This window comes from Acipenser ruthenus, chromosome 38 (genome assembly GCF_902713425.1).
Source record: "Acipenser ruthenus chromosome 38, fAciRut3.2 maternal haplotype, whole genome shotgun sequence".
In the NCBI taxonomy this organism is placed as follows: Eukaryota; Metazoa; Chordata; class Actinopteri; order Acipenseriformes; family Acipenseridae; genus Acipenser; species Acipenser ruthenus.
This window is the reverse complement of record NC_081226.1, coordinates 8,758,251-8,830,339: the sequence shown is the minus strand read 5'-3', so window position 1 is coordinate 8,830,339 and position 72,089 is coordinate 8,758,251. Positions and strand designations below refer to the sequence as shown.

Sequence of the window (72,089 nt, the reverse complement as noted above, 5' to 3'; positions counted from 1 at the left end):
CGGTTTTCGAATACTTGTTGCAAAAAAAGATTGCTGTAACATTCCTGCAGGAAACACATTGCGATCTGAAAACTCAGTCTGATTGGGAAAGAGAATGGAAAGGGGAAATAGCGTTTAGCCATGGCTCTAATGTCAGTGCTGGGGTGGCAGTTTTATTTAAAGAGAATTTTAAACCTGAATCAATAACTATTACAGAAGAAGTCAAAGGTCGTTTGATTAAGGTAAAAACTGTAATAGAAGGTCAGTCTTTCTGTTTTATCAATGTTTACGCTCCTAATGAAGGAAAAGAGAGGTTGGAGTTTTTAAAGATCTTAGATCAGGTTTTAGTAAACTGTGCCTCTGACAGGAGATTGTTTTTAGCAGGGGATTTTAACTGTACTGTGAATTTTAAAGAGGACAGGAATCACCCTGAGCCACACCCTCAATCTGCCAAGGAACTAGCTGTCTTGATAAAAAAAAGCATGGTTTAGTTGATGTATGGAAAAATAAACACTGTGATAAAAGACAATACACTTGGGTTAAGCACAGTAATAATAATGTCTCAATGGCTAGACTTGATCGAATTTATGTTTTTAAAGAGCATTTAAATCTGATAAAGCAATGTCAAATTTCCCCTACTATTTTCTCAGATCATAACATAGTCTCTCTTTCTGTTTTATTGCCCTCCTTTAAGCACAGTCACTCTTATTGGAAATTTAATGTAAGTTTGTTGAATGATTTAAATTTCAGGAAATGTTTTAGTTTTTTTTGGAAAAAATGGAGAGCTGGTAAAAATTTATTTTCCAACCTTAGACAATGGTGGGATGTAGGAAAGGCCCAAATAAAAACTTTTTGTCAACAATATACTGAAAATGTTACAAAGAGGGCTAATGAGTCTCTGCAAGAGCTGGAGCGGGAGGTCTTAGAGCTTCAAGAAACTCTGGACTCCAATCCAAACGATAGTTTAATTGAAAAATTAAGGCTTAAGAAACAGTTAATAGCAGATCTTTTGGATGCAAAAGTACAGGGAGCTCTGGTGAGGTCCAGAATGCAAGGATTGACCAAAATGGATGCACCCACACAGTTTTTTTTGGGGTTGGAGAAAAAAAGTGGCCAGAGAAAGACCATTCACTGTCTGACAAGACCAGATGGTGTAGAGCTGAGGGAGCCGGAGGAGATCCGAAGGTATGTGGTGGAGTTCTACTCTGGTCTGTTCGCAGCAGAGGTTGAGGCTGAGCCTGAAGAGGTGCAGAGTTTCCTGCAGGACTTGACATGTTTGCCTGAAGAGGCAAAAAAGGAGCTGGGAAAAGCTCTATCGATGGAAGAGCTTACTGAGGCCCTACAGGGGTTAAAACAAGGTAAAGCTCCCGGAATCGATGGGTTACCAATAGAGTTTTTTAAAAGTTTCTGGGACCTGTTTCAACATGACCTTTTCACAGTGTTTGAGGAGAGCTTTGAGACAGGGGAGTTACCTCTGAGCTGCATAAGAGCTGTCATTACGCTCCTCCCTAAGAAAGGTGATCTCAAAAACGTTAAAAATTGGAGACCTGTGTCGTTGTTGTGCTCTGAATATAAGGTCCTTTCCAGGGCTTTGTCCAATAGACTGAGCACAGTGATTGATAATGTTGTACACCCTGATCAAACTTATTGCATCCCAAATAGATCCATTTTTGATAACATTTTTTTAGTTAGAGATATTTTAGCGGCCTCTAAATTGTCCGTCTTTAGTACTGGTCTTGTTTCTTTAGATCAGGAAAAGGCCTTTGATCGAGTAGACCACCGTTATTTATGGGAAGTCCTCGACGCATTCGGTCTTGGTTCTGATTTTATTAGTAAAATAAAAGCGCTCTATTGTAACGTGTTCAGTTTATTGACAATAAATGGGGTCTTGAGTGCACCTTTTGCTGTACAGAGAGGAATCAGGCAGGGCTGCCCTTTGTCTGGAATGTTATATGCTTTATCAATTGAACCACTACTATGTAAACTAAGAACTGTTTTAACAGGTTTGTCTATTCCAGGTTGTAATGCCCAGTCAGTAAAGCTCTCAGCCTATGCGGATGATATAGTTGTGCTCGTTTGCAATCAAGAAGATGTAAAGGCCTTAATTGAGAAGCAAAAAGTATTTGAAAAAGTCTCATCAGCGCGTGTTAACTGGAGTAAAAGTAGTGCTGTGCTCATTGGGGAGGGACAAGGGTGTAGATCCCTGGCTTTACCAGACGGACTAGAATGGAGCCAGAATGGGTTTAAATACCTGGGGGTCTTTTTAGGCAATGAGAAAGTAGAACAGTTAAACTGGGATGGGGTTCTAGAAAAAGCAAAAGGTCGCTTACAGAGGTGGCGGTGGCTTCTTCCACAAATGTCTTTCAGAGGAAGAGTTTTGGTTTTAAATAATTTGGTTGCCTCCAGTCTCTGGCATAAATTGATCTGTGTGGAGCCCCCGCAATTCTTGATTAAACAGATTCAGTCTCTGCTCTTAGAGTTTTTTTGGGATGGGTGTTATTGGTTAAAACAGTGTGTGTTGTATCTACCGCTAGAAGAGGGTGGACAAGGTCTTATGAATATTGAGTGTAGGCAGGCTGCCTTTAGGATTCAGGCTTTGAGGAAATTGTTTTTCTCTCCAGTAAAGCTGCCATGGAGGGAACTGGCGTTTTCTTTTCTTCATCAGGTTGGAGGGTTTGGTTTTGATTTTAATTTGTTGTTATTAGATTTTGACAAAATACAGTTTTCATAGGAGTGTGCTGAGGGCTTGGACGTTACTAAAGGCTGAATATGTTGACCCACTGGATCCTTTTGGGGTTCTGGAGCAGCCTTTGGTATTTAATCCACACCTTAATACTTCTTTTAATAGTTCAGAATCTTTTAACGATTCTCTCATAAGGGCTAAAATGGTAAAGATTTGTGATCTGATAGACACAGAGCAGTCTGTCTGGAAAAGCCCTGAATGTGTAGCCGGTGCTCTGACCATGCGGTCTGTGCGTGTGGCAGGTCTGTATCTGGCACAGCTGCGTGAAGCTCTGTCTCTGGAGTGGCGAGAGGCACTGGGGAGTGTTTTTGATGAATGTCGAATGCCTCAGCAAACTCCATTTCCTTCTTTGCTAATCTCCCCTGCGATAAGTCATTTTGGTGAAGAGAATGGCAAGATGTTAAAAGTGAAGGATTTGTGTAAACTTCAGTTTAATTTATTAGAGGGGAAAAAAGTCTATGAAATTTGTGTAAAAGTTAAACAGCAGAAACTACTTGAAGTACTTCCAGATACCCATTGGAGGGAATGGCTGGGAGCAGGAGTTGAGGATAAGCCAGCCTGGAGGACTTTATATAAACCCCCTCTTAATAAAAGATCAGGGGATTTGCAATGGCGACTCCTGCATACAATCTTGGCTGTTAATGCATTCGTAAGCATTAAAAATCCCGAGGTGACTGATCATTGTCCCTTCTGCAAGGAGAGAGAGACTGTCTTCCACTGCTACATGGACTGTAAAAGACTGGACCCTTTGTTCAACTTTTTAAACACCATTTTTTCAAATTTGAACTTAACTTTTACAAAGACTGTTTTTATTTTTGGTGTCAAATTTACAAGAAACCGAAAACATTTGATTCAACTGGCAAATTTCATTTTAGGGCAGGCAAAATTAGCCATCCTAAAAAGTAGAAAAAGCCAAATCAAAAATGTTCATCAGGACCTGGTAAAATTGTGTAGGATATTGGTGGTTACTCGCATAACTTTTGAATTCAAGTTTTATAAGATGATGCAAGACTTGCTCAGTTTTGAAATGTTGTGGTGTGTGAATGGGGCGCTCTGTGAGGTACAGGATGATTCAGAAGAATTCTGTATAAATATTTAAATGACTGTTTGTTTTATGTATTTTCTCACAAAATAATGTAATGTAAATGTTCACAGTTTGTTTTTGATTGTTTTTTCTACGCAATAAATGTTTTTTTTATAAAAGTAAAAAAAAGTATCTATCTATCTATCTATCTATAATACAGTGGCTACAAGTAATGCATTTCCTCTCCTCCCAAGTTATGCTCCTCATGCAGAGTGTCACTGCGTGTCCCTTTGGTTGTGGCAGGCGGCTACGTATTGGGCAGCCAGGGGGGCTGTCCCCCAGGAGTACAGACAGGGGGGCTATGTGTCACTCCCCCAGGAGTACAGACGGGGGCTGTGTGTCCCTCCCCCAGGGGGACTGTGTGTCCCTCCCCCAGGAGCACAGACAGGGGTGCTGTGTGTCTCTTCCCCCAGGAGTACAGACAGGGGGGCTGTGTGTCCCTCCCCCAGGGGGACTGTGTGTCCCTCCCCCAGGAGTACAGACAGGGGGGCTGTGTGTCCCTCCCCCAGGGGGACTGTGTGTCCCTCCCCCAGGAGTACAGACAGGGGGGCTGCGTGTCCCTCCCCCAAGAGTACAGACAGGGTGGGCTGTGTGTCCCTCCCCCAGGAGTACAGACAGGGGGGCTGTGTGTCCCTCCCCCAGGAGTACAGACAGTTTTTCTGGGTCTGCCATGTTTGGAAAAAGTGGATGGGCATTTTCTGGGTAGCCAGGTCTGCCTGTGTCTGCCTGTCTCTATGGCCAGGCTGTGGTCACTAAGCCTGTACTTGGTCAGGATCTGTCTCTGCTTCGTATCTCTGACAGTGGAGAGATACTCTGCTAGAGTATAGTTTCTTTTTAGTGCCCGATAGCAATCCAGTTTATTTGGGGATTTTGTTTCTATGTCCCAATGTTTCAGATAGGAGTTTTTGGTTTGTTTTATAATTTGTTTTACTCTGATTGGAGGCTGGTAAGCAGTGTTGACCTGAAGCTGGTTTGTGTTCGCATCAGTGGGGGTCAGTGCAGTGAGCTTGCAGGCATGTTAAAATGACTCTTAGCTTTCCCCACTCGTGTTGACGTCATATTCCTCCGACAGACAAGAACCAATCAAAACGCGAGACTGTTAAGCAGTTCCATCCCCAAAACCGGGGCTGCGTCATACCTCCGCGTCTTTTCAAAGAGAAGAACAACAACAAACGATAGAAATTTAAAAGAAAGAAAAAATAAAAAGATTGAGCTCCGCAGAGTTGTTTTTAAATTATTTAACATTTTGTTGCGCACCAGTTGACAAGGCGTGGACGGTAAATAAAAAAGTGAGTTCCATGTTGTTGTTTTTAATTGGTGTTTGGTGGTTCTCGACGCAGTGGTGTTTTGCTGTTAGCCGCGGGTTTTTCAGCCGGTCAGTGTTTCTGTGCAGCGCAGGTATGTGATGTTCTCGTCATGGGTAGCTAGTAATGTCAGCGCGGTGTTGATGTGGTTTAACCTGCTGAACTCGGATGCGCGCAACCTCTCGATGCTCTCCTAGTGTCTGGGATAAATCCCGACTGAACTGAACAGATACTGTACGAAACTACACGTGATTGTAGATTCATATTGAATAGAAACTACATGAAAACGCATTGCGCGCTGAGAGATAAGCACGTCTGTCTGTGTTAATGACTTTATAAAACATAATGTTCTTGATTACCCTGTTTTATTTTTTACAAATTTTATTTATTTATTAACTGCAGAAGCCATAAAGTAAATGATAGACGCGGTTGTGTTATTTTGACAAAAGGTATTTAGAGTGTCGCGCTACAGAAAGTGGTACATCATCAGAATGTGGTACTGGTACCAAAACTTGATCCGTGTGACGTCAAAAAATGGTACGCTGTCAGTGTTGTGATTGACTGCTGCACAAATCACTAGGAACAAGATAAACTAGTTCACACACAGAATCCTACATATTTACAATGTTAGATAACAGAAGCTGTTGCTCATCAGTTAGTCATATATTTGTTGAATTGGTAAAAAAAACAATTATATTATTATTATTTGTTTATTTAGCAGACACCTTTATCCAAGGCAACTTACAGAGACTAGGGTGTGTGAACTATGCATCAGCTGCAGAGTCACTTACAATTACGTCTCACCCGAAAGACGGAGCACAAGGAGGTTAAGTGACTTGCTCAGGGTCACAAAATGAGTCAGTGGCTGAGGTGGGATTTGAACCGGGGACCTCCTGGTTACAAGCCCTTTTCTTTAACCACTGGACCACACAGCCTCCTATTAAAATGAACTTTAAAGGCCAACAGTATCATTTGTTCAGATGAGTGTTTCCTTCTTTTCTGAGCTAAAATTATTTGCACAGCCCGGGCAAGCGCAGTACATGGAGTACCACGTTTTAACATGTACCACAAAATAACACGGCCTGGGACTTTTTTAACATAACATTTACTGTTATACAGGCTTTTCAGCACGATAGGCTTTTTACAGTATATAGCGAATATTAATGGGCTTTTCCACATGGATAGACATTCTGTAATAACACAGTGATGTGACAAAAACAATGCTGAAGCAACCTTATATAACATAATTTATTTTTGCACAGTTTAAACTGTGTCTGAATGAACCACGAACAGCGAGTCCAGCCTTTGATATGGAGACACCCCGCACACACTTAACTTGTGCTTACATTAAACTATAATGTGGGCACATTTTAAGGTCTTTATTGTAAAAAGGTCTTCACAGAATTAAAAAATGACTTAATACAGTTAGTAAACTTCTTTAGTAACAAAACTAATCTTGTTGGATATGCTTTTAGTACTCGCATACACACACATGCGTACACGCACACGTGTGGAAGGCCATCCAGGTCAGAAACACACTATTTAGTGCATCTTCAAATATTTAGTACATGCAGAGGCACTGGCCCCTCCAATAATCATCTCCAAAATATTGATTTCTGCCCTTTCTGTCACTGACACTCACACACTAAACGTATTTCATCATAAAGTGTATTTAAGGACTGGCGCGTGTGTCCCTTTAATGTTTGAGTCCAGCTGTAGTAGTACAATTAGTGGATAAACCGCACATTTTAAAAATGATGCTATTTTATGCTAAACTGAAAACTGTTAATATACTAAAGGGAAAGCACTTGTGAAGCTGAATCGAGAGCTTCAGTGCAGAGTTCCTGAAATGCAGTGTGATTTATTCGTACACCACATTGAGCCTGTTTTAACGCTCGGGAATCGGACAATGCAATGTCTTTGTCAGAACTCATGAAGCTCTGTAAAGAACACGACCTGGACTCCTGTATCCTGATGTATTCCACCTGCAGGTGCTTTGGGCCGCGCTACCTGTTACAGCTGCAACTGCAGAAAGATGTGTCAGTGATAAAAAGCTCCACAGCGTATGGAGTTTCATTGAAATGGCGAGTGTAATGCTATTTATTTATATAACCATATCAACACACACCACACACACACACACACACACATTATATATATAAATTGACATCGTCGTGTTTCTTTACAAACACAAAAATAAATACAAAAACAAACATTTTAACAAAAACACTTGCTCACAGAGTGAAATCAAACAGTTAAAACAAAACAAAGTCACGAACACTAAAATAAACAAAACAGACCCTGGGTCAGGCTGGGCAGTTTCCTTCACTGTTTCTGCACGAGGTTTTTAGACAATAAAAAAACATCAGATTTTTTAAAAATACAAAACAAAACACAAGGCTGTGCCGTCATATTTATACATTCTATTAATAATACAGTCATATTTATACATTCTATTAATAATACAGTCATATTTATACATTCTATTAATAATACAGTCATATTTGTACATTCTATTAATAATACAAAGCCTCTATACAAGCAGGACCTTGCCCTGCCCCCGCTAATAGTGTGCAGGGCTCTCCTGCTGCCCTGCTGCAGGCTCTCTTACAACCGTATTGTCAATAAAATGCACAGTACTACTACATTTATAATACTTTTCATTGTACTGTCAATGAAATTTGATTTCAGTGTTACTGTAGCTTCAGTAGAAACTCAGTGTGCATTTGGCATTATTTTATTACTGTAACGTCAAGCTTGGCAAATGTCTGTGATATTCTTTGAGCGCTGGATGCGGAAGCAGGTATCTTGTTTGTTTATGTCCGTGTTATGTCTGTGTTGAAGGGACTATCTATCTGACTATCTGTACAGATCTGCCTCCTTATTTTTTTTTTTTCCGGCTGCTATCGGTCTCACTCAGCCATTGAAAGCTTTTCTCTGCTTTTTCCTGAGAAAAAATGACTAGAGACCTGTGCTTGACGTCTTTTTGATGATGTCGGACCGGAAACGGAAAATTGTAATGTCAGACCTGGTCCAACATGGGGCCGCAAAGGGTTAAACTTTTTCAACAGATAAAATCCTATGATATTATAAATTTATTAAAAGAAATTCTGTGTTCCTTCAATAGTAAAGCCACTCCTGCTATAATGCCAGATTGCATTTGTCCCTTGAATGCCCTTCATAACAGTGTATTTAAATTGATACATGATTATTTTTTCAGCAGCTACTAAACAGAATCCCGTGTGCTGCCATGGACAGTGTGAAGATTAAAGAGGAGTTCCCTGAACTTGAACCTGTCCCCATTAGAGTGGAGTTCTCTGGGCTGGCTTCACTCCCCATTAAACAGGAGCTCTGTGAGATGCAATGTGAGAGCAGTCAGCCAGAGGTCTCTGACATTAAAGCTGAGCACAATGAATTGGAGATCCCCCAGATGGAGGAATCCCTTCCTGTGAAACAAGAAGAGGTGCTGGAAACTGTCCGTATTAAACAGGAGCCCCCTGAAGTAGAGTTTGAGCACATGGAACCAGTGAAGGAAGAATCCGAGGACTTCAAACCAAACATCCCTGAGCTGGAGCCTGTACGCCTGCGTGAGTGTAGCGTGGTGCTGGAGAGAATCTGCGTGAGAGAGCAAGGCGCTGGAGAGGAAGGCTCTCCCAACAGCATGCAAGGAGGTGGAAAGGGAGACGGGCGCTCCCATTCAGAATGCAGTCTAGCAGGTGAGTGACTCCCAGTAGCTGTGACATTGCCGTTCTAGATTGCGTGAAATCCACAGTGTGGTTGAGAGGGAGGGAGCATATTGGTTAGGTTACTGTACTTTAAAACCTGTCCAATCTGGCATCGCTTGGGACTGGAAAGTGGTGCCGGATTAGAGAGTTACTGTAAAACATTGAATACTGACCTAAAGGTAAAATGACTAAATTATTTGAACACTAAACAACTGTGTTACTGTACATACACAGTGTAATAAACACAGTAATGCTTCAGCAAACTCTTCACCTGTTATTATCACAAGCCTGTTTAACCCATTCCCATAGAAAGACCTTCACGTGCTCGTACTGTACCTGCATGAGGATTCAGGTGCTTTCTGCTGCATTCAGGGTCTCTCAGAGTTAACTCTTTTGAGTTAGTGGCATACATGATGTTACAGTTTACTAATAATTTGAAGGTATCTGGTTTTAAAACTTCATAATTATTTCTACATAGTATTAGAAATGTAAGGGTTGCCTCCCGTGTGTACAATTTATTGATTTAAAGGCAGCAAAATATGGAAATTGCATGTTTCTTTTCAAGAGTATGTCAACATCATTTTAAAAGGTTTACAAAACTTGAAAATGTCGCTGAATTTGTTGTGCAAGGTTGTTTTAAAAAAATCTGTTTTTGTCTGCTTCCGTTTTGCAGCCAAAACTTTTACAGAACATTGCTACGTTTTTAAAGATGGTTTCAGTAGTGTCTTGAGTTTCAATGTTTGAATGCCGTTTGACCTTTGTCGTACCGCAAAATCTTTCAAGGTTAGCTGAAAGATATTCTATTTAAAAGAATAGAAATAAATAGAATATCTATGGTTAGCTGTACATGAGGCAATGCAGTGAAAACAAGCATCCATATTTAAACGAGGTATTCTCAACGCAGTAATAAGCTTCTTTTTTTTTTTTTTTTGGTATTTGCTTGACAGGCAGCCTTCTGCACGGTCAGCTTAGAAGTAACAAGTTATTACAAGAAGCTGAGAAACCAGCAATACAGCTGTTGTGTTTCTGTTTGTTTCTGTTTGCACTTTTTGTAACATGAAACACTTTGTGCAGTTGTTGTGCACAGTGTGTGTTCCTGTAGGTTGTGTACGCATGTTTGCTTTGTATTTGTACTGTATAGACTACGTGCAACTACTGTTAAAATATAAACTACTAAAAGTACTCGCCTTCACAGCACCATACATTTTCAGTCTTGGCTACTTTGCTCTGCTCCCACCCCTGTTTAGACCTTTTATTTAGCATCATGTAATCAAAGCAATTACAGCATCATTATATTGCAAAAGTCTGCCAGTATTTCATGTTATGTCACATTATATAGTGTTGTGTTTGTTTTATTTATTATTATTATTATTATTATTATTATTATTATTATTATTTATTTTTTTAATGGTCTCAATCCTAAAATGTCTAGGTGATGCTAAGCTTTTGGCTGTAGTGTAGGTTCCTGATGCATTTACAGTCTGTGTAACTGTATAAAATAAACTGCTTGTGTTTCTGTCTGTATACTGGAGTCCTGTAACCCACTGTGTTGGGATTCAATGATAGGAATGATAAATAGAGAGAATTGAATTAACAAAACACATAAACCCTGCATGTGTAATGTAATGCTATGGCATGGGGCTGCACATTTCTAATGCACCGTGATGTATATCTGTACAACAATAAACAAGATGATTCCAAACAGAGAGAGGGAGGGAGCCGTTCCAGTCTCCAAGCACATCATTGACAGCTGATGCAGATTACACTGCAGTTCAGTGTATGCATCTGTACAGACCCCAAGATTTGTAAAAACTCATTATTATTATTATTATTATTATTATTATTATTATTATTATTATTATTATTATTATTATTTATTTATTTATTTCTTAGCAGACGCCCTTATCCAGGGCGACTTACAATCGTAAGCAAATACATTTCAAGAATCACAGTGCAAGTAATAATACAATTAAGAGCAAGACAAATACAATGATGAATACAATGACTTTGGTTCAAGCAAGTACAAGTGTGACAAAATACAATTCAATAATACAGCAGATAACAGTGTCAGTGATAGTTACATCAGGATATAATTAAATACAAAATACTACAGTTTAAACACTTGGCAGATTGCAGTAAAATAGTAAAATAGGGGGCAGATAAGAGCAAGTAATGCGCATTTAAGGAAGAATGATATGTGTCCCAGGGGAAAAACAGGAGTTCTACAGGTTCTTTCTGAAGAGGTGTGTCTTGAGGAGGCGCCGGAATGTGGTCAGGGACTGGGCAGTCCTGACATCTGTAGGAAAGAGATTCCACCACTGTGGGGCGAGGGTGGAGAAGGAGCGGGCTCTGGAGGCAGGGGAGCGCAGAGGAGGTAGAGCCAGTCTTCTAGTGCAGGCGGAGCGGAGAGGTCGAGTGGGGGTGTAGGGAGAGATGAGGGTCTGGAGGTAGCTGGGTGCAGTCTGGTCAAGGCATCTGTAGGCGAGTACAAGAGTACAAGAGTACAAGAGAAGTGAGGCAGAGAGAACACCAGGCGAGCAGTGGAGTTCTGGATGAGCTGAGCGGAGGGGTGGCGGTAGTCTAGGCGGGAGAGTACCAGGGCCTGGACCAGGAGCTGGGTGGCGTAGTTGGTGAGGAAGGGTCGGATTCTTCGGATGTTGCTCAGGAAGAATCGGCAAGTGTTTGCCAGAGTGGAGATTTGCTGGGAATAAGAGAGGCAGGGGTCCAGGGTGACTCCGAGGTTCTTAGCTGAGGAAGAGGGAGAGAGTGTGGTAGATTCCAGAGGAACAGAAATAGAGAGATCAGAGGAGGGGGAGGAGTAGGGAGAGAAAAGGAGGTCATAAAATACCATGATGAGAGAGATATAATTGTAATCTAATGCAGATATAATTGTAATCTGGGTTTGTCAGGGGCAATAGATCTGAAACATTACAGGAGAACTTCAAACTCAGATTTTGATCCCAGGGATCGGTTTCACCAACATCAGTCTTTACAGACTTTGCTTTCACACATAAAGGCTTTAAGTTTAACTTTGCATTTTTAAACTGGTGTAACCCAGAGAAAACCCCACAGATAAAATGCACATACTTTAATCCACTTCACCACCTAGCCACATGTCCTAAGCCTACAAGCAGTCCCTCTTACTTTCTTTCCTGTTCATATTTTCCAGGTTCCAGTCCAGCAGCTAAAGCGAGGGCGGGCGGTGGAGAATATCCTGACTCTGGGAAAGGTTTCACCCAGTTAGGAAACCTGAAAACACACCAGCGAATTCATACAGGAGAGAAACCATATAGCTGCTCTGACTGTGGAAAGAATTTCAGTGGTTCAGGAACCCTTATAAGACACCAGCGAATTCACACAGGAGAGAAACCGTATTGCTGCTCTGACTGTGGGAAGAGTTTCATTCAGTCAGAACACCTGAAAAGACACCAGCGAATTCACACTGGAGAGAAACCATTTTGCTGCTCTGACTGTGGGATGAGTTTCAATCAGTCAGGAGACATGAAAAAACACCAACGAATTCACACTGGAGAGAAACCATTTTGCTGCTCTGACTGTGGGATGAGTTTCAGTTACAGAGGAGCCCTGAAAGCACACCAGCAAATTCATCTAGGATATAGCCTGTATTGCTGCTCTGACTGTGGGAAGAGTTTCAGTTTTTCAGGGTACCTGAAAACACACCAGCGAATTCACAAAGGAGAGAAACCGTATTGCTGCTCTGACTGTGGGAAGAGTTTCAGTCAGTCAGGAGCCTTGAAAAAACACCAGCGAATTCACACTAGAGAGAAACCGTTTTGCTGCTCTGACTGTGGGAAGAGTTTCAGCCACACAGAATCCCTGAAAACACACCAGCGAATTCATACAGGAGAGAAACCGTTTTGCTGCTCTGACTGTGGGAAGAGTTTCAGTCAGTCAGGAGACATGAAAACACACCAGCGAATTCACACTGGAGAGAAACCATATATCTGCTCTGACTGTGGGAAGAGTTTCAGTCACACAGTATCACTGAAGGCACACCAGCGAATTCATACAGGAGAGAAACCATATTGCTGCTCTGACTGTGGAAAGAGTTTCCGTTTTAAAACCAATCTTCATACACACCAACGAATTCACACAGGAGAGAAACCGTATCACTGCTCTGACTGTGGGAAGAGTTTCCGTACTAAAAATGACCTTCGAGTACACCAACGAACTCATACAGGAGAGAAACCGTATTGGTGCTCTGACTGTGGCAAGCACTTCCGTCAGGCAGGAGCTCTGAAATCACACCAGAGACGAAGCCCATGTTCATTCAGAACGAAACCTTAACCTTTCATTATGAGTTCCTGTGTACTGTTTTGTGTATCGCTCTAGAGCTTGAGATTTAAATGGTCAAAATGCTGTTCAGCTCTCTTGCACTCTGATTGTGTCAGAAAGTGGGCGGAGACGCGGACACGTCACAAGAGGCTTCTCTGCTGTCAGTTTAACTCAGGCTGTCAATGCAGTTAGTGCCTGGGAGCGGGAATATGCAGAAAGGAAACTATTCCGCACCTCATCTGATGGACGAGTCAGGAGAAATTGATAACTCAGTGTGGGGAATGAGTTTCAGGGTTTAGCATTTAAACTGCATAGACTTGAAAATAAATACATTGATGGGAACGAGTATCCCGACCCCGGTATGTAGCATCCCAGAGACAAGACTGCACCGTCCTTACTGGACAACCGCCTGGAGGGTTTGTCTTGTACATTCTGTCACGTTTCTAGAACAAATGAATCAAATCAATGATTGAATATTTTGCAATGTGCATTGTCCATGCTTTTATTTTACCCTGCTTTTGTAAACTGCACCATGTAATACAAGTGTAGCACGCATGTGCACGGGTCATAGGTACAGAAACTCAGACAGGTTTTATACCAACTCTTTCTTGCTCTTTTGCAGTGTTGGACCATAAGAGTAGTTAAAGGGCTCCTCTGTGGTATGATTGTGTGGCACCTGCAGATTTACAAGGGAGTTGAGAAATGTGTAACATTGTAGAGCTTACCAGGAATAGGCCCCGGTACCCATGGCGACTTGAGGTGAAATGGCCTGATCACCATAGTAACACCAATATGTATTGGGGGAGAACGCCTCTCCCGAATTCCTGAGCTTTGGAGGCCCTGAATAAACAAGATCGGGTTGCACCAGGACTCCAAGGTGAGAGGTTGAAGATGAATAATCCTTTGTGCTAGGGTTAGGTTTTCAGTAAGAAGAGAGAGTTACGGGTAACAGCCTTACAAGAGCCCTTCACAATATTCAACAGGGACACCCCATAGTTTGATCAGCATTATAAGAAACTTAAATAAATCAAAAGGCCATAAAGAGAAACTCGACCAACTGGGTTGCAATCGAAGAAAGGAAAAGTCAACGAATGTTGAACCAATAATGAATGAACTGATTCAGCCTGCTGCCACTGGTCAAATTTACAGCAAGAGTTTTCCAATCCACTGAGTGAGTCTGGGTTGTGTGACCAGGAATACAAGCAAATCCTACAGGCCTCTGACGCTGGGAAATTGAACCACAGACATAATACATGTAACAGTGTTCAGTTTAAGGGCCGTGGATTCTAACTGAAGGATGTATAATTCAACAACAGATTGCTAAAGAATGAATTACGATTTCGTAATATCCTATTAGAATTTACTGAGTTTATTGTTCTTTCCTGACTCATATATATTGAAACAATTCTAACCTGCATCGATTGCAAGACAAAGGAAACTTCTGGAGTGGAAATGTAGCTGTGCTGGACAGCAGCTGGAATCGAGTTCAAAACCAGTATAAATATGAGTAGTGTTATGATGATGATGATGTCAGTGCTCTGTGCAGTAAAGGGTTACCTGGAGGTGTTTTGTGCAACCGGTCCCTGGTTTTCATGAATTGTGACTGATGACATTTAGAATGAATTAAAAACACACAAAACAAATGCACTGACTGGCTTCTGTAATATCACAAAAAATACAACACAAAACAGCCAAGTATAAAAAGCATCATTACATTTAGATTTGAATACAACACAAAACAGACACATATAAAAAGCATCATTGCATTTAGATTTGAATACAACACAAGACAGCCACATATAAAAAGCATCATTACATTTAGATTTGAATACAACACAAAACAGCCACATATAAAAAGCATCATTGCATTTAGATTTTCTCCCCTAGTCATACATGTATATTAATACAGTTAAGAATAAAATGTGTTAGAAAACAATGGATCGCCATCTCATATTCACAACCAAAGAACATTCTGCATTGAAATGGAGTTAAAAAATGTTTTACTGACTATACCTTACTACTACTTATCGTTTGCATGATTTATTTTAATTGCAAATCTATATACTGCACTATTTCAGTTTTGTTACAGGATACATTAGTTTATCTCTAATGTAATCACAGTTCTACATATACACTGCCCCTGTTTTGAGGCTATGTGCCAAATTCTGGACTTCTCTGCTGTTCCGAATTCAGCCGAGTTTATGGGATGTTCTGCTCTACAGATGACAGCCCAGTTTCTAGGTCATGCTCAGTTTACCATAAAAATGTTCAACAGAACTGGACAGTGAATTAATTTAAGAGTAACCTTTAGTACATGAATCAAAGCTAACTTATTTTTTGACTCTCCCCAAATTTGAATTAGAAACAGAAATAACATTTAAATGTAAAAAAAGCTTATTTCTTTATTACAATGAAAAAACTGCATTGCACTGAAATAGATACAGTACTGAAAATGCAGGTGTTTTCCTTTATTAAAGGTTAATATCAAAATACATTTTGAGAAGGAACATGGTATTTCAAAAAAAGGACATCTCATTTGCTTATGTAATGTCCATCAATATATAGTCATGTGTAGCGGTTTATCAGACCTCAATATGAATAGAATGGTGGAATTCAACATATTTTATAAACCTATTACATGCAAAAAAATAAATAAAAAATACAAAAAGGCATATATCTGCTCTTTAGCTTATGGGTTTTAAGAGACCAGCGCCCTTCAACAACTTAACATTGATATTATTGGATTGCATTGGTCAATTACTCCTCATCTATTCCTGATAGTTATACTGTAGGCTAGCGTTGCTTGCAGCATTTCTGTGCAACTGCAAGATGTTTTTGCAGAATTCTACATGTAAGATTTCTGTATTCCAATTACTGTATTCACAGTTTAGAGTGGGTCTCCAAACTTCACTGCCGTGTAAAAGGATTGGTTGTATAACTCTCTCACAATGTTAAAATGCCTCTACGCTTTCCCACTCGTGTCAACGTCATATTCCTCCGACAGACAAGAACCAATCAAAACGCGAGACTGTTAAGCAGTTCCATCCCCAAAACCGGGGCTGCGTCATACCTCCGCGTCTTTTCAAAGAGGAGAACAACAACAAACGATAGAAATTTAAAAGAAAAAAGATTGCGCTCCGCAGAGTTGTTTTTAATTTATTTAAAATTTTGGTGCGCACCAGTTGACAAGGCGTGGACGATAAAAAAGAAAAAGTGAGTTCCATGTTGTTGTTTTTAATTGGTGTTTGGTTGTTCTCGACGCAGTGGTGTTTTGCTGTTAGCCGCGGGTTTTTCAGCCGGTCAGTGTTTCTGTGCAGCGCAGGTATGTGATGTTCTCGTCATGGGTAGCTAGTAATGTCAGCGCGGTGTTGATGTGGTTTAACCTGCTGAACTCGGATGCGCGCAACCTCTCGATGCTCTCCTAGTGTCTGGGATAAATCCCGACTGAACTGAACAGATACTGTACGAAACTACACGTGATTGTAGATTCATATTGAATATAAACTACATGAAAACGCATTGCGCGCTGAGAGATAAGCACGTCTGTCTGTGTTAATGACTTTATAAAACATAATGTTCTTGATCACCCTGTTTTATTTTTTACAAATTGTATTTATTTATTAACTGCAGAAGCCATAAAGTAAATGATAGACGCGGTTGTGTTACGTTATTTTGACAAAAGGTATTTAGAGTGTCGCGCTACATAAAGTGGTACATCATCAGAATGTGGTACTGGTACCAAAACTTGATCCGTGTGACGTCAAAAAATGGTACGCTGTCAGTGTTGTGATTGACTGCTGCACAAATCAGTAGGAACAAGACAAACTGTATATCACACACATAATCCTACATGTTTACAATGTTAGATAACACAATTTGTTGCTCATCAGTTAGTCACATATTTGCTGAATTGGTTATATATATATATATATATATATATATATATATATATATATATATATATATATATACACATACACATACATACAGCTCTGGAAATAATTTTGCAGTGGTCTCTTAATTATCAGTTTCTCTGGTTTTACTATTTATAGGTATGTGTTTGGGTAAAATGAACATTTTTGTTTCATTCTATAAACTACTGACAACATTTCTCTCAAATTCCAAATAAAAATATTGTCATTTAGAGCATTTATTTGCAGAAAATGACAACTGGTCAAAATAATAAAAAAGATGCAGTGTTGTCAGACCTCGAATAATGCAAAGAAAATAAGTTCATATTCATTTTTAAACAACACAATACTAATGTTTTAACTTAGGAAGAGTTCTGAAATCAATATTTGGTGGAATAACCCTGATTTTCAAGCACAGCTTTCATGCGTCTTGGCATGCTCTCCACCAGTCTTTCACACTGATGTTGGGTGACTTTATGCCACTCCTGGAGCAAAAATTCAAGCAGCTCGGCTTTGTTTGATGGCTTGTGACCATCCATCTTCCTCTTGATCACATTCCAGAGGTTTTCAATGGGGTTCAGGTCTGGAGATTGGGCTGGCCATGACAGGGTCTTGATCTGGTGGGCCTCCATCCACACCTTGATTGACCTGGCTGTGTGGCATGGAGCATTATCCTGCTGGAAAAACCAATCCTCAGATTTGGGGAACATTGTCAGAGCAGAAGGAAGCAAGTTTTCTTCCAGGACAACCTTGTACTTGGCTTGATTCATGCGTCCTTCACAAAGACAAATCTGCCCGATTCCAGCCTTGCTGAAGCACCCCCAGATGAGTCCAATTTTCAGCTTTGCCCAACACCTGGTCGTCTAATGGTTAGACGGAGACCTGGAGAGGCCTACAAGCCACAGTGTCTCACACCCACTGTGAAATGTGGTGGAGGATCGGTGATGATCTGGGGGTGCTTCAGCAAGGCTGGAATCGGGCAGCTTTGGCATGAATTGTAAGGTCTAAACAGAATTAAAAAATGACTTAATACAGTCGGCAAAATACCTTAGTAACAAAACTAATCTGTACACAAAATATTAAGGCATCGGGTGTTCGATGTGCTTTTAGTACTCGCATACACACACATGCGCACACAGACGCGTGCACACACACACACACGTGTGGAAGGCCACACTATTTAGTGCATCTTCAAATATTTAGTACATGCAGGGGCACTGGCCCCTCCAATAATCATCTCCAAAATATTGATTTCTGCCCTTTCTGTCACTGACACTCACACACTAAACGTATTTCATCATAAAGTGTAGTTATGGACGTGTGTGTACTTGGTTTGCACATGTCCCCCCCGTCCCCCCCAATAAGAAATAAGTATTAATAATAATAACGTGCAGTTAAGGACTGGCGCGTGTGTCCCTTTAATGTTTGAGTCCAGCTGTAGTAGTACAATTAGTGGATAAACCGCACATTTTAAAAATGATGCTATTTTAAAAATGATGCTATTTTATGCTAAACTGAAAACTGTTAATATACTAAAGGGAAAGCACTTGTGAAGCTGAATCGAGAGCTTCAATGCAGAGTTCCTGAAATGCAGTGTGATTTATTCGTACACCACATTGAGCCTGTTTTATCGCTCGGGAATCGGACAATGCAATGTCTTTGTCAGAACTCATGAAGCTCTGTAAAGAACATGACCTGGACTCCTGTATCCTGATGTATTCCACCTACAGGTGCTTTGGGCCGCACTACCTGTTACAGCTGCAACTGCAGAAAGATGTGTCAGTGATAAAAAGCTCCACAGCGTATGGAGTTTCATTGAAATGGCGAGTGTAATGCTATTTATTTATATAACCATATCAACACACACCACACACATTGTGTGTGTATATATATAGATATATATATATGGTTTTTTGTTTTGTTTGTTTAATGTGTCTCCCCAATTGCGGTGTTTATTTCACATGCCCCTGAGTACACACGTTGATTTTGATCAATACATTAACTACATGTTCTAAACAAATGTAAATGAACTACGTATTTTTCTACGTAGGGGCTGGTCATTTTACAGTCATGCAGCGTCATTACAAGAGTAGCCAGTCGCCTCTGGGATAACATCTTTTTAATTTCAGACTTTTTACGGTTAGAAAAAAAAATCAAGAATAATGAAAATTGCAAACCATGCCGGTGAGAGATTTTCTTCCACAGTGCAAATCTAGATTTGCTGAGTGCTGCCGACTTCTTGAGACAGACCGTGTTGAGCGTGACACGGTTCAGTTTGTATTGACTTCTTGAGACAGACCGTGTTGAGCGTGACACGGTTCAGTTTGTATTGACTTCTTGAGACAGACCGTGTTGAGCGTGACACGGTTCAGTTTGCATTGACTTCTTGAGACAGACCGTGTTGAGCGTGACACGGTTCAGTTTGTATTGACTTCTTGAGACAGACCGTGTTGAGCGTGACACGGTTCAGTTTGTATTGACTTCTTGAGACAGACCGTGTTGAGCGTGACACGGTTCAGTTTGTATTGACTTCTTGAGACAGATCGTGTTGAGCGTGACACGGTTCAGTTTGTATTGACTTCTTGAGACAGACCGTGTTGAGCGTGACACGGTTCAGTTTGTATTGACAATGTACTAAATTGACATTGTCGTGTTTCTTTACAAACACAAAAATAAATACAAAAAGAAACATTTTAACAAAAACACTTGCTCACAGAGTGAAATCAAACAGTTAAAACAAAACAAAGTCACGAACACTAAAATAAACAAAACAGAACCCTGGGTCAGTCTGGGCAGTTTCCTTCACTGTTTCTGCACAAGGTTTTTAAACAATAACAAAACATCAGATCTTTTAAAAATACAAAACAAAACACAAGGCTGCGCCGTCATATTTATACATTCTATTAATAATACAGTCATATTTATACATTCTATTAATAATACAGTCATATTTATACATTCTATTAATAATAGTCATATTTATACATTCTATTAATAATACAGTCATATTTATACATTCTATTAATAATACAGTCATATTTATACATTCTATTAATAATACAAAGCCTCCATACAAGCAGGGCTGTGCCCTGCCCCCGCTAATAGTGTGCAGGGCTCTCTCCTGCTGCCCTGCTGCAGGCTCTCTTACAACCGTATTGTCAATAAAATGCACAGTACTTCTGAATTTATAATACTTTTCATTGTACTGTCAATGAAATTTGATTTCAGTGTTACTGTAGCTTCAGTAGAAACTCACAGTATGCATTTGGCATTATTTTATTACTGTAAGGTCAAGCTTGGCAAATGTCTGTGATATTCTTTGAGCGCTGGATGCGGAAGCAGCTATCTTGTTTGTTTATGTCCGTGGTGAAGGGACTATCTGTATTGCTCAGATCCGACTCCTTTTTTTTTTTTCGGCTGCTATCGATCTCACTCAGCCATTGAAAGCTTTTCTCTGCTTTTTCCTGAGAAAAAAAACTAGAGACCTGCGCTTGACGTCTTTTTGATGATGTCGGACCGGAAAGGGAAAATTGTAATGCTGGACCTGGTCCAACATAGGGCCGCAAATGGTTAAACTTTTTCAACAGATAAAATTGTATGATATTATAAATTTATTACAAGAAATTCTGTGTTCCTTCAATAGTAAAGCCACTCCTGCTATAATGCCAGATTGTGTCTGTCCCTTGAATGCCCTTCATAACACTGTATTTAAATAGATACATAATTATTTTTTCAGCAGCTACTAAACAGAATCCGGTCTGCTGCCATGGACAGTGTGAAGATGGACTCTGTCCAGATTAAAGAGGAGTTCCCTGAACTTGAACCTGCCCCCATTAGAGTGGAGTTCTCTGGGCAGGCTTCCCTCCCCATTAAACAGGAGCTCTGTGAGATGCAATGTGACAGCAGCCAGCCAGAGGTCTCTGACATTAAAGCTGAGCACAATGAACTGGAGATCCCCCAGACAGAAGAACCCCTTCCTGTGAAACAAGAAGAGGTGCTGGAAACTGACTGTATTAAACAGGAGCCCCCTGAAGTAGAGTTTGAGCACATGGAACCAGTGAAGAAAGAATCTGAGGACTTCAAACCAAACATCCCTGAGCTGGAGCCTGTACGCCTGCGGGAGTGTAGCGTGGTGCTGGAGAGAATCTGCGTGAGAGAGCAAGGCGCTGGAGAGGAAGGCTCTCCCAACAGCATGCAAGGAGGTGGAAAGGAAGACGGGCGCTCCCATTCAGAATGCAGTCTAGCAGGTGAGTGACTCCCAGTAGCTGTGACATTGTCATTCTAGATTGGGTGAAATCCACAGTGTGGTTGAGAGGGAGGGAGCATATTGGTTAGATTACTTTTAAAATCTGTCCAATCAGAATACTGATCTAAAAATGACTAATCTATTTGAACACTTTAAAAGTAAATGGTATTTACTTTGGTCCCAACGCAGTCAGATATGCGACAGATTACTGGATTTGTATTTGATTGGTTTTACAGACTCGTTTTAAACATATAAAAGACAAATCACATGAGCCTATGCTGTAGTCAGATATACATTGATTTAGGCAGACAGATTCCAGAATAGCCAGGCTCTGGATTGTAGAGGGGATCACACCATTCATTTCAATAGGGATTTGATCGGGACCCCAAAATCATACCGAATTAGAATGCTGGTTTGTAGAGGGGCTGGATTAGACAGGGCTCTACAGCTATGGACAAAAGCTTTGCATCTCCTACAATTGTAGGATTGAGGCATAATAAAAAAACATATAAACATCAGTTAGACCTTTCATTTAGCATCATGTAATCAAAGAAACTACTAAATTATATTGGAAAAGTCCACCGGAAGCCACAATAGTAGCACAGTATGTTAGATTTCAATGTCACATTGCATATTTTTTTTATTTTTTATTGTCGCCATCCTCAAATTCTAGGTGTTTCTAAACTTTTGTCTGTAGTGTAGGTTGCTGATGCATTTACAGTCTGTGTAACTGTATAAAATAAACTGCTTGTGTTTCTGTCTGTATACTGGAGTCCTGAAACCCACTGTGTTGGGATTCAATTATAGGAATGATAAATGGAGAGAATTGAATTAACAAAACACTAAACCCTGCATGTGTAATGTAATGCTATGGCATGGGGCTGCACATTTCTAATGCACCGTGATGTATATCTGTACAACAATAAACAAGATGATTCCAAACAGAGAGAGGGAGGGAGCCGTTCCAGTCTCCAAGCACATCATTGACAGCTGATGCGGATTACACTGCAGTTCAGTGTATGCATCTGTACAGACCCCAAGATTAGAAAAAACTCCATGATGAGAGAGATATCATTGTAATCTAATGCTGAGGAGAAAGATATATTGTAGGGTTTGTCAGGGGAAATAGACCTGAAACATTACAGGAGAACTTCACAGTCAGATTTTGATCCCAGGGCTCGGTTTCACCAGCATCAGTCTTTACTGACTTTGCTTTCACACAGAAAGGCTTTATGTTTAACTTTGCATTTTTAAACTGGTGTAACCCAGAGCAAACCCCACAGATAAAATGCACACACTTTAATACAGGGGTTATTATTATTATTATTTATTATTATTATTTATTTCTTAGCAGACGCCCTTATCCAGGGCGACGAACAGCACCACCTTCAGGCCGCGGGTGCAATGACATTCTATGTGTTTTTTTTCTATTAATAACGATAAGCAGGCGTCGGCAGCAGCTGTAATTATAGAAAAATAAAGTGTAGCAAGGGAGTATCGACGGACTGTCAATCAAAGCAGAAATTCACAAATCAGAGCTAACAGATTGCCTTCCTGTAGGCGGGATGTAGAGCGAGAGCTCTGACAATAGGGTGGTGTTGAGGTCATGTGATCGCTCTGCTGGCAGATGTAAAAAGTGTGTTCAGTATTCATAACATTACAATATGTCGAATCCGCCACCAAAGAATACGTTTTGCAAAGTATAAAGAACAGAAAAGGCAGCTGCAGGAGTCTGAATTTTTAACTCTGTGCATATTCTATGTGATTTCCATCTGTCACATTATTTATTCAAATGAATAAAGGACAGTTTAGATTAGCTTTATTTATCATGTTACAGGTTTAAACATAGAAAATGTTTTTAATTTGACATTTTCCCCAGGAGTGCTAATTGTGGGCCGCAGTGCCTGATGCAGCTGAACAGGTGGGCCTCGGGTAAAAAAAATTGAGAACCCCTGCTTTAATCCACTCCACCACCCAGGCACATGCCCGAAGCCTACAAGCAGCCCCTCTTACTGTCTTTCTTGTTCATATTTTCCAGGTTCCAGTCCAGCAGCTAAGAGGACGGCCGGTGGTGAATATTCTGACTGTGGGAAAGGTTTCACCCAGTTAGGACGTTTAAAAATACACCAGCGAATTCACACAGGAGAGAAACCGTATCGCTGCTCTGACTGTGGGAAGAGTTTCAGTCGCTTAGGAAACCTGAAAACACACCAGCAAATTCACACAGGAGAGAAAACATATCGCTACTCTGACTGTGGGAATAGTTTCATTCAGTCAGATCATCTGAAAAGACACCAGCGAATTCACACAGGAGAGAAACCGTATTGCTGCTCTGACTGTGGGAAGAGTTTCAGTCGCTTAGAAAACCTGAAAACACACCAGCAAATTCACACAGGAGAGAAACCGTATTGCTGCTCTGACTGTGGGAAGAGTTTCAGAAATTCAGGAACACTGAAAACACACCAGCGAATTCATACAGGAGAGAAACCGTATTGCTGCTCTGACTGTGGGAAGAGTTTCAGAGTTTCAGAAAAACTGAAAACACACCAGCGAATTCACACAGGAGAGAAACCATATTGCTGCTCTGACTGTGGGAAGAGTTTCAGTCAGTTAAGTAACATGAAAACACACCAGTTAACTCACACAGAAGAGAAACCATATTGCTGCTCTGATTGTGGGAAGAGTTTCAGAGAAAGAGGAACCCTGACAAAACATGAGCAAATTCACACAGGAGAGAAACCGTATTGCTGCTCTGACTGTGGGAAGAGTTTCAGAAATTCAGGAAAACTGAAAACACACCAGCGAATTCACACAGGAGAGAAACCATATTTATGCTCTGACTGTGGGAAGAGTTTCAGGCATGCAGTCTCCCTGAATAAACACCAGCGAATTCATACAGGAGAGAAACCGTATTGCTGCTCTGACTGTGGGAAGAGTTTCAGAGAAAGAGGAACCCTGACAAAACATGAGCGAATTCACACAGGAGAGAAACCGTATTGCTGCTCTGACTGTGGGAAGAGTTTCAGAAATTCAGGAACACTGAAAACACACCAGCGAATTCATACAGGAGAGAAACCGTATTGCTGCTCTGACTGTGGGAAGAGTTTCAGAAATTCAGGAAAACTGAAAACACACCAGCGAATTCACACAGGAGAGAAACCATATTTATGCTCTGACTGTGGGAAGAGTTTCAGGCATGCAGTCTCCCTGAATAAACACCAGCAAATTCATACAGGAGAGAAACCGTATTGCTGCTCTGACTGTGGGAAGAGTTTCAGAGAAAGTGGAACCCTGACAAAACATGAGCGAATTCACACAGGAGAGAAACCGTATTGCTGCTCTGACTGTGGGAAGAGTTTCAGAAATTCAGGAACACTGAAAACACACCAGCGAATTCATACAAGAGAGAAACCGTATCGCTGCTCTGACTGTGGGAAGAGTTTTAGTCAGTTAAGTAACCTCAAAAAACACACCAGCAAACTCACACAGGAGAGAAATTGTACCAGTGCTCTGACTGTGGGAAGAGTTTCAACAAGTTAGGACATCTTCAAACACACCAGTGAATTCACACCGGAGACAAACCCTAAGGACCATGTTCATTCAGAAAGAAACATTACCTTACATCAGCGCTCCAGATAAGGGTTTGGGGTCTAGGAGTAACTTACCCTCTAATTTTAACACAGAGTAAAATGTATTTTCAGTGGGTAAAATGCAACATTTCTTTGAAGTCCTGAGTAATCTCGATAAATACTGTACAATCTTTGATGCTAATGGGCAGGCATTAAAAAAAAGCCTTCCGTTTTAACTGCAGTGTTTCTTTGAACTACGGCACAACCACAGCTCTACAAGGTTCTGTATCGGCTCAGCACATTTATTTTCCAGGTATCACACTGACTCTGCAAATCAATTACATTATATTTTAACATTAACCTCTTTTGCGATAAAGACGTACCTGGCACGTCATGATTAAAAACATGGTTAAAAATGTTTAAAAAAAAAAAAAAAATCTGGATTCTGTGGCTCATCGAGGAGTTATTACACAACATCTTAATGTCATTATATTACATAGATAAAATATATTTGATGTGACGCAGTTGTTAAATGTAATTTACAGCCTGTTTGAATGCAAGCAGTGGCCATCTTTGGCTTGTACTGGAAACATCCAGAATGAATTTAAAACAATCTGTGTGTAACTTTTGTTTTCTTTTCAATGAGGATTGATAATAGAAAAAGTTTACCTTTTGATTAGTAGCTGTTTTATCGAGCTGTGCTTCATGAAATCAGCTTTGAAGTAACATACGACTATTTGTCTATGTCTTTTTTTGTTCATGTGACAGAGAGGAAGATACGGGGCAGCAGTGTGGAGTAGTGGTTAGGGCTCTGGACTCTTGACCAGAGGGTTGTGGGTTCAATCCCCGGTGGGGACACTGCTGTTGTACCCTTGAGGTACTTTACCTAAATTGCTCCAGTAAAAACCCAACTGTATAAATGGGTAATTGTATGTAAAATAATGTGATATCTTGTAACAATTGTAAGTCGCCCTGGATAAGGGCGTCTGCTAAGAAGTAAATAATAATAATAATAATAATAATAATAATAATACTGACTGTCATCGTGTGACACCATTGTAATGCACCGAGCGTGTGGGAGCTACTGTATCATCGTGTGACACCATTGTAATGTACAGAGTGTGTGGGAGCTACTGTAGTTCCAACTTTAAAAAAAAGTGTCGTAAACTCAGCGATCATAGGGTAAAAATAAACATTAGGAACCGTGTGTTTTTTGTATATAGCAACTGTGAGTGAAAACTTGTATCTCAAACTTGTTGTGTCTGGGTGAGTTGGTTGGAGAGGAACTGTTAGGCTAGTGAGTTTGAGCATACAATTGACATATACAATCCCTGTAGTGAAATTTCTTACTTTTGTAAATTTATATTAGATCTAATTTCTTTTTTCTACCGACCCCCCCCAAAAACTGTTATTCATTTTTTGTATATTTCATCTGATTTTTTTTCTCTTCATTTGATTTCTTTTTTTTCTTTCTATTTTTTTTTTTTAAATAACATAAGAAATTCTAGAACAAGAAAAGACCATTCGGCCCACCTCTGCTCCGTTAACACTCAGGAGAGGAAAAACAAAAAACTCCTGTGTAAAAAATAATTCTCAGCAGTTACTTTGGTAAACCCCTTGACAATTTTAAATCCCTCTTAAGTCACCTCTGGCTCTCCTTCTTCCTAGGCTCTACAGATTCAGCTCTTTCAGTCTCTCTTCATATGACATGCCCTTCAGTCCTGGAATTAATCGTGTTGCTCTCTGTACTCTCTCCAATGCCTCAATGTCTTTCTTATGATAAGGGGACCAGAACTGGACACACTATTCTAGGTGTGGTCGTACCAGTGCATTGTATAATTTTATTATAACTTTTTAAAATTTTGAATCAACTGTCTTGGCTATATAACCAAACATTCTATTTGCCTTTTTTGTAGCTTCTCCGCAGTGTCTAGTTGGCTTTAGAGATTCATGCACTACTACCCCCAAGTACTTTTCATACATAGCCTCCTCTATTTCATTACTATTCATGCTGTTTTTGCGCCCTATGTGCAAGACTTTTTAGTTATTAACATTATATTTTATCTGCCCAAGCTTGAATCTTGTCTAAAGCTGTGTGGCAAAGTGGTTTGCAGTGTGCAGGTGTAGAGATGATGCAGTGCTTAAAAAAAGGACAGACAACAAAGTACTGGTGTGTCACAAAGACGGCCGGAGTGGGTGGTGTAAGACCAGATGCAGGAAATAAACAGACAGAGTTTTGGGGTTTGGTGAAGCTGAGCGAATGCTTTCGCTCAGCATTTAATAACAGAACAGAAAATAAAAGGTTTGAACAGACAAAAACACTGGACACGGCACTTGCGCCAAAATAAATAGACAAACAAAACGTACTAAACACTTAACAAACGGTGCACGGAGAGACAAACAAACACGGTGAGTACAAACACTTATAGATTATTATTTTCCTTTACGTTCTCCTTCTCTCTCACCCGTTCTCCACTCTCGAACACCCAACCCCGAGTGACAGAAATGTGCATCTATATATACTGTTGTGCTGGGATTCAATTACTAATTAATTACTCACTTGAATCCCAGCACGTGAATTAGTTAAGTGTACTCCCGTGACCACACATTACATTTACCAGCACGTGAAGTGATTTGTGCCCTCCTCGTGCCTAAATACAAATCTACATTTTTAAATACACGTGAAACACAGACCCGTTTATAACCCGTGTACCAATCTCTATACACCAACATTAACACACGCACGCAACATACAACATGTAACACACAAATGCACACAGGGGCGGGGCACATTGCCACATATACCCCCCCTTGTGTGCAGCACACATGGCCTCAACGGCCACCTCCCCCCTTAAAAATCCAGCAGTCCAGGACAATGTCTCGGGCTGGGAAGGGAGGGTTCAGTGGGCCCATGGCTGGCCATGCTGTTAGCACCCCTGCCGGTAGTGGCACGGCTGACAGCATGCTGGTCCATTCCTGCAGCGAAACTGCTGCTGGGGAAAGTGGTCTCCTGACCTCTCCCCCTGTCTTTGTAGCCGGTAGCTCCCTTTGGCGGGGCTCCGACCACAGTACTTCCAGCAGCAAAGAAGCTGCAGTGGGAGCAGGTCTCCTGACCTCCCCCACGATCTCCGGCAGCGAAACTGCTGCAGTGGGAGCAGGTCTCCGGACCTCCCCCACGATCTCCGGCAGCGAAACTGCTGCTGGGGTTGGTGGTCTCCAGACCTCCTCCCCCTTCTTCGTGGCCGACAGCTCCCCTTTCTGGGTCTCCGGCCACCGTACTCCCTGTGGTGGAGGTACGGGAAGCAGAGACAGCTCCTGCTGTTCTGCTTCTGGCAGTGGTGGAGGCAGAGGCAGCTCCTGCTCCTCTGCTCCTGGAAGTGGCAGAGGCAGCTCCTGCTCCTCTGCTCCTAGTGGAGGAAGCGGTGGAGGTGGCGGAGGCAGAGGCAGCTCCTGCTGCTCTGCTCCTTGCGGTGGTGGTGGTGGAGGCAGAGGCAGCTCCTGCTCCTCTGCTCCTGGCGGTGGTGGAGGCAGAGGCAGCTCCTGCTCCTCTGCTCCTAGTGGAGGAAGCGGTGGAGGTGGCGGAGGCAGAGGCAGCTCCTGCTGCTCTGCTCCTTGCGGTGGAGGCAGAGGCCATGGGGCTGATGCTGGCCACTCAGAGGGAGGCTGTGGCGGTGCTGGCTCCCTCTGCTGTGGCGGCTGGGCTGGTGTGCGCCGTACTCCCTTCAGCAGCATAAATAGAGGCTGCTGGGGAACACCAGCATCCTGCCCTTCTCCCCCCCAGAAAAATTCAGAGGGTTGAGCCTGTAATTCCTCCCCTTCTGGCTCTTGGGACGGCAGCGATGGGGACAACAGGCATTGTTCTTCTGCTGGTGGAGGTGGAACCAGCAGGTATTCTCCCTCTGCTGGCAGCTTGGGTCCTAGGGCTGTGGAAGCCCCGACTTCCCTCTCTTCGGGCTGTGGACGCACCGACTCCTCCCTGTTGGGCTGTGGACGCCCCGACTCCTCCCTGTTGGGCTGTGGACGCCCCGACTCCTCCCTGTTGGGCTGTGGACGCCCCGACTCCTCCCTTTTGGGCTGTGGACGTTCGGGCTCCCCCCACTCAGGCGTAGGACGTTCGGGCTCCTCCCACTCAGGCGTAGGACGTTCGGGCTCCTCCCACTCAGGCGTAGGACGTTCGGGCTCCTCCCACTCAGGCGTAGGACGTTCGGGCTCCTCCCACTCAGGCGTAGGACGTTCGGGCTCCTCCCGCTTGGGCTGTGGACGCTCAGGCTCCTCCCACTTGGGCTGTGGATGCTCAGGCTCCTCCCGCTTGGGCTGTGGACGCTCAGGCTCCTCCCACTTGGGCTGTGGAGGCAAAACCAGCAGGCATTCTTCCTCTGCTGGTGGAGACGGGGACAGCAGGCATTCTTCCTCTGCTGGTGGACCTGCTACCTGGGCTGCTGTTCCACTTATAACTGCCTCCAGGTAGCTGAGGACCAACCCCACACCTTCCTCCCAGGTGCTTACGGTCTGTTCCCTCTCATATGCCTCCCATCGCTCTCTGTCCATAAACCGTAGGAACCGGACAGCTACTGGTATTGACTGGGCCTCCAGCCCAGCATTCTCCAGGATCCAGTCCCGCACTTTGATGGCGTCTTCTGCCATTTTTTTTTCTCTCTTTTTTTTTTTAATCCAAAAATGCTGTTCCTGCTCTGGCCTGAGTCCTGGAGGTGCTGTAGATCCCACGCAGGACACCACGTGTCACAAAGACGGCCGGAGTGGGTGGCGTCAGACCAGATGCAGGAAATAAACAGACAGAGATTTGGGGTTTGGTGAAGCTGAGCGAATGCTTTCGCTCAGCATTTAATAACAGAACAGAAAATAAAAGGTTTGAACAGACAAAAACACTGTACACGGCACTTGCGCCAAAATAAATAGACAAACAAAACGTACTAAACACTTAACAAACGGTGCACGGAGAGACAAACAAACACGGTGAGTACAAACACTTATAGATTATTATTTTCCTTTACTTTACGTTCTCCTTCTCTCTCACCCGTTCTCCACTCTCGAACACCCAACCCCGAGTGACAGAAATGTGCATCTATATATACTGTTGTGCTGGGATTCAATTACTAATTAATTACTCACTTGAATCCCAGCACGTGAATTAGTTAAGTGTACTCCCGTGACCACACATTACATTTTACCAGCACGTGAAGTGATTTGTGCCCTCCTCGTGCCTAAATACAAATCTACATTTTTAAATACACGTGAAACACAGACCCATTTATATCCCGTGTGCCAATCTCTATACACCAACATTAACACACGCACGCAACATACAACATATAACACACAAATGCACACAGGGGCGGGGCACATTGCCACATGGTGAAATGATGGTTTATTTATTATCCAAAGTCTGATGACAACAGTAAAGAATAATGAGAACTGGCAGTACACAATGATGTGTCTTGCCCAGTTAAATCCAGGGGTTCAGTCCCGAAACATTAACCACGGTATTTAAACACACACAGTGAACACAAACACGGTCACAAGGGTAAAGTGAGTGCTGTAGTGCTCATGGTGCAAATGCAATTTATCAAGTGCAGTGTTGTTCGTGTTTAGTGCTGGCCTGTAGTGACAGCTCCGGATCGTGATAGCCGTCTAATAAATCACAAACAAACAGTATTTAGACATGACAAAAACAAACAAACAAACACGATTTCCACAGCACAGGTTTTTCTTTTGGTTGTTTAGTTTAACCATTCACAAAAGAACAGATCACATCACTATGTCCCCTTATATACCGTCAACCATGACCCCTTGGTTAACGAGCGCATCTGCTCCTCCAATCCGTGGATGCCACATCGTTTCCCTTCCGGGTCAATGATTTAGTATACCATAGCTCTGCCCCCTTTCTAGATGGCTGACTTCCACCTAACCCTGGGAATGAATTGTCAGGCCATCCAGTCCAGGGCACTCTGTTCCCTTTACACAGCGCCCGCGCAGGTCGGGAGGGAGATCTATCACCAAGAATCATTTTGTCTGTCACAGGCCAGTTTCAGACGGGTGCTCTAGAGATGTGCTGAACTCAACTGAAGCACAACATTTTGAATAAATCCCAATTAAGTACATGAATGGAGCACCGCCTGAAACAATGAAGTTCACCTCGACACTCTTCTGACACTAGCACGCCTTCCTATGCTGCTCCGAGCGGCTGTGCTGCACCTCGGTTTCATAAGAAGCTCCAGCGGCGAACTGAACTAACCTGCACTTAATGCTAATGTACACAAATGATATACAAATGAGATGCTAAACTGTATCGTGTATCCCACAATGCTACGCTTATCACCCACCAGCATCAATCATGGCAGAGCCCACGGAGGAGCAGCGATGCACATCTCCAATAGAGGTAGAGCCAGACAGCTCATTGCAAACTGGGTGTGAATGAACATATATTGTAACAGTTTTTTTAGATTGAATGTTCTTAATTTACATTAATGTAAAAATGGTGTTCTGTGTGTCCTTTGTTGCGATTTACCTTTTTCAGAGTTTGGGTGCTTAATGTGTTTTTATGCAGCCATCCGCCTCTATGGAATCAAATCATTTATGAGAGTCAGAATTTATTATTATTTTTTTTACAATAAAGGAGACATAAATTATGGTTAAAATGCAGAGCAATTCATTTTATTCTGCCGCCTTTATTCTGCATGTTATTGGCCGGAGTAGAAAGAAGTCTTAGTTAATCGTCACGTTTCACTTTCTAAACAACATATTTAAAGGCAGGTACGGAATCCAGAAACTCTAGATATAATTTAAATACCGATATTAAATTGAAATACAGACAGTACTAAACACATCAATCAAAGCAACTGTCTATATGCACTGCCTGCCACTCACGAAAGGAGAGCAGTGGCTATACAGAGACGCCACATTAATAAAGAGACACAATTTATGCATACAGTATGTCGAGCTGCACACTGTATAAAGGGGGAGGAGGAGATACCCTTATCCAGGGCGACTTACAATTGTTACAAGATATCACTTTGTTATTTATTTATTTATTTTTTACATACAATTACCCATTTATACAGTTGGGTTTTTACTGGAGCAATCTAGGTAAAGTACCTTGCTCAAGGGCACAGCAGCAGTGTCCCCCCACCTGGGATTGAACCCACGACCCTCCGGTCAAGAGTCCACTATTCCACACTGCTGCCCTGTCCAGAGCCCTAACCACTACCCCACACTGCTGCCCCAATATAGCGCTGACCCTGCTTGTAACTGCAGACGGATCAATGGTCAGCTACTGTTTGTTTTGACTTTATTTTGCACATTTTCATTCTTTTCTTTTTAAATTGTATTGATATATTAAGAAGTGGCTGTTTTAATGCATTCAATTAGTTTTGTTCTTAGTTTGTGTCTCTTGTTGGGTTTTCTTTTTATTTAGTCGCTGTTGGTCTAGTGCAGGGCTTCTCAAACCTGGTCCTGGGGACCCCCCGTGTCTGCTGGTTTTCATTCCTACCCAGCTCTTATTTGCTTAATTAGCTTAATTAGCTATTTGTTACTTGTTTTCAGCTCTTAAACAGTTGCAGTTCAAGTTACTTAAAATGTTATAGCTAACTTGGAATCTAACAAGTAAATTAAGCAAATTATCACTTCAATTAGGTGCATAGTTCAGTAATTGAGAGCTGGGTTGGAATGAAAACCAGCAGACACAGGGGGACCCCAGGACCGAGTCTGAGACCCTGCTCGAGTGGCACTTGAGACTAAACTATTATAACTTCCTATCACCTTGAATCCAGGCTGCTGTGGGTGGCTGTGGCCGCCTGGTGGCAAATTCTTGTACTGCACCTGTGCTAAATTTTGCATAATTTATAAATAGGGCTTCTGTTTTTTGGGTTTTATTAATTGTATTTTTCAGTGCTTATTTTGAGCTATTTTCGAGTTTTATGTAAATCGTTTTTTGGGGGGGGGGGCTTTCGTTTTTGATATACTGTATGAAATTAATACTATATTTTTTTTTCCTCTGTCAATATGTATAGTAGTAACTCGACAGTACTTGCACACTTAAGTTGTCCCTTCTTTCCTTTGCTGTCTTCCACAGTGAAATCCCTCTGGTCACGGGCACATTCTTTTGTTTTGTGTGCAGGCATTTTTGTACATTTTGCCACAATTCTGTTTTAAATCCCCTGTATTAACTGCAATACGGCTTTAAATCCAGCTAACAAGCCTTCACTGTACCTGTATTATTATTTAGTTTTGTTCTCTCTCTCCCTCCCTCCTTGCTCTCTCTCCGCTCCTCTCATACACTCACCACGAGCTGGAGAGCTGCAAGAAAAGCGATGAAGGCTCATATGTTAGTGAAGATATGTCTTGGATAGGGTCCACAACTACTAGTTCATTTTATCTGGGAGAAAGCCAAGTCCAATATTATAATGAAGTAAACAGCTACTCTCAGGTAATGACAATCATGCATCTGAAAACCAACAGGAAGATGGCTTTTTAAGTCTATAAAACTTTTGAAAGTAAATGGCTTGATGGTAATAAGATCATACTTTAAACAATGCAATACCAATACAACAATACTGATTAGTAAAAAAATATTGCAGCACATAATTACAGTGCCTATAGAAAGTCTACACCCCCTTTCCAAATGTTCACCTTTTGTTGCCTTATAGCCTGGAATTAAAATGCATTAAATATATATATATATATATATATATATATATATATATATATATATATATATATATATATATATATATATATATATATTCATTTATCTACACATCCTATCCCACAACTTCAAAGTGAAAAAAATATTCAAGAAATTTGTAGAAAAATTAATTAAATAAAAACTGAACTAGCTTGGTTGGATAAGTGTCCATCCCCCTTGTAATAGCAATCCTAAATTAGCTCAAGTGTAACCAATCGCCTTCAAAATCACACACCAAGTTAAGTGGCCTCCACCTGTGTTAAACTGTAGTGATTCACATGATTTCAAGATAAATTCAGCAGTTCCTATAGGTTCCCTCTGCTGGGTAGTGCATTTCAGAGCAAAGACTCAACCATGAGCACCAAGGAGCTTTCAAAAAAACTCTGGGACAAAGTTGTTGAAAGGCACAGATCAGGGGATGGGTCTAAAAAAATATCAAAGGCCTTGAATATCCCTTGGAGCACGGTCCAGACGATTATTAAGAAGTGGAAGGTGTTTGCACCACCAAGACCCTGCATAGATCAGGCCACCCCTCCAAACTGGATGACCGAGCAAGGAGGAGACTGATCAGAGAGGCTACCAAGAGGCCAATGGCAACTTTGCAAGAGCTACAGGCTTTTACGGCCAAGACTGGTCAAAGTGTGCATGTGACAACACTATCCCAAGCACTGTATGGTAGGGTGGCAAGAAGGAAGCCATTATTCAAGAAAGCACACCTTGAATCCTGTTTCAAGTATGCAAAAAAACAGGAGATTCTGTAGCCATGTGGCAAAAAGTTTTGTGGTCTGACGAAACTAAAATGTAACTTTTTGGCCTAAATGCAAAGCGTTATGTTTGGCGCAAACCCAACATAGCACATCACCCAAATAACACCATCTCTACTGTGAAGCATGGTGGTGGCAGCATCATGTTATGGGGATGTTTCTCATTGGCAGGGACTGAGGCACTTGTCAGGATAGAAGGGAAAATGAATGGAGCAAAGTACAGAGAAGTCCTTGAGGAAAACCTGCTGCCCTCTGCAAGAAAGCTGAAACTGGGACAGAAGTTCACCATTCAGCATGACAACGACCCAAAGCACACAGCCAAATCTACACTGGAATGGCTAAGGAAGAAAAAGGTAAATGTACTTGAGTGGCCCAGTCAGAGCCCCGACCTAAATCCAATCAAAAATTTGTGGCATGACTTGAAGATTGCTGTTCATCAACGCTCCCCAAGGAACTTGACAGAGCTTGAACAGTTTTGTAAAGAAGAATGCTCAAATATTGCCAAATCTAGGTGTGCAAAGTTGGTAGAGACCTATCCCAACAGACTCACAGCTGTAATTGCTGTCAAAGGTGCTTCCACCAAGAATTAACTCAGGGGGGTGGAGACTTATCCAATTACTATCTTTCAGTTTTGTCTTCAATATATAATTTTTTTCTCAATAAAAACTTTTTTCCCCCTTAACAGTGTGGAGCATGGTGTGCAGATAAGTGGAAAAAAATCCTTATTTAATGCATAAAACTCTGAGGTACTGACACAACAAAATGTGAAAAAAGTTCAAGGGGGTGTAGACTTTCTATAGATACTGTATGTATGTGTGTGTGTATATACTGTATATATACAGTACTGTGCAAAAGTTTTAGGCAGGTGTGAAAAAATGCTGTAAAGTAAGAACGCTTTCAAAAATAGACATTTTAATAGATTATATTTATCAATTAACTAAATGCAAAGTGAGTGAACAGAAGAAAAATCTAAATCAAATCCATATTTGGTGTGACCACCCTTTGCCTTCAAAACAGCATCAATTTTTCTAGGTACACTTGCACAAAGTCAGGGATTTTGTAGGCATATAGTCAGGTGTATGATTAAACAATTATACCAAACAGGTGCTAATGATCATCAATTCAATATGTAGGTTGAAACACAATCATTAACTGAAACAGAAACAGCTGTGTAGGAGGAATAAAACTGGGTGAGGAACAGCCAAACTCAGCTAACAAGGTGAGGTTGCTGAAGACAGTTTACTGTCAAAAGTCATACACCATGGCAAGACTGAGCACAGCAACAAGACACAAGGTAGTTATACTGCATCAGCAAGGTCTCTCCCAGGCAGAAATTTCAAGGCAGACAGGGGTTTCCAGATGTGCTGTCCAAGCTCTTTTGAAGAAGCACAAAGAAACGGGCAACGTTGAGGACTGTAGACGCAGTGGTCGACCAAGGAAACTTAATGCAGCAGATGAAAGACACATCATGCTTACTTCCCTTCGCAATTGGAAGATGTCCAGCAGTGCCATCAGCTCAGAATTGGCAGGAAACAGTGGGACCCTGGTACACTCATCTACTGTCCGGAGAAGTCTGGTCAGAAGTGGCCTTCATGGAAGACTTGCGGCCAAAAAGCCATACCTCCGACGTGGAAACAAGGCCAAGTGACTCAACTATGCACGAAAACACAGGAACTGGGGTGCAGAAAAATGGCAGCAGGTGCTCTGGACTGATGAGTCAAAATATTTGGCTGTAGCAGAAGGCAGTTTGTTCGCCGAAGGGCTGGAGAGCGGTACACGAATGAGTGTCTTCAGGCAACAGTGAAGCATGGTGGAGGTTCCTTGCAAGTTTCGGGCTGCATTTCTGCAAATGGAGTTGGGGATTTGGTCAGAATTAATGGTCTCCTCAATGCTGAGAAGTACAGGCAAATACTTATCCATCATGCAATACCATCTGGGAGGCATCTGATTGGCCCCAGATTTATTCTGCAGCATGACAACGACCCCAAACATACAGCGAAAGTCATTAAGAACTATCTTCAGCGTAAAGAAGAACAAGGAGTCCTGGAAGTGATGGTATGGCCCCCACAGAGCCCTGATCTCAACATCATCGAGTCTGTCTGGGATTACATGAAGAGAGAGAAGCAACTGAGGCTGCCTAAATCCACAGAAGAACTGTGCTTAGTTCTCCAAGATGTTTGGGCCAACCTAACCTACCTTGCTTCCTTCTGCTCTGACAATGTTCCCCAACTCTGAGGATTGGTTTTTCCAGCAGGACAATGCTCCATGCCACACAGCTAGGTCAATCAAGGTGTGGATGGAGGACCACCACATCAAGACCCTGTCATGGCCAGCCCAATCTCCAGACCTGAACCCCATTGAAAACCTCTGGAATGTGATCAAGAGGAAGATGGATGGTCACAAGCCATCAAACAAAGCCGAGCTGCTTGAATTTTTGAGCCAGGAGTGGCATAAAGTCACCCAACATCAATGTGAAAGACTGGTGGAGAGCATGCCAAGACGCATGAAAGCTGTGCTTGAAAATCAGGGTTATTCCACCAAATATTGATTTCAGAACTCTTCCTAAGTTAAAACATTAGTATTGTGTTGTTTAAAAATGAATATGAACTTATTTTCTTTGCATTATTCGAGGTCTGACAACACTGCATCTTTTTTTATTATTTTGACCAGTTATCATTTTCTGCAAATAAATGCTCTAAATGACAATATTTTTATTTGGAATTTGAGAGAAATGTTGTCAGTAGTTTATAGAATAAAACAAAAATGTTCATTTTACCCAAACACATACCTATAAATAGTAAAACCAGAGAAACTGATAATTTTGCAGTGGTCTCTTAATTTTTCCCAGAGCTGTATATATATATATATTGTCACAAAGACGGCCAGAGTGGGTTGCGTCAGACCAGAAAGGAACTCAAACACAGACAGGGGTTGTGATGAGCTGAGTGCAATGGTGGCACTCAGCGTTTATTAACAAATAAAAGGTTTTAAACGGTACACAAAACAGGACACGGCACTTGCGCCAAAATAAACAGACATACAAAACGACTAAACACTAAACAGACGGTGCAGGACAGACGAACAAACACGGTGAGTACAAACAAAACACTTATTATCTTTATAATCACGATTTTACTCCTCTCTCTCTCTCCCGTTCTCCACTCTCTGAACACCTAAACCCCGAGTGACTAAAAAATGTGTCTATATATACTGTTTGTGCTGGGATTCAATTACTAATTAATTATTCACTTGAATCCCAGCACGTGAATTAATTCTGTGCAACCCCATGCTCACATATTACATTTAACCAGCACGTGAAGTGATTTGTGCCCTCCTCGTGCCTAAATACAAATCTACACTTTTTAAATACACGTGAAACACAGACCCGTTTATATCCCGTGTACCAATGACTATACACCAACATTTAACACACGCAACATACAACACATAACACCCAAAATACACACAGGGGCGGGCACTTTGCCACAATATATATATATATATATATATATATATATATTTGAATACAACTGTCAGAAAGACTGCTGCGGGGCTTCTAGGCATGAGTATATCTCCGGTCCTTCTAGTGTTAACTAATCACAGTCGTCTATAAGTCATGTTTGTTTCGTATGAATCACTATCAGATATTGGTTGAAACTCATGTGGAGAAACAGGAGATGACGTTCCACGTGAATCAAGCAAGGGATTTGACTGTGGCGTCAGTCTCATTGACACATCTTGCTGGGCTGATACTGGGGACACTGACTGAGGATGATCATACTAACCATACTCATTTGTTCTTTGATTTCGAGAAACCAATGTCACGTTGGGCCATTGGGGATGTGGACCTTGAGATGGCCATCCTGTGTGTGGTGTTTGTTGTATAAGCATTTGAAACTATTGTGCTTCATGGTCCCTAGACCTTTGATTTTCTTCCCTAATCAATTGTATCATGTCTCTGGTTGGGTTGTTCTCTATTGCAGTCCGTAGTAACCAAACAGCCTGAGATAGCTGATCATTCCTCTTTCTCTTTGAAGTTTTGAGTGGTACAGACTGTTTAGGGCTTGCTGACTGGCCTGTTTCTCCACCGCTTGTGCTGGAATCTATAGCATAAGTGACCTCATCAGTTTCACTTTGTGGATGGTTAGCAGTGGGTGTTTAAAAGAACGGGACTATTATTTCAGGGCCAACCCGAGGATTACAAATAAAACAATACAATTGTTTACTGCTGTTTGCCATCAGGCCTTTGGGTTTAAAAATAAAACGCCATTGCACCTGGATTTATCATTGTCTGTCTGATTACTAATCACCTGCACCTGCACACTGTTAACCACTCTGACACAGGGACGTAGCGAGGTGATCTGTTCCTTTTGTTATGGTTAATGCGAACCCGGAAGGAGAGCAGCAGTGTGGAGTAGTGGTCAGGGCTCTGGACTCTTGACCGGAGGGTTGTGGGTTCAATCCCAGGTGGGGGACACCGCTGCTGTACCCTTAAGCAAGGTACTTTATCTAGATTGCTCCAGTAAAAACCCAACTGTATAAATAGGTAATTGTATGTAAAAAATAATGTGATATCTTGTAACAATTGTAAGTCGCCCTGGATAAGGGTGTCTGCTAAGAAATAAATAATAATAATTTCCTGTCGTATCTAATTGTATCTTGTTTCTTGTTATTAGACGGCTATCACGATCCGGAGCTGTCACTACAGGCCAGCACTAAACACGGACAACACTGCACTTGTTCATGCTAAATTGCATTTGCACTACAGCACTCACTTTACCCTTGTGGCCGTGTTTGTGTTCACTGTGTGTGTTTACATACCGTGTTTACTGTTTCGGGACTGAACCCTTGGATTTAACTGGGCAAGGCACATCATTGTGTATTGCCAGTTCTCATTATTCTTTACTGTTGTCATCAGACTTTGGATTATAAATAAACCATCATTTCACCAGTACTTTGTTGTCTGTTCTTGTTTTAAGCACTGCATCACCTCTACACCTGCACACTGCAAACCACTTTGCCACACAGCTTTAGATAAGATTCAAGCTTGGGCTGACACATGTGAATAAATACAAGTCTTGCACATACGGCACAAAAACAGCATGAATAGTGATGAAACAGAGGAGGCTATGCATGAAAAGGACTTGGGGGTAGTAATGGATGAATCTCTTAAGAAGCTATAAAAAAGGCAAATAGAATGTTAGGTTATATATTCAAGACAGTTAAATTCAAATCAAGAGAAGTTATATTAATTATGCAATGCACTGGTACGACCACACCTAGAATAGTGTGTCCAGTTCTGGTCCCCTTATCATAAGAAAGACATTGAGGCATTGGAGAGAGTACAGAGAGCAACACGATTAATTCCAGGACTGAAGGGCATGTCATATGAAGATAGACTGAAAGAGCTGAATCTGTAGAGCCTAGAAAGGAGGAGAGCAAGAGGCGACTTATAGAGGTATTTACACCTTTTTACACCTTAATTGTGACAAGACTGATGTAATGTTGTTAGGTACTCCCCGCCAGCTAGGAATAACCAATGCTTTAAATCTGACTGTTGATGGAACCATGCTTGAGTTCAGATCTAAAATTTAACTTTTGAATCGCATGTGCTGAATATTGTCAAGGTTTCTTTTTTTTCACCTTAGAAATATTGCCAGACTGCATCCCATGCTTTCTCTACCTGCAGCTGAAAAACTGCTTCATGCTTTTGTTTTCTCCAGGATCGATTACTGTAACACCCGGCTCGCTGGGGTGTCTAATAGCATCCTCACTAAAATTCAATTTGTTCAAAACTCTGCAGCCAGAATTTTGTCTCGGTCCCGCTCAAGAGATCACATCACTCCTGTCTTGGAGGCCTTGCAGTGGCTGCCTATCAGGTTTAGAATTGATTTTAAAATTTTGAATGCTGACATATAAGGCTCTTCATGGGCTACTCTCCAACTTCTCTGTCAGATCTTTTATCTCCGCTCTGCTGATCTCAGACTGCTGTGTGTCGCGTCTGCTCGCCTGCGCTCTATGGGCGACAGGGCCTTCTGTTGCTATGATCCCAAATTATGGAACTCTATTCCACTAGAGATCAGGGACTCAGCTTCTTTGAGTGTTTTTAAAGCTAATTTAAAGACTTACTTTTTTAGAAAGGCGTTTTTATGATTTTTATGTATAAAGAATAGAAAGAAAAGAAAGAAATCAAATGAAGAAAAAAAATCAGATGAAATATACAAAAAATTAATAATAATTTTTTTTTTGGGGGGGAGGTCGGTAGAAAAATGAAATTAGATCTAATATAAATTTATAAAAGAACTATGACTACAGGGATTACAAAAGTAAGATACAGTCTTTGAAAAATATGTAAAATATATCAATTGTATGCTCAAACTCACTAGCCTAACAGTTTCTCGCCAATCAACTCAACCAGACACAAGTCTGAGATACAAGGTTTCACTCACAGTAGCTATATACAAAAAACACACGGTTCCTAATGATTATTTTTACCCTATGATCACTGAGTTTACGACACTGGACAAAATGTTTTATGTATTTATTTATTTTTATAAAAGTTGCAGCTACAGTAGCTCCCACACGCTCAGTGCATTACAATGGTGTCACACGATGATACAGTAGCTCCCACACGCTCTGTACATTACAATGGTGTCACACGATGATACAGTAGCTCCCACACGCTCAGTGCATTACAATGGTGTCACACGATGATACAGTAGCTCCCACACACTCTGTACATTACAAAGGTGTCACACGATGATACAGTAGCTCCCACACGCTCAGTGCATTACAATGGTGTCACACGATGATACAGTAGCTCCCACACACTCTGTACATTACAAAGGTGTCACACGATGATACAGTAGCTCCCACACGCTCGGTGCATTACAATGGTGTCACACGATGATACAGTATCTCCCACACACTGTACATTACAATGGTGTCACACGATGATACAGTAGCTCCCACACGCTCTGTACATTACAATGGTGTCACACGATGATACAGTAGCTCCCACACACTCTGTACATTACAATGGTGTCACACGATGATACAGTAGCTCCCACAAGCTTGGTGCATTACAATGGTGTCACACGATGATACAGTAGCTCCCACACACTCTGTACATTACAATGGTGTCACACGATGATACAGTAGCTCCCACACGCTCGGTGCATTACAATGGTGTCACACTCTGTACATTACAATGGTGTCACACGATGATACAGTAGCTCCCACACACTCGGTGCATTACAATGGTGTCACACGATGATACAGTAGCTCCCACACACTCTGTACATTACAATGGTGTCACACGATGATACAGTAGCTCCCACACACTCTGTACATTACAATGGTGTCACACGATGATACAGTAGCTCCCACACGCTCTGTACATTACAATGGTGTCACACGATGATACAGTAGCTCCCACAAGCTCGGTGCATTACAATGGTGTCACACGATGATACAGTAGCTCCCACACACTCTGTACATTACAATGGTGTCACACGATGATACAGTAGCTCCCACACGCTCGGTGCATTACAATGGTGTCACACGATGATACAGTAGCTCCCACACGCTCTGTACATTACAATGGTGTCACACGATGATACAGTAGCTCCCACACGCTCGGTGCATTACAATGGTGTCAGACGATGATACAGTAGCTCCCACACGCTCGGTGCATTACAATGGTGTCCCACGATGACAGTCAGTATTATTATTATTATTATTATTATTATTATTATTATTATTATTATTATTATTATTTACTTCTTAGCAGACGCCCTTATCCAGGGCGACTTACAATTGTTACAAGATATCACATTATTTTACATACAATTACCCATTTATACAGTTGGGTTTTTACTGGAGCAATTTAGGTAAAGTACCTCAAGGGTACAACAGCAGTGTCCCCACCGGGGATTGAACCCACAACCCTCTGGTCAAGAGTCCAGAGCCCTAACCACTACTCCACACTGCTGCCCCGTATCTTCCTCTCTGTCACATGAACAAAACAAGACATAGACAAACAGTCGTATGTAACTTCAAAGCTGATTTCATGAAGCACAGCTCGATAAAACAGCTACTAATCAAAAGGTAAACTTTTTTTATTATCAATCCTCATTGAAAAGAAAACGAAAGTTACACACAGATTGTTTTAAATTCATTCTGGATGTTTCCAGTGCAAGCCAAAGATGGCCAACGCTTGCATTCAAACAGGCTGTAAATTACATTTAACAACTGCATCACATCAAATATATTTTATCTGTGTAATGTAATGACATTAAAGCAACCAACCTAATATGTTGTTTAATAACTCCTTGATGAGCGACCCCGAGGGAAAAAACAGCAATCCAGATTTTTTTTTTTTTTTTAAACATTTTTAACCATGTTTTTAATCATGACGTGTCAGGTACGTCTGTATCGCAAAAGAGGTTAATGTTAAAATATAATGTAATTGTATTACTCTTATTGTATTACTTGTATTGTAACACTTGAAATGTATTTGCTTACGATTGTAAGTCGCCCTGGATAAGGGCGTCTGCTAAGAAATAAATAATAATAATAATAATAATAATAATAGACAAATAGTTGTATGTTACTTCAAAGCTGATTTCATGAAGCACAGCTCGATAAAACAGCTACTAATCAAAAGGTAAACTTTTTTTATTATCAATCCTCATTGAAAAGAAAACAAAAGTTACACACAGATTGTTTTAAATTCATTCTGGATGTTTGTGCAAGCCAAAGATGGCCACTGCTTGCATTCAAACAGGCTGTAAATTACATTTAACAACTGCATCACATCAAATATATTTAATGTGTGTAATATAATGACATTAATATGTTGTGTAATAACTCCTCGATGAGCCACAGCAATCCAGATTTTTATTTTTTTTTTAAACATTTTTAACCATGTTTTTAATCATGACGTGCCAGGTACGTCCCTATCGCAAAAGAGGTTAATGTTAAAATATAATGTAATTGATTTGCAGAGTCAGTGTGATACCTGGAAAATAAATGTGCTGAGCCAATACAGAACCTTGTAGAGCTGTGGTTGTACTGTAGTTCAAAGAAACACTGCATTTAAAATGGAAGGCTCTTTTTTAATGCCTGCCCATTAGCATCAAAGATTGTACAGTATTTATCGAGATTACTCAGGACTTCAAAGAAATGTTGCATTTTACCCACTGAAAATACATTTTACTCTGTGTTAAAATTAGAGGGTAAGTTACTCCTAGACCCCAAACCTTATCTGGAGCACTGATGTAAGGTAATGTTTCTTTCTGAATGAACATGGTCCTTAGGGTTTGTCTCCGGTGTGAATTCACTGGTGTGTTTGAAGATGTCCTAACTTGTTGAAACTCTTCCCACAGTCAGAGCACTGATACAATTTCTCTCCTGTGTGAGTTTGCTGGTGTGTTTTTTGAGGTTACTTAACTGACTAAAACTCTTCCCACAGTCAGAGCAGCGATACGGTTTCTCTCTTGTATGAATTCGCTGGTGTTTATTCAGGGAGTCTGCATGCCTGAAACTCTTCCCACAGTCAGAGCAGAAATATGGTTTCTCTCCTGTATGAATTCGCTGGTGTGTTTTCAGTTTTCCTGAAACTCTGAAACTCTTCCCACAGTCAGAGCAGCGATATGGTTTCTCTCCTGTGTGAATTTTATGGTGTGTTTTCAGGTTTGCTAACAGACTGAAACTTTTCCCACAGTCAGAGCAGCTATACGGTTTCTCTCCTGTGTGAATTCGCTGGTGTGTTTTCAGTTTTCCTGAATTTCTGAAACTCTTCCCACAGTCAGAGCAGCAATACGGTTTCTCTCCTGTGTGAATTCGCTCATGTTTTGTCAGGGTTCCTCTTTCTCTGAAACTCTTCCCACAGTCAGAGCAGCAATATGGTTTCTCTTCTGTGTGAGTTAACTGGTGTGTTTTCATGTTACTTAACTGACTGAAACTCTTCCCACAGTCAGAGCAGCAATACGGTTTCTCTCCTGTATGAATTCGCTGGTGTATTTTCAGTGTTCCTGAATTTCTGAAACTCTTCCCACAGTCAGAGCAGCTATACGGTTTCTCTCCTGTGTGAATTTGCTGGTGTGATTTCAGGTGTCCTAACAGACTGAAACTCTTCCCACAGTCAGAGCAGCAATATGGTTTCTCTCCTGTGTGAATTCGCTGGTGTGTTTTCAGTTTTTCTGAAACTCGGAAACTCTTCCCACAGTCAGAGCAGCAATACGGTTTCTCTCCTGTATGAATTCGCTGGTGTGTTTTCAGTTTTCCTGAATTTCTGAAACTCTTCCCACAGTCAGAGCAGCAATACAGTTTCTCTCCTGTGTGAATTTGCTGGTGTGCTTTCAGGGGTCCTGATTGACTGAAACTCTTCCCACAGTCAGAGCAGCAATACGGTTTCTCTCCTGTGTGAATTCGCTCGTGATTTCTCAGGGTTCCTCTTTCCCTGAAACTTTTCCCACAGTCAGAGCAGCGATATGTTTTCTCTCCTGTGTGAATTTGCTGGTGTGTTTTCAGGTTTCCTAAGCGACTGAAACTCTTCCCACAGTCAGAGCAGCAATACGGTTTCTCTCCTGTGTGAATTTGCTGGTGTATTTTTAAACGTCCTAACTGGGTGAAACCTTTCCCACAGTCAGAATATTCACCACCGGCCGTCCTCTTAGCTGCTGGACTGGAACCTGGAAAATATGAACAAGAAAGACAGTAAGAGGGGCTGCTTGTAGGCTTAGGGTATGTGCCTGGGTGGTGGAGTGGATTAAAGCAGGGGTTCCCAATTTTTTTTACCCGAGGCCCACCTGTTCAGCTGCATCAGGCGCTGTGGCCCACTATTAGCACTCCTGGGGAAAATGTCAAATTAAAAACATTTTCTATGTTTAAACCTGTAACATGATAAATAAAGCTAATCTAAACTGTCCTTTATTCATTTGAATAAATAATGTGACAGATGGAAATCACATAGAATATGCACAGAGTTAAAAATTCAAACTCCTGCAGCTGCCTTTTCTGTTCTTTATACTTTGCAAAACGTATTCTTTGGTAGCGGATTCGACATATTGTAATGTTATGAATACTGAACACACTTTTTACATCTGCCAGCAGAGCGATCACATGACCTCAACACCGCCCTATTGTCAGAGCTCTCGCTCTACATCCCGCCTACAGGAAGGCAATCTGTTAGCTCTGATTTGTGAATTTCTGCTTTGATTGACAGTCCGTCGATACTCCCTTGCTACACTTTATTTTTCTATAATTACAGCTGCTGCCGATGCCTGCTTATCGTTATTAATAGAAAAAAACACATAGAATGTCATTGCACCCGCGGCCTGAAGGTGGTGCTGTTTGGAACCCCTGGATTAAAGTGTGTGCATTTTAGCTGTGGGGTTTGCTCTGGGTTACACCAGTTTAAAAATGCAAAGTTAAACATAAAGCCTTTCTGTGTGAAAGCAAAGTCAGTAAAGACTGATGCTGGTGAAACCGAGCCCTGGGATCAAAATCTGACTGTGAAGTTCTCCTGTAATGTTTCAGGTCTATTTCCCCTGACAAACCCTACAATATATTTTTCTCCTCAGCATTAGATTACAATGATATCTCTCTCATCATGGAGTTTTTTCTAATCTTGGGGTCTGTACAGATGCATACACTGAACTGCAGTGTAATCCGCATCAGCTGTCAATGATGTCCTTGGAGACTGGAACGGCTCCCTCCCTCTCTCTGTTTGGAATCATCTTGTTTATTGTTGTACAGATATACATCACGGTGCATTAGAAATGTGCAGCCCCATGCCATAGCATTACATTACACATGCAGGGTTTATGTGTTTTGTTAATTCAATTCTCTCTATTTATCATTCCTATAATTGAATCCCAACACAGTGGGTTACAGGACTCCAGTACACAGACAGAAGCACAAGCAGTTTATTTTATACAGTTACACAGACTGTAAATGCATCAGCAACCTACACTACAGACAAAAGTTTAGAAACACCTAGAATTTGAGGATGGCGACAATAAAAAATAAAAAAAATATGCAATGTGACATTGAAATCTAACATACTGTGCTACTATTGTGGCTTCCGGTGGACTTTTCCAATATAATTTAGTAGTTTCTTTGATTACATGATGCTAAATGAAAGGTCTAACTGATGTTTATATGTTTTTTTATTATGCCTCAATCCTACAATTGTAGGAGATGCAAAGCTTTTGTGCATAGCTGTAGAGCCCTGTCTAATCCAGCCCCTCTACAAACCAGCATTCTAATTCGGTATGATTTTGGGGTCCCGATCTAATCCCTATTGAAATGAATGGTGTGATCCCCTCTACAGTCCAGAGCCTGGCTATTCTGGAATCCGTCTGCCTAAATCAATGTATATCTGACTACAGCATAGGCTCATGTGATTTGTCTTTTATATGTTTAAAACTAGTCTGTAAAACCAATCAAATACAAATCCAGTAATCTGTCGCATATCTGACTGCGGAGGGACCAGAGTAAATACCATTTACTTTTAAAGTGTTCAAATAGATTAGTCATTTTTAGATCAGTATTCTGATTGGACAGATTTTAAAAGTAATCTAACCAATATGCTCCCTCCCTCTCAACCACACTGTGGATTTCACCCAATCTAGAATGACAATGTCACAGCTACTGGGAGTCACTCACCTGCTAGACTGCATTCTGAATGGGAGCGCCCGTCTTCCTTTCCACCTCCTTGCATGCTGTTGGGAGAGCCTTCCTCTCCAGCGCCTTGCTCTCTCACGCAGATTCTCTCCAGCACCACGCTACACTCCCGCAGGCACACAGGATCCAGCTCAGGGATGTTTGGTTTGAAGTTCTCAGATTCTTCCTTCCCTGGTTCCATGTGCTCAAACTCTACTTCAGGGGGCTCCTGTTTAATACAGTCAGTTTCCAGCACCTCTTCTTGTTTCACAGGAAGGGGTTCTTCTGTCTGGGGGATCTCCAGTTCATTATGCTCAGCTTTAATGTCAGAGACCTCAGGCTGACTGCTGTCACATTGCATCTCACAGAGCTCCTGTTTAATGGGGAGGGAAGCCAGCCCAGAGAACTCCACTCTAATGGGGACAGGTTCAAGTTCAGGGAACTCCTCTTTAATCTGGACAGAGTCCATCTTCACACTGTCCATGGCAGCACACGGGATTCTGTTTAGTAGCTGCTGAAAAAATAATTATGTATCTATTTAAATACAGTGTTATGAAGGGCATTCAAGGGACAGACACAATCTGGCATTATAGCAGGAGTGGCTTTACTATTGAAGGAACACAGAATTTCTAGTAATAAATTTATAATATCATACAATTTTATCTGTTGAAAAAGTTTAACCATTTGTGGCCCTATGTCGGACCAGGTCCAGCATTACAATTTTTCCTTTCCGGTCCGACATCATCAAAAAGATGCCAAGCACAGGTCTCTAGTTGTTTTTTCTCAGGAAAAAGCAGAGAAAAGCTTTCAATGGCTGAGTGAGACCGATAGCAGGCGAAAAAAAAAAAAAAGGAGTCGGATCTGAGCAATACAGATAGTCCCTTCACCACAGACATAACACGGACATAAACAAACAAGATACCTGCTTCCGCATCCAGCGCTCAAAGAATATCACAGACATTTGCCAAGCTTGACGTTACAGTAATAAAATAATGCCAAATGCATACTGAGTTTCTACTGAAGCTACAGTAACACTGAAATCAAATTTCATTGACAGTACAATGAAAAGTATTATAAATTCAGTAGTACTGTGCATTTTATTGACAATACGGTTGTAAGAGAGCCTGCAGCAGGGCAGCAGGAGAGAGCCCTGCACACTATTAGCGGGGGCAGGGCAAAGCCCTGCTTGTATAGAGGCTTTGTATTATTAATAGAATGTATAAATATGACTGTATTATTAATAGAATGTATAAATATGACTGTATTATTAATAGAATGTATAAATATGACAGCGCAGCCTTGTGTTTTGTTTTGTATTTTTAAAAAATCTGATGTTTTGTTATTGTTTAAAAACCTTGTGCAGAAACAGTGAAGGAAACTGCCCAGCCTGACCCAGGGTCTGTTTTGTTTCTTTTAGTGTTCGTGACTTTGTTTTGTTTTAACTGTTTGATTTCACTCTGTGAGCAAGTGTTTTTGTTAAAATGTTTGTTTTTGTATTTATTTTTGTGTTTGTAAAGAAACACGACAATGTCAATTTAGTACATTGTCAATGCAAATTGAACCGTGTCACGCTCAACACTGTCTGTCTCAAGAAGTCGGCAGCACTCAGCAAATCTAGATTTGCACTGTGGAAGAAAATCTCTCACCGGCATGGTTTGCAATTTTCATTATTCTTGATTTTTTTTTCTAACCGTAAAAAGTCTGAAATTAAAAAGATGTTATCCCAAAGGCGACTGGCTACTCTTGTAATGACGCTGCATGACTGTAAAATGACCAGCCCCTACGTAGAAAAATACGTAGTTCATTTACATTTGTTTAGAACATGTAGTTAATGTATTTATCAAAATCAACGTGTGTACTCAGGGGCATGTGAAATAAACACCGCAATTGGGGAGACACATTAAACAAACAAAACAAAAAACCATATATATATCTATATATATACACACACAATGTGTGTGGTGTGTGTTGATATGGTTATATAAATAAATAGCATTACACTCGCCATTTCAATGAAACTCCATACGCTGTGGAGCTTTTTATCACTGACACATCTTTCTGCAGTTGCAGCTGTAACAGGTAGTGCGGCCCAAAGCACCTGTAGGTGGAATACATCAGGATACAGAAGTCCAGGTCATGTTCTTTACAGAGCTTCATGAGTTCTGACAAAGACATTGCATTGTCCGATTCCCGAGCGTTAAAACAGGCTCAATGTGGTGTACGAATAAATCACACTGCATTTCAGGAACTCTGCATTGAAGCTCTCGATTCAGCTTCACAAGTGCTTTCCCTTTAGTATATTAACAGTTTTCAGTTTAGCATAAAATAGCATCATTTTTAAAATGTGCGGTTTATCCACTAATTGTACTACTACAGCTGGACTCAAACATTAAAGGGACACAAGCGCCAGTCCTTAACTGCACGTTATTATTATTATTACTTATTTCTTATGGGGGGGGGGGGGGGGGGGGGGACATGTGCAAACCAAGTACACACACGACCATAACTACACTTTATGAGGAAATACGTTTAGTGTGTGAGTGTCAGTGACAGAAAGGGCAGAAATCAATATTTTGGAGATGATTATTGGAGGGGCCAGTGCCCCTGCATGTACTAAATATTTGAAGATGCACTAAATAGTGTGGCCTTCCACACGTGTGTGTGTGTGTGCGCGCGTGTGTGTGCGCATGTGTGTGTATGCGAGTACTAAAAGCACATCGAACACCCGATGCCTTAATATTTTGTGTACAGATTAGTTTTGTTACTAAGGAATTTTGCCGACTGTATTAAGTTATTTTTTAATTCTGTTTAGACCTTACAATTCATGCCAAAGCTGCCCGATTCCAGCCTTGCTGAAGCACCCCCAGATCATCACCGATCCTCCACCACATTTCACAGTGGGTGTGAGACACTGTGGCTTGTAGGCCTCTCCAGGTCTCCGTCTAACCATTAGACGACCAGGTGTTGGGCAAAGCTGAAAATTGGACTCATCTGGGGGTGCTTCAGCAAGGCTGGAATCGGGCAGATTTGTCTTTGTGAAGGACGCATGAATCAAGCCAAGTACAAGGTTGTCCTGGAAGAAAACTTGCTTCCTTCTGCTCTGACAATGTTCCCCAACTCTGAGGATTGGTTTTTCCAGCAGGACAATGCTCCATGCCACACAGCCAGGTCAATCAAGGTGTGGATGGAGGCCCACCAGATCAAGACCCTGTCATAGCCAGCCCAATCTCCAGACCTGAACCCCATTGAAAACCTCTGGAATATGTTTAAGAGGAAGATGGATGGTCACAAGCCATCAAACAAAGCCGAGCTGCTTGAATTTTTGCGCCAGGAGTGGCATAAAGTCACCCAACATCAATGTGAAAGACTGGTGGAGAGCATGCCAAGACGCATGAAAGCTGTGCTTGAAAATCAGGGTTATTCCACCAAATATTGATTTCTGAACTCTTCCTAAGTTAAAACATTAGTATTGTGGTGTTTAAAAATGAATATGAACTTATTTTCTTTGCATTATTCGAGGTCTGACAACACTGCATCTTTTTTATTATTTTGACCAGTTATCATTTTCTGCAAATAAATGCTCTAAATGACAATATTTTTATTTGGAATTTGAGAGAAATGTTGTCAGTAGTTTATAGAATAAAACAAAAATGTTCATTTTACCCAAACACATACCTATAAATAGTAAAACCAGAGAAACTGATAATTTTGCAGTGGTCTCTTAATTTTTTCCAGAGCTGTATATGTATATATATATATTATATATATATATATATATATATATATATATATATATATATATAACCAATTCAGCAAATATGTGACTAACTGATGAGCAACAAATGGTGTTATCTAACATTGTAAACATATACAATTTTGTGGGTGAACCACAGTTTGTCTTATTCCTAGTGATTTGTGCAGCAGTCAATCACAACACTGACAGTGTACCATTTTTTAACGTCACACGGATCAAGTTTTGGTACCAGTACCACATTCTGATGATGTACCACGTTCTGCACCTACACCGGTTTTCAGCCACTTCCTGTAGCGCGACACTCTAAATACCTTTTCTCAAAATAACGAAAACAACCGCGTCTGTATCATTTAGTTTAAAACAACCGCGTCTATATCATTTAGTTTAAAACAACCGCGTCTGTATCATTTAGTTTAAAACAACCGCGTCTATATCATTTAGTTTAAAACAACAGCGTCTGTATCATTTAGTTTAAAACAACCGCGTCTATATCATTTAGTTTAAAACAACCGCGTCTGTATCATTTAGTTTAAAACAACCGCATCTGTATCATTTAGTTTAAGACATCTGCAGTTAATAAATAAATCAAATTAAAATATATATATATATATATATATATATATATATATATATATATATATATATATATATATATATATATATATATATATATAGGGTAATCAAAAACATTATGTTTTATAAAGTCATTAACACAGACGGACGTGCTTATCTCTCAGCGCGCAATGCGTTTTCATGTAGTTTATATTCAATATGAATCTACAATCACGTGTAGTTTCGTACAGTATCTGTTCAGTTCAGTCGGGATTTATCCCAGACACTAGGAGAGCATCGAGAGGTTGCGCGCATCCGAGTTCAGCAGGTTAAACCACATCAACACCGCGCTGACATTACTAGCTACCCATGACGAGAACATCACATACCTGCGCTGCACAGAAACACTGACCGGCTGAAAAACCCGCGGCTAACAGCAAAACACCACTGCGTCGAGAACAACCAAACACCAATTAAAAACAACAACATGGAACTCACTTTTTTATTATTTATCGTCCACGCCTTGTCAACTGGTGCGCAACAAAATGTTAAATAAATTAAAAACAACTGTGCAGGGCTGAGTCGGTTTTTTTCTTTCTTTTCTTTTAAATTTCAGGCGTTTGTCGTTGTTTTTATTCTCTTTGAAAATGCGCTGAGGTATGACTCTGCCTGCGCTCTAGTAACTCCTAAAAATCCTGCGTCGCCAGCGGGAGTCTGCCTCTGACGTCACCGCCTGCGTAGACGGAGCTGGGACAGATTTAGGAGGTTTCCCAGCGCGGTCCACTGAGCAAACATAGCGACCAACTTCATTGATTTTGCCATTGCAGAAGAGATAGAAGCAATTGAGTTTCCCTTCGTGCTCCACCACCTTCAACAATTACAGCAACCTCAGAAAAGGTCAAACGATGTAGACAGCACAAATACATTTTTCATTAGTTGTCAGTATTTTATTAGCCTTTGTACAATTAATTAAATGCTACATTATACACAAATACATATACGTCCCATAATGATTGCATTTACTATAAGGATAAACAAAATGCAACAGAAAATATAACTGCATAAAGTGATGGAGTCCAGTAACCAAACTAGTGTATCCAGTGGTACTATTAGTTCACTGACATTCTTAATTAAAATATGTTCTATATATATATATGGCTTCTGATCACAAACAAACACAAGTGAACTCTCCCTACAATACAGTTTAGAAATATGCACACTCATAACTCACCTTTTGGGTGCACTGGGCTCTGGCTCTTCAGTACATCACTGAAAAGCCTACTGGCATATTTAAGATCTGCATGAAATAGGATGAGCAAAGATTAGTGGATATATAACTGTGGCATTACATGAAGTCGGAATATGCATTGTATCAAGAGGAGCTAACAGGTCTGGTAAAGGGTTAGGGTTAAGGATAGGGTTTGTCTAAACAAATACCAATGCAAATGCACAACAACAAAAGGCTGTAGTTATTGTATTACAGGGTTGTTGTAGTTATTGTATTACAGGGTTGTTGTAGTTATTGTATTACAGGGTTGTTGTAGTTATCGTATTACAGGGTTGTTGTAGTTATCGTATTACAGGGTTGTTGTAGTTATTGTATTCCAGGGTTGTTGTAGTTATTGTATTACAGGGTTGTTGTGGTTATTGTATTACAGGGTTGTTGTAGTTATCGTATTCCAGGGTTGTTGTAGTTATTGTATTACAGGGTTGTTGTAGTTATCGTATTACAGGGTTGTTGTAGTTATCGTAATATTTCGTACTTGACTGAATTCTTTCCTTCTCTGCAGGTGTGATAGTTGCCATGCCATCAGTGAGTGTAATATCCAGCTTTTCCATTATGGATGCTCACCAGGGAAGTGGCTGCCACTAACATAGCTTTTATAGACACAGATACACACAGGTGGGTTGAATGAATCACTCAGGATAACAATGTGGCTTTATCACACTTTAACCATTCAGGTGTGTTTTAAGTACATGTGGGTTACTTGTTAGTATATTATTAAATGTGATAATTATGGATAACTACTTTCACAGGAGAAAGCTTATGTACTTTCATATCTATTCTGAAAGTGACATTTAGCTTCCAACATTAGCACATATTTTATATGTGTATGTATGTGTACATTAGACCAAATACATTCCAAACCAACAGTTAACCGGTAAGGGCATCATTTGAAGTCTGCTTTACCTTTATTGTTTGTAGTTTAATCAATAGACAGCAATAAGAACAGGAACACTATACATGTCATTTAATAAACTAGAGCAATGTAACCTGCTCTGCAAGCTGTACTGGAAATGCCTGTATAAATAAACACACACACACACATACACACATAAATAGTAACATTGTCATGTCTGTGAAGCAGGACTCAGGGGAAACGCTGTTAATTCTTAATACAGGTTTATTTGAAAATAAAAGAAAGAGGGGATTCCTGTGGAGCTGCAACAACAAATAATCTGGACAGCAGCAGGACAAAATAAGACAGACAAGATAAACGAACTGGACAGACAACAAATCCTGCATTGCTGCAGGTGTCCAGATTGTTATTATTATTTTATTATAGGTCTGTTCAAGCAAGTTAAGTTCTGTACATCGGTTTTACTAGTTACGTCCGAGAATTTAATGCAAACACATAATATATACACATGTATGTCGTTTACAATAATAGGTTGTAATTTTTCCAAGCTGTTTTCGCATGTATTTCACACCCCCACACCAGGTGGCGGTATCCCCTTCACTAATCCTGCACATGGCTCTCAAAGCCCCTCTTGCACGGCTGGCGCTCTTCCATTGTTTATAGGGCGGGTCTGCGCAGACTCAACACCCAGAGCACGCGTCACCTCTGCTGTCAGTTCTGGCTGCGGCCAAGCAGTTTGCCTTACTGGGACAGGTGTTGTGCGCGCAGACCCACGTCATTTGACGCAAAGTCGATGCAGGCTCCCAAAAGCTTGCGCTACTAGAACGCAGCGACTGGCTTGGTTTTTGGGATGGAACTTTTTATTATTATTATTAGTTTATTTAGCAGACACCTTTATCCAAGGCAACTTACAGAGACTAGGGTGTGTGAACTGTGCATCAGCTGCAGAGTCACTTACAATTACATCTCAACTGAAAGACGGAGCACAAGGAGGTTAAGTGACTTCTCTTTGAAAAGACGCTGAGGTATGACACAGGTCCCATTTTGGGGATGGAACTGCTTAACAGTCCCGCTTTTTTATTGGTTCTTGTCTGTCAGAGGAATATGATGTCAACAGGAGTGGGAAAGCTTGGAGGCATTGTGGCATAGTGGTTAGGGCTCTGGACTCTTGACCAGAGGGTTGTGGGTTCAATCCCCAGTGGGGGACACTGCTGCTGTTCCCTTGAGTGAGGTACTTTACCTAAATTGCTCCAGTAAAAACCCAACTGTATAAATGGGGAATTGTATGTAAAAATAATGTGTAAAAATAATGTGTAAGTTGTCCTGGATAAGGGCGTCTGCTAAGAAATAAATAATAATAACATTGTGATAAGAGAGAGAGAAGCCATTAGGTGACTTTCATGTGATTTGATTGGCTCTTGTAATGCTTTATTGCATATTTCCCCAATTACCCCTTGTTCTCTATTCATTGCTTTCATTCCCCTTAACTCAAAAGCTACTTTATATATATATATATATATATATATATATATAGTAACAAACTCCTGTCCACCGACGAGCACAGACACGTAGAGATTGCAGGCAAGTAACTTTTATTTACAATATTCAGACACAACAGACTCTTTGAATCACTGAATGCCCTGTACGGGACACTAACTGTCTCACTTCTTCGCCCCTCTCTATCTAGTATAGAATACCAAGTCCTACAGGTCGGAGCCTGTAGAAGTCCGCTCCCGAGGAAGGGTCAGCGTAGACTCTCCCAGTGGTATGAGCTTTGTAATCCACGTAGTCCAACCGCTCCCTCCCCTGGTGTAGTCCTGCAACACGGGTAAGTATCCACAGACTCCTCACTCACTGCAGTCTCTCTGACACAGAGGTAAGGACAGCACCGACTCCCTCTGCTGGAGCCTCGCTGCAACACAGGAACAGGTAAGGACAGCGCCGACTCCCTCTGCTGGAGTCTCGCTGCAACACAGGTAACAGGTAAGGACAGCGCCGACTCCCTCTGCTGGAGTCCCGCTGCAACACAGGTAACAGGTAAGGACAGCACCGACTCCCTCGGCTGGAGTCTCGCTGCAACACAGGTAACAAACAACGGGAAGACTCTTGGCTGGGGTATGTAATGGGGCCCTGAATAAGAGCTCCTGGATGGCCACTCCTGTGTCCCACCTCCCGAGCAAGACGTGCCCAACGGCGTTGATGACTATATCCAGACTGTGGGGAAGAACCCCGGCAGCCAGTGTCCTGGGAGGTTCCAGAGCACCCCTGTGTAAAACGTGCTTATTTCCTGTTACAATAAACTGTGTCCTGCAAACCAAACTGTTGTTTCAGTCCGCTTCCTTTTCCTTTTATTTCTACCCGCTGCTCCTGCAGCGCGTACTCATACAATCCCTTTCCAGGTCCCGGATACTCCACACAGACACACAGACGGCCGCTGTGACGGTTCTCAACCGTCACGGAAGCTGCGGAACTGCTTTACTTAACACTGAGGAGCGGCGTTCGTACAAACGTTTAAATAAAACAAATTACCCTCGTAAAACAAAAGGCTACCTCACCAAGAGGAAAAACGCTCACAATTTAAACAAAACAAAACTCTTGTTCATCAAACAAAACACGTTCACTTTACCTTGCAAAGTTTTCTAACACTCTATATTTTTCTGGGTATTTCCTGCAGGACAATCCGGCGGTGCTCCCCACGATCACCCCCGTCCTGTCCTACCCTACTTCCTTATATACCCCAGGAACCCCGCCCTACCAATTAGTGCTCCGGTTCCTGGGTGCTGTTTGTTTCATTTTCCGTAGTAGCGCCGCCATTTCTTAAAGGCGACGTTACTTCTTTCTTACAATATATATATATATGGCAGTTCATTAAAGCAAATGTTTTCCTTTATCAAATGTTAATATTAAAACCCATTTTTGATAAAGAACATGGTATTCCTATAAAAGGACATCTTATTTGCTTATGTAATGTCCATCAATATATAGTCATGCGTAGGGGTTTATCAGACCTCACTTATGAGTTTTAAGAGACCATGCCCTTCAACAGCTTCAAATAAGCATTCCTTGCCTATCCATGACAGTTTAAACTGGCTATAGATGGTGATTAAATAGTTTTATATGCAAATATAATGCAAACTAAATACATTGTAAATTAGTAATGATTCCATCGAGTGAGAGATTACAGACATTCTTCTGCAAAGTACAAGCAACGTGTAAAAATGAGCCCCTCAACCATTTACTGTAAAGTCCTTCCTAATTGGAAACATTTACACTTGTAACGACCCACAGGCAGTCCTGATCGGATATGATCCATGACCTTTTATGTCATATCTCGGCCGTCCAATAACTAATCTATTTTTTTTTTTGCGTGGGTCATATCCATGACTACGGGTCATGTCTCCATATAATTGGTTTAGGGCTAGGATGGGTGGGACGTATAATATTATAATACAAGGATAAAATCAAAGTAGACGTCAAAATGTCAGAATTCCTCTAGAGGAAAATGTACTTGAACTTTGACCCATTCGACTCCTCGAGATCACTTTGCAGTGAGATTGGTAGAACTGAGCACCACACAATGCATTCACTTCAGTTGTGTAGATTCCAAAACACACCCTTTTAATGATGTAATTTATGACCCCTCCTCACTATACCTATACGTGGCAAGTCTCCAGGCCTCATACACACATTCCTTTGCATGTGTTATCTCTGAGATTCTCCCATCCCCCATGCAAGCAAGCAAAGCAGAGCTGTAAAACCCCCTACACAAATGCCCATAAATGGTCATATTTGCTCTCCCTCTAGTCAAACTGCAATTTATTGAGACAGACCCTACACTCTGTGCTCAATATCTCTCCATTGAAAGTACCATACATTCCAAATATGAACGTGGTGATTGATTATCTGTCTTTAGGCCGTGCTGGAGATACCCTTATATTATTATTATATATTTCTTAGCAGACGCCCTTATCCAGGGCGACTTACAATTGTTACAAGATGTCACATTATTTCACATTATACAGATATCATATTATTTTTACATATAATTACCCATTTATACAGTTGTTTTTTTACTGGAGCAATCTAGGTAAAGTACCTTGCTCAAGGGTACAGCAGCAGTGTCCCCCACCTGGGATTGAACCCATGACCCTCCAGTCAAGAGTCCAGAGCCCTAACCACTACTCCACACTGCTGTCATGGTAGACTTGTTTTCTAGATTCGACTCGGCCGTACCCACTAGAGAGCAGACCACACAGACCACAATAAAAGCTCCATAGAAAGCCATAATTCAGCCTTTTGGATGTCCGGAGCGTATCCACTCCGACCGTGGGGCTGCATTCGAGTCAGAATTGGTGCAAGAACTAAGCAGGTTGTATGGCTTTCGGAAAAGCTGCACTACCCCGTACCATCCACAAGGGAACGGGGCTTGTGAGAGACTTAATCAAAACTTTTGTCTTTGTTAGCATCTTTGAGAGAGGATGTGATGTTTGGATGCCACGCCCATCTCCCTGTGGATCTAGTAACCAGAACAATACCGACACGGAATCCCCAGACCTTGAGAGGATGGATCTGTTCCTTCCTTTGGTTAAAGCTTTGAACCCGGAAGGACCCGTATTGTACTGTATCGTGAGTGTTTTGTTTGTTTTGTATAATTGTTATTATTAGACGGCTAACACGTTCTGGAGCTGTCGTCAGAGGCCAGCACTTACCTGGAACATCCCTGCACTGGAGCATGATCAATTGTATTTACAGCACGAGCACTACTGCACTCACTGAGGACTGGTGACCGTGTATGTGTTTTGAATACCGTGTACATTGTATGGGGCTGCCCCGTGAATTAAATATACAGAGCAGTACACATCATTGTGTATTCCCTGTATCTCATTATTATTTCTGCTGGTCGGGTGTTCAGAGGTGGAGTGAGAGAGCGAGATAGTAAGAATTGAAACTGAAATTAAAACTAAAGAATTAACAATTGCTATGCATGCTGTCATTACACCAGCTCGCACTGGCATTACACCAGCGTGCTGTCATTACACCAGCGCGACACTGGCATTAAACCAGCACGCACTGGCATTACACCAGCGTGCTGTCATTACACCAGCGTGCTGTCATTACACCAGCGTGCTGTCATTACACCAGCCTGCACTGGCATTACACCAGCGTGCTGTCATTACACCAGCGTGCTGTCATTACACCAGCGTGCTGTCATTACACCAGCGCGCACTGTCATTACACCAGCGTGCTGTCATTACACCTGCGTGCACTGTCATTACACCAGCGTGCTGTCATTACACCAGCGTGCTGTCATTACACCAGCGTGCTGTCATTACACCAGCGTGCACTGTCATTACACCAGCGTGCACTGTCATTACACCAGCGTGCTGTCATTACACCAGCGTGCTGTCATTACACCAGCGCGCACTGGCATTACACCAGCGCGCACTGTCATTACACCAGCGTGCTGTCATTACACCAGCGTGCTGTCATTACACCAGCGTGCACTGTCATTACACCAGCGCGCACTGTCATTACACCAGCGTGCTGTCATTACACCAGCGTGCTGTCATTACACCAGCGTGCTGTCATTACACCAGCGCGCACTGTCATTACACCAGTGTGCTGTCATTACACCAGCGTGCTGTCATTACACCAGCGTGCTGTCATTACACCAGCGCGCACTGTCATTACACCAGCGTGCTGTCATTACACCAGCGTGCTGTCATTACACCAGCGCGCACTGTCATTACACCAGCGTGCTGTCATTACACCAGCGTGCTGTCATTACACCAGCGCGCACTGTCATTACACCAGTGTGCTGTCATTACACCAGCGTGCTGTCATTACACCAGCGTGCTGTCATTACACCAGCGCGCACTGTCATTACACCAGCGTGCTGTCATTACACCAGCGTGCTGTCATCACACCAGCGCGCTGTCATTACACCAGCGTGCTGTCATTACACCAGCGTGCTGTCATTACACCAGCGTGCTGTCATTACACCAGCGTGCACTGTCATTACACCAGCGTGCACTGTCATTACACCAGCGTGCTGTCATTACACCAGCGTGCTGTCATTACACCAGCGTGCTGTCATTACACCAGCGCGCACTGTCATTACACCAGTGTGCTGTCATTACACCAGCGTGCTGTCATTACACCAGCGCGCACTGGCATTACACCAGCGTGCTGTCATTACACCAGCGTGCTGTCATTACACCAGCGTGCTGTCATTACACCAGCGCGCACTGTCATTACACCAGTGTGATGTCATTACACCAGCGTGCTTTCATTACACCAGCGCGCACTGGCATTACACCAGCGTGCTGTCATTACACCAGCGTGCTGTCATTACACCAGCGCACTGTCATTACACCAGCATGCTGTCATTACACCAGCGTGCACTGTCATTACACCAGTGTGCTGTCATTACACCAGCGTGCTGTCATTACACCAGCGTGCACTGTCATTACACCAGCGTGCAGTCATTACACCAGCGTGCTGTCATTACACCAGCGTGCTGTCATTACACCAGCGTGCTGTCATTACACCAGCGCGCTGTCATTACACCAGCGTGCTGTCATTACACCAGCACGCACTGTCATTACACCAGCGTGCTGTCATTACACCAGCGTGCTGTCATTACACCAGCGTGCTGTCATTACACCAGCGTGCACTGTCATTACACCAGCGTGCTGTCATTACACCAGCGTGCTGTCATTACACCAGTGTGCTGTCATTACACCAGCGTGCACTGTCATTACACCAGCGTGCTGTCATTACACCAGCGTGCTGTCATTACACCAGCGTGCTGTCATTACACCGGCGTGCTGTCATTACACCGGCGTGCACTGTCATTACACCAGCGTGCTGTCATTACACCAGCGTGCTGGCATTATACCAGCGCGCACTGGCATTACACCAGCGTGCTGTCATTACACCAGCGTGCTGGCATTACACCAGCGTGCTGTCATTACACCATCGCGCTGTCATTACACCAGCGTGCTGTCATTACACCAGCACGCACTGTCATTACACCAGCGTGCTGTCATTACACCAGCGTGCTGTCATTACACCAGCGTGCTGTCATTACACCAGCGTGCACTGTCATTACACCAGCGTGCTGGCATTATACCAGCGCGCACTGTCATTACACCAGCGTGCTGTCATTACACCAGCGTGCTGGCATTACACCAGCGTGCTGTCATTACACCAGCACGCACTGTCATTACACCAGCGTGCTGTCATTACACCAGCGTGCTGTCATTACACCAGCGTGCTGTCATTACACCAGCGTGCACTGTCATTACACCAGCGTGCTGTCATTACACCAGTGTGCTGTCATTACACCAGCGTGCACTGTCATTACACCAGCGTGCTGTCATTACACCAGCGTGCTGTCATTACACCAGCGTGCTGTCATTACACCGGCGTGCTGTCATTACACCAGCGTGCTGTCATTACACCAGCGTGCTGGCATTACACCAGCGCGCACTGGCATTACACCAGCGTGCACTGTCATTACACCAGCGTGCTGTCATTACACCAGCGTGCTGGCATTACACCAGCGCACACTGTCATTACGTTTTATTTAGTGTTCGCTTTATTTTGTGTTTTGGCCACCGTGCCATATTATTTTGCAAAGTGTTTTGTTTGTTTGTTTAAATCTTTAATTGGCAATAAACTCGCCCAACAGCGCTTCATACCTCCCAGTACTGTGTGTCTCTTCCTGGTCTGACGTCACCCACAAGCCATCTTGCTCACGCTAGCCTACAGTATAACTATCAGGAATAGATGAGGAGTAATTGACCAATGCAATCCAATAATATCCATGTTAAGTTGTTGAAGGGCGCTGGTCTCTTAAAACCCATAAGCTAAAGAGCAGATATAGGCCTTTTTGTATTTTTTATTTATTTATTTGCATGTGATAGGTTTATAAAATATGTTGAATTCCACCATTCTATTCATACTGAGGTCTGATAAACCCCTACGCATGACTGTATATTGATGGACATTACATAAGCAAATGAGATGTCCTTTTTTTGGAATGCCATATTCCTTCTCAAAAATGTATTTTAATATTAACCTTTAATAATCTATTTCAGTGTGATGCAGTTTCTTCATTGTAATAAATAAATAAGCTTTAAAAAAAAAAAATTGATTTCTGTTTCTTCTTAAAACAAAATTTGGGGAGAGTATGACCTAGAAACTGGGCTGTCATGTGTAAGAACAGAACATCCCATAAACTCGGCTGAATTCGGAACAGCAGAAAAGCCCAGAATTTGGGACGTTATCTGAAAAGCAAAGCGGTCCAGAATTTGGCATATAGCCTCAGAACAGGGGCAGTGTATATATAAAACTGTGATTACATTAGAGATAAACTAATGCATCCTGTAACAAAACTGAAATAGTGCAGTATATAGATTTGCAATTAAAATAAATCATGCAAATGATAAGAAGTAGTAAGGTATAGTCAGTAAAACATTTTTTTTAACTCAATTTCATTGCAGAATGTTCTTTGGTTGTTTATTTGAGATGGTGATTGTTTTTTAAAACACTTTATTAACTGTATGACTGGGGGAAGCAAATCTAAATGTAATGATGCTTGTTATATATTGTTATATAGTTTCCTTATTGCACCCTAAACCAGTTCCTAACTGCGGACGCGCATGTACACCAGATATACACATACTGTCAATTCTCATGAAAATGAATTTCAAGGGACCAGCAAAAACGTGTTATCAGTAATTCTGATTATCAGCAGTCTCAAATGCATATGGTCAGTTTGTATTGAAGTTACAGTGAGACTGAAATCAAATTTCAATTACAGTCAGCTACAGTGAAAAGTATTATAAATGTAATTACAGTTGTAAGTGAGCTTTTAAAAAGTATACATGGCAAATGAACTGCAGTTGAAATGTGCATGTCCCAGCTGCTGTGCTCATTCCTCAGGGTGTGTCTCATAGTGATTCCAGATTCAGGCACATTCTGATCACAGGCATTTTTAAAGCACAGAAGCAAGGCGTCCTCAGCATCAGGTATTGAGCAAATCAGAAACGCTGACGACTTGCATGCAGTTTGCTGTTCACAGGCCTGTATTATTGTATCCCGTTATTTCAGAACGGTTTTCAAAGTGCTTGTGGGAATGTTGAAATCTGCAGCAGCATCTTTCTTTTTCTTGTACGGTGCTGCATTATCCATCGCTTTCAGCACCTCCACTTGTCTTCAAGGAGCGCACGTATTTGTGTGAGCAGCATGGCAACTCGAAATGCATCATGGGAACCGAAGTCCCCAAACGACACTAAAATACAGAACAGAGATGCTAATGTGGATGCAAGTGAATACATTTCCCACAATCCTTTACACTCAGCTGTTTGAACTAGGATGTTTTATTTTATTCACATTTCTTCCCTGGGAAGGCTCCAAAATAATTTGCATCTGTGTTAATTTAACTTGTATTATAAGAAATTATTTACAATAAGCAACACTGAATGCAAATCTAGTAGTAAGCGTGGCATTGACTCCTCATAATGTGGATGTTGCAGAATGTTTGTGTGTGAAAGCATGAGTTGCATCGGTATGTATTTATGTGTACGAACGGTAAATAAATCCCTTGCAAAATCTATACCCCGCCCCCATCTATACCCTATTAAATACTAATAGGATATTACAAAATCGTAATTCATGCTTTAGCAAGCTGTTGTTTAATTATACATCCTTCAGTTAGAATCCACGACCCTTAAACTGAACACTGTTACATGTGTTATTATCCATCCTGTATTCGTTCCAGCACCTGTTACACAATTAACCAGATCACTTCAAATATTTACACGTCTCATAATGTCAGATTGTTCCATCAGATATTACACTGACCCGTTTCTCTTGTCCAGCGACTTACAGCCACAGCCTGTTATACTTATGCATAGTTCACACACCCTAGTCTCTGTAAGTCGCTTTGGATAAAGGCGTCTGCTAAATAAACAAATAATACTAATAATTCTGTCAATCTCAGCACTCTTTAGTTGAGCTGGGATACTCAATCTTTGTCTTGTAGTCGATGCAGGTGAGAATGAAGTTGTTGTTTGTGGTTCAATGTTCCAGCGTCAGAGGCTGATTTCCTGTAGGATTTGCTTGTATTCCTGGTCACACAACCCAGACTCGCTCAGTGGATTGGAAAACTCTTGCTGTAAATTTGACCAGTGGCAGCAGGCTGAATCAGTTAATTCATTATTGGTTCAACATTTGTTGACTTTTCCTTTCTTCGATTGCAACCCAGTTGGTCGAGTTTCTCTTTATGGCCTTTTGATTTATTTAAGTTTCTTATAATGTTGATCAAACTATGGGGTGTCCCTGTTGAATATTGTGAAGAGCTCTTGTAAGGCTGTTACCCGTAGCTCTCTCTTCTTACTGAAAACCTAACCCTAGCACAAAGGATTATTCATCTTCAACCTCTCACCTTGGAGTCCAGGTGCAACCCGATCTTGTTTATTCAGGGCCTCCAAAGCTCAGGAATTCAGGAGAGGCGTTCTCCCCCAATACATATTGGTGTTACTATGGTGATCAGGCCATTTCACCTCAAGTCGCCATGGCTACCGGGGCCTATTCCTGGTAAGCTCTACAATGTTACACATTTCTCCACTCCCTTGTACATCTGCAGGTGCCAGGTCCAACACTGCAAAAGAGCAAGAAAGAGTTGGTATAAAACCTGTCTGAGTTTCTGTGCCTATGACCCGTGCACATGCGTGCTACACTTGTATTACATGGTGCAGTTTACAAAAGCAGGGTAAAATAAAAGCATGGGCAATGCACATTGCAAAATATTCAATCATTGATTTGATTCATTTGTTCTAGAAACGTGACAAAATGTACAAGACAAACCCTCCAGGCGGTTGTCCAGTAAGGACGGTGCAGTCTTGTCTCTGGGATGCTACATACCGGGGTCGGGATACTCGTTCCCATCAATGTATTTATTTTCAAGTCTATGCAGTTTAAATGCTAAACCCTGAAACTCATTCCCCACACTGAGTTATCAATTTCTCCTGACTCGTCCATCAGATGAGGTGCAGAATAGTTTCCTTTCTGCATATTCCTGCTCCCAGGCACTGACTGCATTGACAGCCTGAGTTAAACTGACAGCAGAGAAGCCTCTTGTGACGTGTCCGCGTCTCCGCCCACTTTCTGACACAATCAGAGTGCAAGAGAGCTGAAATGCATTTTGAACATTTAAAAATCAAGCTCTTAGAGCGATACACAAAACAGTAAATTACACAGGGACTCATAATGAAAGGTTAAGGTTTCGTTCTGAATGAACATGGGCTTCGTCTCTGGTGTGATTTCAGAGCTCCTGCCTGACGGAAGTGCTTGCCACAGTCAGAGCACCAATACGGTTTCTCTCCTGTATGAGTTCGTTGGTGTACTCGAAGGTCATTTTTAGTACGGAAACTCTTCCCACAGTCAGAGCAGTGATACGGTTTCTCTCCTGTGTGAATTCGTTGGTGTGTATGAAGATTGGTTTTAAAACGGAAACTCTTTCCACAGTCAGAGCAGCAATATGGTTTCTCTCCTGTATGAATTCGCTGGTGTGCTTTCAGGGATACTGTGTGACTGAAACTCTTCCCACAGTCAGAGCAGAGATATGGTTTCTCTCCAGTGTGAATTCGCTGGTGTGTTTTCATGTATCCTGACTGACTGAAACTCTTTCCACAGTCAGAGCAGCAATACGGTTTCTCTCCTGTATGAATTCGCTGGTGTGTTTTCAGGGATTCTGTGTGGCTGAAACTCTTCCCACAGTCAGAGCAGATATATGGTTTCTCTCTAGTGTGAATTCGCAGGTGTTTATTCAAGGCTCTTGGCTGACTGAAACTCTTCCCACAGTGAGAGCAGCAATACGGTTTCTCTCCTGTGTGAATTCTCTGGTGTGTTGTCAGATGATCTGACTGAATGAAACTCTTCCCACAGTCAGAGCAGCAATACGGTTTCTCTCCTGTGTGAATCGCTGGTGTGTTTTCAGATGAACTGACTGAATGAAACTCTTCCCACAGTCAGAGCAGCAATACGGTTTCTCTCCTGTGTGAATTCGCTGATGTTTTGTCAGGGTTCCTCTTTCTCTGAAACTCTTCCCACAGTCAGAGCAGCGATACAGTTTCTCTCCTGTATGAATTCGCTGGTGTGTTTTCAGTTTTCCTGAAACTCTGAAACTCTTCCCACAGTCAGAGCAGCAATACGGTTTCTCTCCTGTGTGAATTCGCTGATGTTTTGTCAGGGTTCCTCTTTCTCTGAAACTCTTCCCACAGTCAGAGCAGCTATACAGTTTCTCTCCTGTATGAATTCGCTGGTGTGTTTTCAGGTTTCCTAACTGGGTGAAACCTTTCCCACAGTCAGGATATTCTCCACCGCCCGCCCTCGCTTTAGCTGCTGGACTGGAACCTGGAAAATATGAACAGGAAAGAAAGTAAGAGGGACTGCTTGTAGGCTTAGGACATGTGGCTAGGTGGTGAAGTGGATTAAAGTATGTGCATTTTATCTGTGGGGTTTGCTCTGGGTCACACCAGTTTAAAAATGCAAAGTTAAACTTAAAGCCTTTATGTGTGAAAGCAAAGTCAGTAAAGACTGATTTTGGTGAAACCGATCCCTGGGATCAAAATCTGAGTTTGAAGTTCTCCTGTAATGTTTCAGATCTATTGCCCCTGACAAACCCAGATTACAATTATATCAGCATTAGATTACAATTATATCTCTCTCATCATGGTATTTTATGACCTCCTTTTCTTTCCCTACTCCTCCCCCTCCTCTGATCTCTCTATCTCTGTTCCTCTGGAATCTACCACACTCTCTCCCTCTTCCTCCGCTAAGAACCTCGGAGTCACCCTGGACCCCTGCCTCTCTTATTCCCAGCACATCTCCACTCTGGCACGCACTTGCCGATTCTTCCTGAGCAACATCCGAAGAATCCGACCCTTCCTCACCAACTGTGCCATCTAGCTCCTGGTCCAGGCCTTGGTACTCTCCTGCCTAGACTACTGCAACTCCCTCCTGGCTGGCCTCCCTGCGTCCGCCACCCGTCCGCTCCAGCTCATCCAGAACTCCGCTGCCCGCCTGGTGTTCTCTCTGCCTCGCTTCTCCCATGCTACTCCACTCCTCCGCTCACTCCACTGGCTCCCGATCACCGCTCGCATCCAGTTCAAGACTCTTGTACTAGCCTACAGATGCCTTGAGCAGACTGCACCCAGCTACCTCCAGACCCTCATCTCTCCCTACACCCCCACTCAACCTCTCCGCTCCGCCTGCACTAGAAGACTGGCTCTACCTCCTCTACGCTCCCCTGCCTCCAGAGCCCGCTCCTTCTCCACCCTCGCCCCGCAGTGGTGGAATCTCTTTCCTACAGATGCCAGGACTGCCCAGTCCCTGACCACATTCCGGCGCCTCCTCAAGACACACCTCTTCAGAAAGAACCTGTAGAACTCCTGTTTTTCCCCTGGGACACATATCATCCTTCCTTAAATGCGCATTACTTGCTCTTATCTGCCCCCTATTTTACTGCAATCTGCCAAGTGTTTAATCTGTAGTATTTTGTATTTAATTATATCCTGATGTAACTATCACTGACACTGTTATCTGCTGTATTATTGAATTGTATTTTGTCAAACTTGTACTTGCTTAAACCAAAGTCATTGTATTCATCATTGTATTTGTCTTGCTCTTAATTGTATTATTACTTGCACTGTGATTCTTGAAATGTAATTGTTGACGACTGTAAGTCGCCCTGGATAAGGGTGTCTGCTAAGAAATAAATAATAATAATAATAATAATAATAATAATAATAATAATGAGTTTTTACAAATCTTGGGGTCTGTACAGATGCATACACTGAACTGCAGTGTAATCCTCATCAGCTGTCAATGATGTGCTTGTAGACTGGAACGGCTCCCTCCCTCTCTCTGTTTGGAATCATCTTGTTTATTGTTGTACAGATATACATCACGGTGCATTAGAAATGTGCAGCCCCATGCCATAGCATTACATTACACATGCAGGGTTTATGTGTTTTGTTAATTCAATTCTCTCTATTTATAATTCCTGATGTAACTTAAAAAAAAGGATGATGAGTAGGTAGATTCAAGAAACTGCACAGAGTCCTTTTCTTCAGTCAGTTGTTAGGTTTATTGAAATATGCAGGGAGCCTGGTCTCAGGTACAGGACACAGAATACTCGTTCTTACAATTGTTGCATGACATTAAATACCCTTCTGCATAGGTGTCTGTCTCTCTCCTCCTCTTTCTCTGACACTTAACCAATAGAAAAGGTACAACTCATTATCATTATGTGTGTGTGTGTGTGTGTGTGTGTGTGTGATCTAGTGTGAAGATCTCTGAACTCAGTGCTTTCTTCAGACCCTGGTGTCACAAAGGTCCATACATCTGGTTTTTGTCATCTTCCTTGTTCCTATCTCTCCGATTTGCCTAAGACACTTTGATCCCAGTTTCATTATCTCTTTTTGGCTCTTCGGTCCCCCTTGAAAACTAGCTTTATGACCCCGTCATAAACCAGCTGTATTTTCTAAGCAAAAACCTGTTAACTAGTTTTATAACCCAGTGGACTCCCGAAGGGCAAGCTTCTTTCATGTCAGGGCTGGAGATCAAAGGACTTGTTTGTACAGCCGTGTGCTGCTGGCCAGCCATTTGCTTTGACACAAAAGAATCTTTTTCAGTTGTTACAACTTCAGAGTAACTTCTCTACCATATTGCAGCTTTCATCTATCACAGCAGTGCTTGCATTTTTGGAACTAACAGTTTTTTCTATCCAATGTTAAATCACTTTTCAGAAAAATAACATGAATACAGCCGTCATTCCTCATGCGTAGCAAACTGCTATTCAATACTTGTTCCATGTTTTCCAACAATTCCTATAACTGAATCCCAACACAGTGGGTTACAGGACTCCAGTATACAGACAGAAACACAAGCAGTTTATTTTATACAGTTACACAGACTGTAAATGTATCAGGAACCTACACTACAGACAAAAGCTTAGCATCACCTAGACATTTTAGGATTGAGACCATTAAAAGAAATAATAATAATAATTAAAAAAAAAATATATAAATAATAATAATAAATAAAAAATAAAAAAAACACAACACTATATAATGTGACATAACATGAAATACTGGCAGACTTTTGCAATATAATGATGCTGTAATTTCATTTGATTACATGATGCTAAATAAAAGGTCTAAACAGGGGTGGGAGCAGAGCAAAGTAGCCAAGACTGAAAATGTATGGTGCTGTGAAGGCGAGTACTTTTAGTAGTTTATATTTTAACAGTAGTTGCACGTAGTCTATACAGTACAAATACAAAGCAAACATGCGTACACAACCTACAGGAACACACACTGTGCACAACAACTGCACAAAGTGTTACATGTTACAAAAAGTGCAAACAGAAACAAACAGAAACACAACAGCTGTATTGCTGGTTTCTCAGCTTCTTGTAATAACTTGTTACTTCTAAGCTGCCGTGCAGAAGGCTGCCTGTCAAGGAAATACCAAAAAAAAAAAAAAAAAAAAAAAAGCTTATTACTGCGTTGAGAATACCTCGTTTAAATATGGATGCTTGTTTTCACTGCATTGCCTCATGTACAGCTAACCATAGATATTCTATTTATTTCTATTCTTTTAAATAGAATATCTTTGAGCTAACCTTGAAAGATTTTGCGGTACGACAAAGGTCAAACGGCATTCAAACATTGAAACTCAAGACACTACTGAAACCATCTTTAAAAACGTAGCAATGTTCTGTAAAAGTTTTGGCTGCAAAACGGAAGCAGACAAAAATAGATTTTTTTAAAAACAATTTTGAGCGACAAATTCAGCGACATTTTCAAGTTTTGTAAACCTTTTAAAATGATGTTGACATACTCTTGAAAAGAAACGTGCAATTTCCATATTTTGATGCCTTTAAATCAATAAATCGTACACACGGGAGGCAACCCTTACATTTCTAATACTATGTAGAAATAATTATGAAGTTTTAAAACCAGATACCTTCAAATTATTAGTAAATTGTAACATCATGTATGCCACTAACTCAAAAGAGCCAACAGTGAGAGACCCTGAATGCAGCAAGATGCACCTGAATCCTCATGCAGGTACAGTACGAGCACGTGAAGGTCTTTCTATGGGAATGGGTTAAACAGGCTTGTGATAATAACAGGTGAAGAGTTTGCTGAAGCATTACTGTGTTTATTACACTGTGTATGTACAGTAACACAGTTGTTTAGTGTTCAGATAGTTTTGTCATTTTACCTTTAGGTCAGTATTCAATGTTTTACAGTAACTCTCTAATCCGGCACCACTTTCCAGTCCCAAGCGATGCCGGATTGGACAGGTTTTAAAGTAATCTAACTAATATGCTCCCTCTCTTTCAACCACACTGTGGATTTCACGCAATCTAGAATGACAATGTCACAGCTACTGGGAGTCACTCACCTGCTAGACTGCATTCTGAATGGGAGCGCCCGTCTTCCTTTCCACCTCCTTGCGTGCTGTTGGGAGAGCCTTCCTCTCCAGCGCCTTGCTCTCTCACGCAGATTCTCTCCAGCACCATGCTACACTCCCGCAGGCGTACAGGCTCCTGCTCAAGGATGTTTGGTTTGAAGTCCTCGGATTCTTCCTTCACTGGTTCCATGTCCTCAAACTCTACTTCAGGGGGCTCCTGTTTAATATGGACAGTTTCCAGAACCTCTTCTTGTTTCACAGGAAGGGATTCTTCCATCTGGGGGATCTCCAATTCATTGTGCTCAGCTTTAATGTCAGAGACCTCTGGCTGACTGCTGTCACATTGTATCTCACAGAGCTCCTGTTTAATGGGGAGGGAAGCCAGCCCAGAGAACTCCACTCTAATGGGGACAAGTTCAAGTTCAGGGAACTCCTCTTTAATCTGGACAGATTCCATCTTCACACTGTCCATGGCAGCAGACCGGATTCTGTTTAGTAGCTGCTGAAAAAATAATCATGTATCAATTTAAATAGTGTAATGAACGGCATTCAAGGGACAAATGCAATCTGGCATTATAGCAGGAGTGGCTTTACTATTGAAGGAACACAGAATTTCTTTTAATAAATTTATAATATCATAGGATTTTATCTGTTGAAAAAGTTTAACCATTTGCGGCCATGTTGGACCAGGTCTGACATTACAATTTTCCCTTTACGGTCTGATGTAACTTAAAAAAGGATGGTGAGTAAGTAGATTCAAGAAACTGCACAGAGTCCTTTTCTTCAATCAGGAGTCTGGTCCCAGGTACAGGACAAACAGAATACTCGTTCTTACAATTGTTGCATGACATTAAATACCCTTCTGCATAGGTGTCTGTCTCTCTCCTCCTCTTTCTCTGACACTTAACCAATAGAAAAGGTACAACTCATTATCCTGTTACCATATATTTCATGTGCGAGTGTGTGTGTGTGTGAGTGTGTGTGTGTGATCTAGTGTGAAGACCTCTGAACTCAGTGCATTCTTCACACCCCTGGTGCCACAAAGGTCCATACATCTGGTTTTTGTCATCTTCTTGAGACCTTTTCTCTTTTGATCTATTTGAAGTCTTAGGCTCCTTCAGTCCTTCAGTCCCCTTGAAAACTAGCTTTATGACCCCGTCATAAACCAGCTGTATTTTCTAAGCAAAAACCTGTTAACTAGTTTTATACCCCAGTGGACTCCCCGAACGGCAAGCTTCTTTCATGTCAGGGCTGGAGATCAAAGGACTTGTTTGTACAGCCGTGTGCTGCTGGCCAGCCATTTGCTTTGACACAAAAGAATCTTTTTCAGTTGTTACAACTTCAGAGTAACTTCTCTACCATATTGCAGCTTTCATCTATCACAGCAGTGCTTGCATTTTTGGAACTAACAGTTTTTTCTATCCAATGTTAAATCACTTTTCAGAAAAATAACATGAATACAGCCGTCATTCCTCATGCGTAGCAAACTGCTATTCAATACTTGTTCCATGTTTTCCAACACGGTCCGACATCATCAAAAAGATGTCAAGCGCAGGTCTCTAGGTCATTTTTTCTCAGGAAAAAGCAGAGAAAAGCTTTCAATGGCTGAGTGAGACCGATAGCAGCCGAAAAAAAAAAATAAGGAGGCAGATCTGTACAGATAGTCAGATAGATAGTCCCTTCAACACAGACATAACACGGACATAAACAAACAAGATACCTGCTTCCGCATCCAGCGCTCAAAGAATATCACAGACATTGCCAAGCTTGACGTTACAGTAATAAAATAATGCCAAATGCATACTGAGTTTCTACTGAAGCTACAGTAACACTGAAATCAAATTTCATTGACAGTACAATGAAAAGTATTATAAATGTAGTAGTACTGTGCATTTTATTGACAATACGGTTGTAAGAGAGCCTGCAGCAGGGCAGCAGGAGAGAGCCCTGCACACTATTAGCGGGGGCAGGGCACAGCCCTGCTTGTATAGAGGCTTTGTATTATTAATAGAATGTATAAATATGACTGTATTATTAATAGAATGTATAAATATGACTATTATTAATAGAATGTATAAATATGACTATTATTAATAGAATGTACAAATATGACTGTATTATTAATAGAATGTATAAATATGACTGTATTAT

The 72,089-nt window shown here is 41.6% G+C and overlaps 1 protein-coding gene, 1 long non-coding RNA gene and 2 pseudogenes across 2 annotated transcripts; 2 read left to right on the top strand and 2 right to left on the bottom strand.

Annotated features, from left to right (window-relative positions):
* Positions 1-26,160, top strand: part of LOC131707001 (zinc finger protein 585A-like) — a 94,999-nt pseudogene extending 68,839 nt beyond the window's left edge.
* A 14,132-nt stretch (positions 26,161-40,292) lies between these two features.
* On the bottom strand, positions 40,293-51,938 carry LOC131706962 (gastrula zinc finger protein XlCGF57.1-like). The gene is made up of 3 exons (XM_059008953.1): positions 51,799-51,938; positions 46,998-47,508; positions 40,293-45,019 (listed from the first exon to the last, which is right to left on the bottom strand). Exons 2-3 carry the CDS (start codon positions 47,476-47,478, stop codon positions 43,686-43,688), a joined length of 1,815 nt encoding a protein of 604 aa, XP_058864936.1. The 5' UTR covers positions 47,479-47,508; positions 51,799-51,938; the 3' UTR covers positions 40,293-43,685.
* A 172-nt stretch (positions 51,939-52,110) lies between these two features.
* On the top strand, positions 52,111-58,191 carry LOC131707009 (uncharacterized). The gene is made up of 3 exons (XR_009310918.1): positions 52,111-52,197; positions 53,091-53,203; positions 57,905-58,191. It is a non-coding gene; the product is annotated as an uncharacterized LOC131707009 (long non-coding RNA).
* A 2,560-nt stretch (positions 58,192-60,751) lies between these two features.
* LOC131706969 (zinc finger protein OZF-like) lies at positions 60,752-71,038 on the bottom strand (annotated as a pseudogene).
* Between the last annotated feature and the right edge of the window lie 1,051 nt (positions 71,039-72,089).

Coding starts and splice junctions, on each gene's coding strand:
- LOC131706962 (XM_059008953.1), bottom strand. CDS start 47,478: ATGGACAGTGTGAAGATGGACTCTGTCCAGATTAAAGAGGAGTTCCCT. Junction 45,020..46,997: donor TTCAGAATGCAGTCTAGCAG/GTGAGTGACTCC, acceptor CATATTTTCCAG/GTTCCAGTCCAGCAGCTAAG.